A 72,089-nucleotide genomic window follows, 5' to 3' on the forward strand; every position below is an offset into this window, starting at 1 on the left:
GTCCCCTAACAAACAAAGCGGGATCTTTAATCCAAACGAACGCCCTTACCCTTGTCTCCGCCGGAGCCTATAAAAAGATAAACAACGAGAGGGTAAGCATAGCTTAGTGAGTGCAACAATTATACATACACATATATAACACATCTATTTGCATTCGCACCCACCAAATACCTCATACGAAAATATAACTCAAATAGCATGCTGTCATACTCATAATGCTAACAACTCGTACACTATCACAACACCACATTAGCATATACTCAACACAATATATATAGCATGCTAAACAATATCCAACAACATAATATGGTTAACCATAACGCTATGGTGCTACCGGCTCGTGGTTCACACCATACGCATTTGAGTCTCACTCTTTTATAGTGCTACCGGCTCGTGGTTCACACTTTGGCGCTACTGGCTCGTGGTTCACGCCTCATTTTATAGTGCTACCGGCTCGTGGTTCACCCTTTGTTTTATAGTGCTACCGGCTCGTGGTTCACACTTTGTTTTATAGTGCTACCGGCTCGTGGTTCACACTTTGTTATATAGTGCTACCGGCTCGTGGTTCACACTTTGTTTTATAGTGCTACCGGCTCGTGGTTCACACTTTGTTTTATAGTGCTACCGGCTCGTGGTTCACACTTTGGCGCTACCGGCTCGTGGTTCACGCCTCATTTTATAGTGCTACCGGCTCGTGGTTCACACTTTGTTTTATAGTGCTACCGGCTCGTGGTTCACACTTTGTTTTATAGTGTTACCGGCTCGTGATTCACACCTTGTTTTATAGTGCTACCGGCTCGTGGTTCACACTTGATGCTACCGGCTCGTGGTTCACATCATGACACTCGTCACATACATGCTATGGTACTACCGGCTCGTGGTTCATACCATAACATTCACAAATAAATACGCCATATACATATACGCATAATTATTCCACTCACCTTGGTGCCTTGAGCAATGCCATACCAAAATCCGCAATCGCCAATGGAAAGTACCAATTCCATTAATCACACAACAACAATACAATTAGGGCGGATTTACAAACCAACACAATTTTACACTTAGTGCAAATTTCGACCCATTAGCACTTACTTCCAAATTGACTAAGTCAATCTCGCCCAAAACACCCATAATCACAATCAACTAGTGATTATGTCCTAATACCCCCATTTTACTCAATGTATCATCATCAAAACACATTACTTGCATCAATTGGCACAAAACCCATTTTTGACCTAATCTCAAGTCAAAACACCAATTTGGCAAGCCTACACCTTTAATCACTTATAACCTAAGTTAACTAGTGATATTACACCCGAACATGATTATCAACTAATCAATTTCATCAACCAAACCCAAAACCCACCAACAATGGTCATCAACACCATTTACTAGCTTATTTACCCATTTATCAACAAGTGGGTTTTACTCAAGAACACACAACTCAAAACCCCAATTATGAACGCTAATCAAACTATGAAAACTCGGAGTTAGAACTTACCAATAATACCACAACGTAGCTAGGAGCGAGATGAACAACTTTAACACTCGAGCTTTTGATCGATTCGAGCTCCTTCTTCCCCAAATCTCCAAATCTCTCTCTAGAAATCTCTCTCTCTCTAAGAATGAATGAGAATGTTTGTGTGGATGTGAATATGATCCAAAATTGACTCCAAGTCTGATAATAAGGCTACAAATCATTCCCCAAGTGAAAAGACCAAAATGCCCCTCATTTAACTCAAATTAGAAAAAGCAGAAATCTGTCACCAGGCCCCGTGCGCGGCGCGCTCCCATAACTGTGCGCGGCGCGCACGCTTGTCTGTACAGTTTCTGAGCTTTACTTTTACAGTACGCTTCACACACTTTATGTACACCCTAAAATACTCCTGTACAATAAATAATCGAGTCTTACAACTCTCCCTCACTTAGATTGGATCACATCCTCGTGATCCGCACCAAATACTAGAAGTTAAGCACTTCTACCTTGAACATTCCCGCCACCAATGCGGAGTTACACCAGTAGTAATCACCCATCCGAGTTCTCGTTTCGTATACTAACACATCATATTACAACAATCGTGCTTCACATCTCCATTCGACTAGAGTTCCCACCGACTCCCTCGGAAGTACACCGTGAAAACCCCATAATATTTTTCCAATGGCCCTATCATTCCATCAATTTCGACGATATCGGGTAATCAACCCACGAGACAAAGCAACTGTAACCGTTTGCTCCAACACCAAGTATCTAAACTCATACCAAACACTTCACAACCGTCCTAAAAGTAGAACATTTCACATGAATCATCGTTGTTACGACTTTCAGTTGTGGACTACTCGGGAATCATCCCGACATTTTCCGAAAATATCACGTATCCCTCATTCGGGAACTTCGCCATTCTGACTCACGTCGCCAACTACCTTCACAATTCATTCCAAAGTCCAACTTGGAACTTTTTCGAAGATCACCAAAATCTCTGTTTCCTAAATAAGCGACAACCATTCGCTTATTACGTCTACTAGATAGGGATTTTTCTGCATTCTCCGGTACTTAACTCCCCCATTTAGGGTTTTAACCCCATTCTTTCACCGTCAAGATGATAACACCTCGCGGAATTTCAACATTTTACAACTCACATTACATTATCCGGCGTTGGTCATACCCTATGTCCTTCCAAGAACTCACTATAAGATATTCGAACCTCGATCTTTCAAATCAGTTAAGTGTTAACGCCCGCTAAACACCACAACAAACCACAGTTGTATCTTCGGGTCTCTCACCGGTACCCAAAATTAAAGTAATCACACCATCGGAGTGGAGCATCTCACTAGAAGGTATAAGGAGGCACCTGACACAGTGTTATGCAACTCCGTCTCTACCACCGAGTCTCAAGAGCTCGACCCTTACGGGGTCTACCCTCGGTGTCACGCGCCTTCTGGCTACTCGAAGTCACGCAATTTCCAAGAACCTTACGGATCAATGCTCACAACTTTCTAGCGACACCCGCTAGTCCCAATTCCTCTAGGTCGCACAACTGGCCCATTAACCTTCAACTCATCACTAAGGAGACGCTTGGAACACCAAGGCTTACACCCTTCTAACTTCGTCATAACCATTAACCCGGTTACCTACATACATAGGGATAGTTAACCACCATGACTCTACTTGCACACGAACGTGGTTAACGGAGATGCCTCTTAAACGGCATACCGCGTACACACCCAAAATCATAAAAGAAAAGAGTGGCTGTCAAGAGCGTACAACACTCACCACACAATCACAAAACCACCATCAAAATTGAACCGCCAATTAACATGTATATACACCATCAACAAATCCTATGAGTCTCACTCGAACGAGCTTAACGACCCAAAACCACAACGCAATAAGCCTAGACAACAGAAGACTCAAACAACAGAGTCAAGGCACAACACACCGACCTATACGACCAATATCCTCATCGATCATAGCCCACGAACTCTCGCGAATTCAATTCACCATAAAACTGACGCTCACTTTCCTCCGTTTGCATCAGTTAAGCAATGGCCTAACGCCAACATAACTCGTACCTCGTATATCAAGAACGCCGCTACCCGCAGGGTAGACTTTTCCAACTATCAAATTCTTTCTACCCGTCACCACTACAAAATCATCCGGTCGACGATACACACATGCTCACCCTCTTGGAAAGAGTGACTATTGTTCCAAAAACGAATGCCTACCGCCTTGCGTCCCATGGCACGTACGTCATCAACCCTTGCTTTAACACTTAGCATACAAAAGAATTTCGGATCGTCCTTCAATACTCCGTACTAATCATTCATTAACACGAACACAGCATCCCCCTTACAGTCGTCTGATTGCTATGGCTTGTAAAATTTCCACTCAGTCACTCATGTACATAAGGGTTTCGGCAAGGTACCCTAAGTACAATATAACCGTAACACCATCGGAGTCGAATGCCACGCTAGTAGGTATGAAAGAGGCACCTAGTGTTGCATCCCGTAGACTCCATTACCAACATTCATCTAGATCAAATACTTGGTCTTAATGGTTTCATCCACCCGACGAACCTCATGGCTCATCAACTTCCACACGAAAACGAACACGTTCTAACATCCGAACACCAAAGCCCGTTTCCAGGGCTTGGTAGAAACATTTTCCCAAACACTAAGGAATGCTTAGAAAAATTAAGTCTTACTCTCTTCGTCCGTCCATCCAATCGTTAATGTAGGGTAATTCCATTAGGAATGCTACCCATAACTATACTACGTATTTACACAATGCATTCGACCCAGGTCACACTGTCACGAGTCAACGACTCAAGCATCACCCCGGTGCACCGTCATCGAACTCGCTAAAAATCAGATCGTCACCGAGTTCACTAACCCCGGACCCTTATGGGTACTAATTACATGCACGTTTACTCGAGACTAGTTAGATCTCAAAACGAGGATTAAGTCTTCTAACGCATACTCAAATCCATCGATACTCAACAATTAATCATAAGGCATATTTGTATCGAAAACGAAAGTACTGAGGCAGCATCATTGGACTTCCGTGCTTCACCACCCATCAAATAGTTGCGCTCTAACCTCTTAACCCGATCGGCAAACGATTCAGAACACTCTGAATTTCGGTGTCCCTCCTTCTGGAAAATAAAGCATTTGATCGTGCTCAAAGGTATTCTCGCACAATCCTGTGCCAAATGACCTCGTTGTAGACAATTATAACACGTAGGCGCGAAATATCCCAACTTACAAATTTGTCTATCAACCAATTCGGGATACCCTTCCTTCCGGTACCCTTCCTTCCGACAGTAAAAACATACTGTCTTGCCCGACGGACTCTCGTGAGACTTATGTCCCTCTTGTCCACAATTATAGCATTTATACATACTGGAGCCCGACACTCCCTTCCTCTTGCTACCCGCACTCTCCATTTCACCTTTACCTTGATCACTAAATGACTCGGGACACTCCGACCTGCGGTGTCCCTCTTTCCGACACTTAAAACATGTGTCGTTGTTTGAAGGCGCATTTGTGCAATCATGGAACAAATGGCCTCGTTGTGCACAATTATAGCACGAAGGTACGTAACTTCTCTTACTCTTCTTTTTCACATTTCCGACGCCTTCAGGTGCACTTCTCGTCCTCTTACTAGGAGCACTTGACTCTAACCTTGCAAGTACTTCCTCATCACTACTCCCTCGAGGTTCGAACCAATTCGGTTATTCGCCCTTCGATTGACTCCTTCACTACTTGCCTAACTTCGTTGGCCAAACCCGAGACATAATGTCCGAGTACAGCCTCAACCCTCACCGTTAACTCATCCTTCCTTTCATGAGTAGGCGCGTCCGTTCCGATCCCATCTTCCGTCTTCATTCTAAAGAATACTGAAAGGACCCGTTCATATACATTATAAACGATTCACAATAGTTGATTACATCGCGAGGTATTTGACCTCTATATGATACATTTTACAAACATTGCATTCGTTTTTAAAAGACAAACTTTCTTTACAACAAAAGTTGACGGCATGCACACCATCTCATAATACATCCAACTATAATTGGCTTAATAATAATCTTGATGAACTCAATGACTCGAATGCAACGTCTTTCAAAATATGCCATGAATGACTCCAAGTAATATCCTTAAAATGAGCTAATGCACAGCGGAAGATTTCTTTAATACCTGAGAATAAACATGCTTTAAAGTGTCAACCAAAAGGTTGGTGAGTTCATAGGTTTATCATAACAATCATTTCAATATATTAATAGACCACAAGATTTCCGTTTATAAATATATGTACACTCGCAAGTGTATAAAAGTATTCTATAAGTTGTAGGCACTCGGTAACAAGCCTTAACGTTCATGTTTTACCCTCTGAAGTACACCAGATCAGGTGTGTTTAAAATAACCTCGAAGTACTAAAGCATCTCATAGTCAGGATGGGGTTTGTCAGGCCCAATAGATCTATCTTTAGGATTCGCGCCTACCGTACATAGACAAGTAGTTTAATGTTACCAAGCTAAGGGTATATTTCTGGTTTAAACCCACATAGAATTAGTTTTAGTACTTGTGCCTATTTCGTAAAACATTTATAAAACAGCGCATGTATTCTCAGCCCAAAAATATATATAAAAAGGGAGTAATGAAACTCACCATACTGTATTTCGTAGTAAAAATACATATAACGTCATTTAACAAGTGCAAGGTTGGCCTCGGATTCACGAACCTATATTAATTATATATATTTATATGTTGGTCAATATTTGTCTAACAATTTTTGGTCAAGTCATAGTGTACCACAATCCTAATGCTCGAGACTAATATGCAAAAGTCAACAAAAGTCAACTTGACCCAAAATGACTTCTAAAATTTATACGTATTTATTATATAACTTAACTATAGTCGTTTTATATATTTAAATATATTTATTAGATTTTATAATAATAAAAGTCATTTATTACTAAAAATTTATATTAACGTTTATATATGATAAAATATACTTTTATATATCTTAAGTAGTAAAATTTATAAAGTTCACTTAATATCTTAAAACTATAGTGGTAAGTATTATTAATGTAATTATATTACGCGTGATGAAAAATATCTTTGTATCCCCTATTTATTTGATAAAATAATATTGATCATAATAATAATAAGTAAAAGTTGTATTATTTTGTAATAATAATTATTATTATTCTATAAAAAATAACAATATTTATATTTACTAAAAATGTTATTATGATAAAATGATAATACTAACATAATAGTAATAATGATATTTTATAATAACAATGATATTTCTATTAAAATAATAACGACGATAGTAATAATAATCATTTTAACAATAATACTAAAATTCAGTTGACTATAACTTCAAATCCGTTCATCGAAACCATTCGATATCTAAATGAAAAGTTCTTAATTTTTCGCTAGCTTTCCAATGACATGCATATCATATACCCTATCTCAGTAGCATACGTATCTAATTCAGGATTCAACAAACCTATCTAAGGACAATATCGAATGTACAAGCATGCATAATCCTATATACTCGAGCACTAGTCAGGGATACACTATTGATATATAAAAGTTAAGTTATGAGTGCTCACGTATCAATATTGAGATTCAATATTGCAGGAAAGTACGTAGACGCAACGGAGATGATAAACACTAGATTGACCTCACGAGCATACCCATGAACCATACCCGTCACCTCCATAGCTATAACCCATAATTTCCTTAGCTTCAAATCATTCAAAAAACTATTTTGAAATCACTCGGACATCACTCCGTCGTAATATTTTATGTATACTAATAATATCTTGAAATAATACAGAGCAAATATATATATATATATATATATATGTAAATCGATTGAGAGAGTTTAGAGAAATATATTTTCAAGTTTCTATGAAATAATGAAACCTATTGAATTCTATTTATAATAGATTTTTGAATTATTAAAGTGAATTATTAAAGTATGAATTATTAAAGTGAATTATTAAAGTATGAATTATTAAAGTGAATTATTAAAGTATGAATTATTAAAGTAAATTATTAAAGTTAAAGTAAAGTAAAAGTAAAGTAAAGGTAAAGTTAAAGTATAGTAAAAGTATAAAAACTATGTATATATAATACGTGTATAAATATATATAATATTAATTTAAATCGTTATATATATTTAATAAAATATAAATATCGTTATATTTATTATACTGGTTAAGTAATGAGTTGTCAAAAGTGATTCTAGATATTTATAAAAGTTATATACGTTTTAATAATAAAGTTCTTTTTAAACTGAAAACGTTTTTGTACGTTTGAAAATAGATTAATAGAATATTATGGAAACCAATTCTCCACTAGCTTTTGTCTAACTTTCGTAAATGACACTTTTTATTTTTATTTATAAATAGCTTTACAAATTATTCCGAATATCGTTAAGAGGAATAGATTTCTCAAATCATAGTGGACCTCTCAACAGAGACTTGTAATCATAATTCAATGTTTCTGATAATTCAATCATTTAATATATTTTTTTTAATTTCGTCGATAATCATATCGAAACAAATACGTTCATATAAAGCATTATACTTTTAAATACTTTGTTGACATTTTCAATTTATAACATATACACATATACATACATATTCATATATGTTCATTTAATGGTTCGTGAATCATTGGAATTTGGTCGAGGTTTAAATGAATGTATAAACATAGTTTAAAATCCTTGAGATTTAACTTAACAAACATTGCTTATCGTGTCAGAATAATATAAAGATAAAGTTTAAATTTAGTCGGAAATTTCCGGGTCGTCACAAATGCACATCGATTAAACAACAGAACGTAAAGGAAACGACATATATACCACACCGCCCCATCTTGCTTGACACTCGTCGTACATCGCTCGTTTGACACGATTTGAACCCGTAACAATGGTAGCTAATCATTGTTACGCGAGCACGTCGCATTAACCTGCTAGTACAACGTCTATCTCGCTTGATGTTTGCAACCACAACACAAAACAATTAGCGCAAGGTTAGTTCACATACACCTAGACACTAACCACTCCCGGTCCGACCCGTCTCCTACAAGTCCCGCATAAAGCGCTTTCATAATAAAGTCTAAGTCTAGGCACCTATCTCAAGTCGCCTAAATCCCTTAGACCATGCTCTGATATCACTTGTAACAACCCAACCCAATATCTAACCGAATACGCGAAATATTTTTTTTTTTACAGATGGGGTGCACGGCGCGCAGCCCCATAAGTGCACGACGCGCACAAGCCAATTCAGGTTCTGTCCGGTTTTGCCAAATTTCAATTAAAGATCACCCACTTCCCGACATATTTAGACGAAACGCTTTTCACAACATGTTCTTATATGTAAAACTAACACGTTTCAATAATAAAACAAGTTTTACAAAATGGGGCCCACATCGACCCAAATTACGAGTTTCATACAAAACATGAGTTTCGACCACATTAGTTTAATTTCCAAACGACACTATGAGCATGGTGTTTGGGGGTTTAAACAACCCAAATCTCGGTCAACTCCAAAAGCTATCACATCAAAAGCGTCCCCTAACAAACAAAGTGGGATCTCTAATCCAAACGAACGCCCTTACCCTTGTCTCCGCCGGAGCCTATAAAAAGATAAACAACGAGAGGGTAAGTAAAGCTTAGTGAGTGCAACAATTATACATACACATATATAACACATCTATTTGCATTCGCATCCACCAAATACCTCATACGAAAATATAACTCAAATAGCATGCCGTCATACTCATAATGCTAACAACTCGTACACTATCACAACACCACATTAGCATATACTCAACACAATATATATAACATGCTAAACAATATCCAACAACATAATATGGTTAACCATAACGCTATGGTGCTACCGGATCGTGGTTCACACCATACGCATTTGAGTCTCACTCTTTTATAGTGCTACCGGCTCGTGGTTCACACTTTGGCGCTACCGGCTCGTGGTTCACGCCTCATTTTATAGTGATACCGGCTCGTGGTTCACACTTTGTTTTATAGTGCTACCGGCTCGTGGTTCACACTTTGTTTTATAGTGCTACCGGCTCGTGGTTCACGCCTCATTTTATAGTTCTACCGGCTCGCGGTTCACACTTTGTTTTATAGTGCTACCGGCTCGTGGTTCACACTTTGTTTTATAGTGCTACCGGCTCGTGGTTCACACTTTGTTTTATAGTGCTACCGGCTCGTGGTTCACACTTTTTTTTATAGTGCTACCGGCTCGTGGTTCATACTTTGTTTTATAGTGCTACCGGCTCGTAGTTCACACTTTGTTTTATAGTGCTACCGGCTCGTGGTTCACACTTGATGCTACCGGCTCGTGGTTCACATCATGACACTCGTCACATACATGCTATGGTACTACCGGCTCGTGGTTCATACCATAACATTCACAAATAAATATGTCATATACATATACGCATAATTATTCCACTCACCTTGGTGCCTTGAGCAATGCAATACCAAAATCCACAATCGCCAATGGAAAGTACCTATTCCATTAATCACACAACAACAATACAATTAGGGCGGATTTACAAACCAACCCAATTTTACACTTAGTGCAAATTTCGACCCATTAGCACTTACTTCCAAATTGACTAAGTCAATCTCGCACAAAACACCCATAATCACAATCAACTAGTGATTATGTCCTAATACCCCATTTTACTCAATGTATCATCATCAAAATACATTACTTGCATCAATTGGCACAAAACCCATTTTTGACATAATCTCAAGTCAAAACACCAATTTGGCAAGCCTGCACCTTTAATCACTTATAACCTAAGTTAACTAGTGATATTACACCCGAACATGATTATCAACTAATCAATTTCATCAACCAAACCCAAAACCCACCAACAATGGTCATCAACACCATTTACTAGCTTATTTACCCATTTATCAACAAGTGGGTTTTACTCAAGAACACACAACTCAAAACCCCAATTATGAACGCTAATCAAACTATGAAAACTCGGAGTTAGAACTTACCATTACTACCACAACGTAGCTAGGAGCGAGATGAACAACTTTAACACTCGAGCTTTTGATCGATTCGAGCTCCTTCTTCCCCAAAACTCCAAATCTCTCTCTAGAAATCTCTCTCTCTCTCTCTCTCTCTAAGAATGAATGAGAGTGTTTGTGTGGATGTGAATATGATCCAAAATTGACCCAAAGTCTGATAATAAGGCTACAAATTCGTCCCCAAGTGAAAAGACCAAAATACTCCTCATTTAACTCAAATTAGAAAAAGCAGAAATCTGTCACCAGGCCCCGTGCGCGGAGCGCTCCCATAACTGTGCGCGGCGCGCACGCTTGTCTGTACAGTTTCTGAGCTTTACTTTTACAGTACGCTTCACACACTTTATGTACACCCTAAAATACTCATGTACAATAAATAATCGGGTCTTACAACTCTCCCCCACTTAGATTGGATCACGTCCTCGTGATCCGCACCAAATACTAGAAGTTAAGTACTTCTACCTTGAACATTCCCGCCCCCAATGCGGAGTTACACCAGTAGTAATCACCCATCCGGGTTCTCGTTTCGTACACTAACGCATCATATTACAACAACCGTGCTTCACATATCCATTCGACTAGAGTTCCCACCGACTCCCTCGGAAGTAAACCGTGAAAACCCCATAATATTTTTCCAATGGCCCTATCATTCCATCAATTTCGACGATATCGGGTAATCAACCCACGAGACAAAGCAACCGCAACCGTTTGCTCCAACACCAAGTATCTAAACTCGTACCAAACACTTCACAACCGTCCTAAAAGTAGAACATTTCACAGGAATCATCGTTGTCACGACTTTCAATTGTGGACTACTCGGGAATCATCCCGACATTTTCTGAAAATATCACGTATCCCTCATTCGGGAACTTCGCCATTCTGATTCACGTCGCCAACTACCTTCACAATTCATTCCAAAGTCCAACTTGAGACTTTTTCGAAGATCACCTAATATATATATATATGTAAGGTATATTGAATGTATATTTATATGATTTCAAATTTATTTAGTAAACGATAATAGCACTTGTTTGTCAGTCGATCAATATTAAGCAAGTTAAACTCAAACTTATATAATTTTAAAATAAACGGTGATCCGAAAATGAGTTATATGAATCACGGGCTTATTAAAAATGTATTTATGAGCTAATTGTTAAATTTGAACACTTTTTATATTTTACCTGGAATCGAGCGCGGACAGGGGTGTAATTTTTATTTAACAAATTAATGATCGAATGTTATACCATAATGACCAAAATAAATAAATATAGTTAATCTAAAAATTTAAAATTTTTCCGAAGACTTTTATCCGCCACTGATTTCAAATAGTGCACGATACACAGTCCGTGAAAACTGTCGGAGAAAATTCAAACAAGGCATTCACGAGATGTTTCACTGATTTCTTTTTCACACGTTTAATTTATTTTTATTATTATTATATTTGCTTTATATTATTATATACATATATTATACATTATACATTATGAATGTTAAAAATCAACACTACAACCCCACTTGTGTTTTCCGGTGCATAATAACATTTCTGTTTTCTTTATATTTTACAAGTATATGAATATAAAAAATATATATATTTTTTCAATCACCATTTCTCTCTATTTCTCTCTATATATAGATACACAAAAGAAGCATACTTGCAAAACTAATCACCACCTTTCTTTAGAAACCGCCACCACCACCGATGGCTTACCACCACCACGGACCACCTTCACCCTCACCTTTGACCGTCATCCTACAACCCCCTAAATCCGCCATCTTAAACCCATCAACCATCGTGAACCATCTACATTCCTCTCTCTCTTAAACCATCGACAACCATCTCCGTTTCTTCATCTTCTCTTAATCGAGGCACGAACCACAACTTGCAACCACGAGCCCGTCACTCTAATCAACACCACTTTCACTATTAAAGATGGCTACTAGCACTACTAGAAACGAGGTCTTCCCGGACGAAAATTCCAGACGATAAGTCGTCCCCGAAATTGATCCCGGACGACTTTTCGTCCCTGAATGGTCGTCTGGGAAAGTCCGTCCTTGAAAGTATTCCCGGACGAAGATTTTTTTTCCCAGACGTGTACGTGGGCCCCACTTTGACTTTCAACACTGCATTCGTGGACGGTTTTCCCGGACAACTTTTCCCGGACGAGAAGTCGTTTCTCCCTTTTAATATTAAAATAATGACGCATAATGCTTTTCCCGGACGACTAATCTCAGACGACTTATCGTCCGGGAAAGCCAGTATCTGCAGTTTTAGCAGATTTGGTTTCTGCATTTCCAGACTAATAAAACAGCACAAATTCTGCAGTTTTCAGCACATTTACAAATTAAAAACCTGCTATATAATAACGATTACGAATTCACAAAATACCATAATAACACTAAACAAAAGTCTTGAAACATACACTTATCCAAACATGCATTACAATATCCGAAAAACTACAAAATAAAATATCGTTTACAAAACGTACCAACCATTTCATAATTGTCTTGACGCACACCAAACAAATTACAAACCGTCAAATCCATCATTATACAAATCGTTATCAAAGTCATCGTTCGAGCTCGGGTTACCGGAAGTGGAAGTACCGGTATTGGAAGTACCGGTAGTGGAAGTACCGGGAGGATAGCCAAATCTTGGTCGAACATCGTCCGGGATTTGCATATTATTAAAAGCAATTATTCGTTCAATGTCGGCCGCCGTGTAGTATGGTTGTGGTAGTATGTGCAAGATCTTGTAATTTTTTATAGGACCGATTTTCGCATTCTTGGCTTGACGTTCGTTCTACAAACACACAAATAAATAACTTAAATGTATAAAATCAAATAATCCATTTTCTTATAAGCATACAAAAATAAGCATAAACATAAACATAAACATAAACATAAACATAATCATAAGCATAAACATAAACATAAACAATAACATTTATAATTATATACTTATACTTGTATACTTATAATTATATACTTATACTAAATTTTCTAATTAAAAATGTACATAACATTTTCTTCATCAAACCTATCAATTTACTAATTAAAATTGGATTTTAGGACCAATTATAATCAAAACTTAAGCAACTTAACAAACTAAGCATGAAATTCATGAAACTAAACATATTGTCATACAACAATTTCATGTTCTTGACAATTTCATCACAAAACCCACCACTTTACTAACTAAATTCGGATTTAAATATTCAAGGAATCATCAAACATAAGCATAGTAACAAACTAAACATGAAAATCATAAGCTAAAACATATATAATCACAACAATTATCAAATGTTAACCCCAATTTTCGGATTTGGGGTTTTAACAAACTAAACATGAAAAAGAATCAAAATTAAAAAAGAAAAAAGTGAAGAACATACCATGGTAGTGATTGGGATGAAAGATTGTTGGATTTGGTGTGGAAGAAGCGGGAAATCGCCGGAAATCGCTCGATAACACCGGAGTTGTGCGAGTTTTTTTGGTAGGTGAAAGTGAGAAAAAGGTAGCCAAGTTTCAGCTTTTCTGCCGAAACTTTTTCCGGACAACCCGTTCCGGACGATAAATCGTCCGGGAATTAAATGGAGGGAAACGAAATTTTAGGCGCGGTTGTGTGAGTTTTTTTATTTATTTTTGGACTGATGAAGCTTATCGTCCGGAAAGGTTTTCCCAGACGATTTATCGTCCGGAAAGAAAAAGGCTCCAAAATTGCCACATTTTGGAGCCAAATATTTTCAAGCCAAAAATAATAATAATTAAATAGTATCTTCCGGGACGATTTGGAGTCGTCCGGGAAAGTGGGTCAAACATGCAGGTGCTAGTGGGTCCGTTTTTTGGCGTGTAGTAGCTCTTCCCGGACGATGGCCATCGTCCGGAAAAACCTCCGTCCATTAAAATCGATTCTCTAGTAGTGTAGGCTCACTATTTCTATTTTCATTCGAGCCAAACAACACCCACTTAATATTTTCGTTTCTATTTCATGTGTACGTTTGAAAGCTAATCACCACCTTCGATCACCAAACCCACCATCATGATTTTACGCTACTGCTGCTTCCGTTAAAACGATGATAACCACCACCTTTTTACATCAAGAACACGCTATCGTCGAAGCATCTGTGATCCTGTTTCGTTCACAATCACCAACTATTTCTTTCTTTTTATTTCTGTCGAACACCCAATTCACCACAACTCCACCACTACTGCTGTTACAGCTCACCAACACCTCACCTTGGTCACCCTACAACCACCCTAATTGATGCTATTGCAGCCGAAAACCATCACAAAACATCAACTCAGCATCAATAGCCGTTTGCTTCTATTTTTTTTAAACCGAGACCCTTGTGTTATTGTTGTTCGATTACCACCACCGCCGTCATACAGCTGTTACCAGTCCGTTTCTATTTCATTTGACCAACAAAATAATCACCATTAAAACACCCTTTGTTTCTACTTTCTATTCGATACCACCGCTGCAACTTCTACTATATTTTTCTGTTTGTTTTTCATGTTGATGATGGTGTATGGCATGATGAAAACGATGATGGCAGGATATTTATATTTTTTTTTTTTACGATAATGATAGAGGAAATTGGAAGTTGATAAAGATGTGGGGTTGTTTTGTTTCCTCTTTCCCTAACCCTATTGAGCAGATTGTCGGTTTGATGATTTGGTGCCTCACGTTCCTGTTAAAAAGCTACACGATATTTTTTTCTCATTGATTTCATTTGGGCCATAACTTGTCTAAAGAGATTGATCCATGAACTTGTTAACTGGGCCGTGGACTGTGATTTCCTGATGGGCCGAAATATTTCTAGTTAGGTCGAAGCCCAATTTAGACTAGGAGGATTATGATGAAGAGATTATGTTTTGATGATACAGGTTATAAATATTAATCTTTCATGTAAAACGGAAAGACGTGACAGATCAGTTGCTTGGGTGTGTTTGTGTTAAGCGAGAGGTCTTAGGTTCGTGTGATGAAATGCCAATGGAGTCCTAATTTTTTTTTCTAGGGCTAATTATATTTGAAGGGTACTTTAGTGGTTATTTACCTCTAAAAAACACAAATTTTAAACATATATGGGGTCCTATACTTAAATTTAGTGGTGTCCTGTACAATTTGAAGTATACATCGTATAAATTTTTTTTCCACTAGTGGGGTCATAGGACCCCACTCCCTTCAAGGTAGAGTCGCCTCTGAATACTTTGGAAGCACCAAGACTGGAGAACTGGCTTAGCAGAAGTCCGAAGATCTCGACGCCTCATTGTTACAACAAATATGTACTCTTGCAAACTATGAGTATGGTTTCTTTTGGCACTTTTACGGTTTTACCAAGTGAGTTTGATACATTCACATATCAGAAAGCTAGATTGCGTGTATTTTAGTTATATAACAAACTTTGAACTTTTTAGTTGTACGTAACAGGATAAATTTCTACGGTATAATTGCAGTGTAGCTATGTTTTGGTTACCTATATTTTTTGCAGTTAGTATACCTTCTGATTATTTTATATATGCATGATGGAAAGATTGAAGCTGAAGTTAAACTGACTCGAGTTTTGAGCTTAGGAGCGTTGCGGTCAGAAAAAGTTAGAAAATATGGCTAGATAAGTAACAAAGATAACAGAGTTTTGAACTTGGGAGCATTGCAGTCAGAAAGAGTTTTGAGCTTTTGAGCTTAGATCGTATTTGTCATTAATAAAGATAATTAACTGCTATACTTGTGAATATTTGAGGAGGAGACTATATGGTCATATTTACACTAACAAAATTCTCTAATAGCATCAACTAGTAAAATGGGCCCGCGCGATGCCGCGGGACCTTTCGGGTTAACGCGAGCCGAGCGGGAAGATATGTCCCGTTGAGTATTGAATAGAATCCGAGGTATTTAGCGTTTTTTTAGAAGTGTCCGTTTCGCGTATAGTTAGTCCCGTTGTGTTCGTTAGATTTTTTTGAGTTGAACGGTTGGTTCGAAAAAAATTAACGCGAGCCGAGCGGGAAGATATGTCCCGTTGAGTATTGAATAGAATCCGAGGTATTTAGCGTTTTTTTAGAAGTGTCCGTTTCGCGTATAGTTAGTCCCGTTGTGTTCGTTAGATTTTTTTGAGTTGAACGGTTGGTTCGAAAAATTTTAACGCGAGTCGAGCGGAAAGGTATGTCCCGTTGAAAATATGGGTGAAGTTTAATTAAGTTTTTTAATTAAAATATTGATTTTACACTTGATACCCCTGGTTTGAGGTTTGGGATGTAACTTTTTACATTTTTTAGGGGGTGTTTTGTATTTTTTTCCCCTTTTTTCCTTGTTGTCGTTTTTGGGGGAAATTGGGTGGGGGTTGGGATAAAACGACCAAAATTTGGGTGTTGGTCAGTATATATGATAATAATGATAATAATAATAATAAGTGGTTGAAGCCTGGGGCCTCACACTTGCTTAAAGTGTTCTAATTTAATCTCAAGTGCAACTCATTTCAACTGGTGATCAAGTGCTCAGTTGAATATGCTGCAATTGAGTCGTTGTGTGCTTTACCAACCGAATATCGAATTGAAGGGGTCATATGTTTTATAAATGCATCTCCTGTGATCTCTTTTGTGAAACAACTATTTTCTCTGATAGTTTCTAAAATTTTGCATGCTACATAAGCAGGTATAAGATGTCACTGAACAAATTTTGCATACTTTCTAAAATTTCTCTGATAACTTCCAATGTTGATAATTCTATTCCATCACAATCTATTTTTGTTCATTTAAATATTGGCCTCACTGTCATTTTCAACAATCTCCTGATAACTAATTGTTATCAAGAATACCCGTAGTTATGATCTTTCTAAGTTACCTTATAAGCTCAAGTAACAATGAGAACCTAAAGTAAATTTGTGCTAATCTTATCAGCATGAAGTCGTGATTGATCCATACCACACAACAAAAGAGCAAAAACAGTCGCCAAATCCAATTTTAGAGGTCATAAATTTGGCTATACATGGAATGAAAAAATAGAATGGACTAACTACTATAGGACTATAGGAGCATGCCACTTATTTTTAACTATATATTATATCCTAATATCACATAACTCAAAGAAACTTAGAACTGAGCTGGAAGATTCTACCGTTTTTGTTCCTTATACGAAAGCACATATAATTAAATCGAGCTCGAGCTTTACTCAAACGTTATGTGATAGCCTAGCGACTTCTTAGTTTCCATTTTTATGTTGCATATTAACACGTATAAATCATGGCATAACAAGATTTGTTTTAGTAGTTTTTTATGCTCAAGTCCCGCAAATTTGCGGGTTATAAACTAGTTTAACCTATTATAGCAAGTAAAATTCAAGTCACCTATTAGACAAAATTACATCATTAGTCTCTCATTTTGTCAAGCATTACATGATAGTCATTTATGTTTATTTTTGACGCCATTGATCCCTCATTTTCACCTTTGCCTTTTTTTTTTTTTTCTCTTTTTTTCTTCATCTTAACAAACCTCAGATCCAAATCAAACCCTCCAAATTAATTCAATTGTCATCACCAAATTCATCCGTCGTTATCATCATATATCGTCATCATCAACTTCATATGTTCACTCTGATTTCATCTCTTGTTACCCGTGACTTGTTCTCAAATCACAAATCAAAAAACCCAATTAAAATCTAATATTGTTTCAAATGAAATAAACCCACCACCTGAAATAACCATTGTTCAGCCGGAGGTGGGATGCGGCAGCGGCGGGGTGCGGCGGCGGTGGGTACTACGGTAGTGGTAGATCCATACTTAGTTACAAATGTGTTGCTACCTTTGATGATTTTCACACACACATTCAAACAATTCAATACTACTAAAGCCCTAGCTTTTTTTTTTACTAACTGTTGAAGTAAGCCTATTTTATTTATTATCATACTAGTTTATAACCCGCGCATTCGCGGGTACTTTTATCATACACGATTCTAAGAATATATTCTTAATAAGTTATTAAACATAGTATTATACATAAAAGAAATTATTATATATCTTGTGATGAATTTATAGTATGTTACCATCAAAAGCCTTTAACTGTGAAATTATAGATGTCTTAACCTACAAGTATATTATAATAAGAATAATTAAATAGATATTATCTTTCCAAAGAACTTGAAAGATGGATAGTAAATTGAATGATCTGACGAAAGACTGAAGACTTTGTAATTGAAGGAAATACAGAGTGCAAGTGTTTAAAAAAATGTGTATAAAGTGCATAACTTCAATTGCTTCATTATTTTTATTTTGATATAAAGTACATAAGTTTAATTGAATGATCACCATAAAACTTAATAACCTGAATAGAGGTGGTAACAGCCAGCGTTTGTAACAGCCACACACAACATCAACATCTCGTATTGACAGCAGTGTAAAACACGTTTATATTCGACAAACCAAACCATATCATATACCATTTTGAAGCCTTCTAGCATACTTTGCAACCCAATAATTGGTTTTGTTCAACACTGCCATTTTCAACTTACGATTCCTAAAAGTTTGACTGTTAGTCATTTTTACATGTTTTAACCATAATGACACTTAATTTGGTAAGAGACCCAAAACAGTAGTTATGTTAGTAACGAATTAAATTTCTTATTAACAACCAAAACAGTATACATAGACATCCAAATGCAACCCATCAACATACAAGAGCTTCAGTATATCACGAAAGATCAACATATTGCAATCGAATTCGAAAACCAAAAATAAAAGCCCAAATGGCATTTGTTAGTTGTCCACTTGACCTGAATACCGGACTAATACTGCTAAAAACCCCAAATGTGTGATATTACTTATTCTTATACAGTAGTAAAAGACAAGACAAACCTAATAACTTAGAACTACAATAATAAGAAGTTGACCCAAAATTACCATTACCACTTAAATAAAAAAAGGCTCGAGTTACCTGCAGCTTATAATAGAAAAAAACAACATCAGTTATGTGCAGTCCAATTTCTCAGCATTTCCTTAGTACATTCCGGCTAATCAAGATCAACTACATCAAGAAGACTATATGCATATGCATATGCAGTTATGTTGAGGTTCCATTACTTAATTTTCTCATTGTTCATAAACACATGAAATGTAAAATTGAACCAACTCCAACATAGAGACATAAGAAAACTACTCTATAAAATAAATCACATGAAGAGAATATATCACAATGCAGAGCACCAAACATACCTTTCTTACAACTGGATGACCAATACGATCACTCACACCGTCCAAAACATCTTAATTTGCCAACATCAGCACCAACAGCAGGGCACAAGATGATAGCTACCTAAGCCTGAACTTCACGAAAATGTTATAAAGTATTTATAGAGAACTCTTGAAACATTGAATAATAACCATACAAGTAAAAAATATATATATATATATAAATAAATGTTTGATCTGATATTCCAATTCTTTTTCAGATGTTGTATGAAAATCGAAGGGGTCGCTATAAAGTAGCCCGATTGTGTTATACATATTACCCGATCCCAGACATATGATCCATTCACCGATTCCAATTTATCGATTCTGACCCATTCACCCAACCCACCTATTTCGTCAACTCAATATAAGATCAAGTACTCCTGAATTACCTCAATATATGATCAATTGATTTCATATGTATAAACAACATTTACCCATTAGAAGTGGTACAATAAACATCATATGCATTAATAAATAAAAGCTACAAAACAAAAATAAGGAATAATATCTAATAATCATACCTTACCACATAATTCATATCGTCGTTAGCTTCATCGGTCGATTTTAGATCACGTATCAATTCACGTATCAATTCATAATTCGCTGTTGAACATCTTACTCACTGAAACCAATTTCACATCTACTTTTGTAGTTTAGGAACCCTAATTCGTTGTCGTATATCGATGTTTTGTTGACATCGTTCGAAGCATAACATTCGAATTCGTAGATTGAAAGCGGCGAATTTGATGGCTGAATGGAGATAATGAATGAGAGAAAAACAAAGAAATCAACCCTAGAATTAAAAAGGTACGGTTACTAAAAGGTCATTCTTAAACTGCCTATAATCAGGGGCAACAGGGTAATTAAGATTCGTAACTGCAGATTACATTCCCTAATGACGCCATTAGTAATTTCAATGGCTGTGATTAAAAGTTTAAGTTTTCATCTAAGGAGTAGGCTTTTGACATGTCAGATTTTTTAAAATTTGATAGCATCATAAAAGTTTCTAATTAAGATTAAGAGAGATTATTATTAGTTACAACGGATTACGATTTTCTTTACACTCTGTTTTTTATGTTTCATTAAATCCTAATTTTATACTGTAATTATTTTAATTACAGTGAATATGGGAACTGCTATAGCTCTGGTATGTACAAATATGATTTGTATTTATGTATATCTGGTGTTGACCAATTGATATTTTAATTGATTTTTTAACTTTTAGCTTAATTTAACGGTATACGTATAATGTTTGTGTAGATTAATAAAATGATATTTTTGATGAATATAACTGGTCGATATTTGATTAATTTTTTTGAGGATGAATTTGGTTGATATCTGACATTTTGTGAGAACTGTGTTCTAGTATTATCTGTATTTTGTAATTTGTAATACGCGGCGTTATAAAAATGTTTCTTCTAGATGTTTTTTGTGAAGTTTTATTTTATTTGTTTGTAAAAAATTTTGTGTAATGAAATGATTCATCAAATCTGGAAATAATGTAGTAAGAAATTTGGGAGAAATTCTAGATGAAGATGAAGATGAAGATTTAACGAAAACATTTAATGAACGTTAAGTTGAGGGACCAACCATGTAACGTTTTCTACATAATGACCAGGGAGCTATAGGTAATTCAATGCATACGATAGTAGAGATTCAAAAGTTGAATGCATCCAATATGAGATCTGAAAGTTAGATGCATACAATAGGAATTTAGTGAAAGTTCAATGTATTTTCAAATAATTTTCCTTTTGTAAAACCAGCGTAATCGTCGATTTTCTATCCCTAGCTGTTCGTTAAGCAATGTGGCAAATTTTAATGATAAAAAAAAAAAAAAAAAAAAAAAAAAAAAAAAAAAAGTATGTAACCATGCAATGTTTTATAAAATTTTGATAAATGAAATGAGTTTTGTATTGAAGATGCTGATAGTCCTCGTGATACGTTAAGGTATGACCAAGGCCATGCATTTATCAAACCACATGGACTACTCATATAATTTTAAAAAGAAAAAGACCACCGAGATAATTTTGTATAAACTACTTGAACAATGATGTAATTAATTAACTCACGTTTATATTATTTGTTCCATAAACAATTAGGATTATTTATTTTTTCTAGTATTTAACTTTTCGAAAATAATGCTAATCCTATATTAGTGATTGATTTGTTTATTGATGACTATCATTCCCTGAAAAATAGAAATATTTTTGCTAATTACCGAATTAACTGACCTATTCAAATTTCGTCTTTTCAAAACTGATTTGTAACAAATAAAAATTTGAATATTTCAATTGATTTTGTTGCAAAAAAATTTGCTATAATCACGGAAAATTGGTTATCTAAAAGATAACTTCAGCATTTTTAAACCACTCAAAACAACTTCACTATAAATATCCAAGTATCCAACCAACATTAACACATCCAGTTCCATCTCAGAACTTTATTTACCAAAAAGGATTTTCATATTTAGGTTTTTACATAGCGGCCATGTTTTTGTTATCTTATTCTTCTGAGGTGTTAACTTACCAGATCCCTACAATTCACATTTCATCATCTCAGCAATTAATTAATGATGACGTCATTGATACCAGAGGATGAAACAATCGTATACGGTCATCCTGTCCAAAAGTCGAATCAACACGAAGAGTATTACTGGACATTCATATTGCTTAGTGGTTGTTGATGAATTCCCGCGTTTCACGTGGGGAGTGATGCTGAAAAGTAAAGCTGATACATTTGTGTAAGGATACAAGTGATTCAACAAGATCACTCACCGATAGTAATTCTACAAGATTACTAACCCACTTAATGAACGAAAGATTATAAATGCAAGAAATGTAAATCGACACAAGAGATAATGTGGTTATATGCAATCGTTGTGATTGCTTTAGTCCACGGACCAACTAGAGAATGTATTTACTGAATATTTGTGGTGTGTTTACAATGAGTTACAAGAGGGTCTATTTATAGAATGATTTAAGGAGTAAGCTAAAAACAATTCATTGAAGCTTCATGTAAGTTTCCTGACAGCTTCATGAAGACTACATGTGAGTTTCCTGACAGCTTCGTGGAAGCTACATGTGAATTTCCTCACAACTTCGTGGAAGCTACATGTGAGTTTCCTAACAACTTCGTGGAAGCTACATGTGAGTTTCCTAACAACTTCGTGGAAGCTTCGTGTGAGTTTCCTGGAATCTTCCCTCTAATTGTTTAAAGTTCTCCATACTCCAACAATCTCCCACTTGGAGACTTTGAACAAACCCAACCTTCGTCAACCCAAAATATCAACGATCTAACCAAGAACGTTAAACCACCATTATACCGCCAAACTCCATTTGGGACACGCACAATCAACACATACTTCGGATGAGCAGACTTTCGATACAAGGTCTTCAACACTACTTGTTAGAATTGAAACATTAACTCTCTAATTCTCTAGTTGTGGTCTTCTCTCATCAATTCATTAGAAGACCAATTGAGGTAATGCAAAACCTCAATTTCTCTGTCGTAACAACCTTAGTAAACATATCTGCAGGATTCTTCGTACCAAGGATTTTCTCCAATAATAAAGTACCATCATTTATATGTTGTCGAATAAAATGATACCTTATATTGATGTGTTTCGTACGACTATGAAACACCGGATTCTTCCCAAGATGAACCGCACTTTGATTATCACAATTCAAGACGCAATAGTCTTGTCTTTTACCCAACTCACCTAAGAAGTTTTTCAACCAAACAAGCTCTTTAGAAGCTTTTGCAATAGCCATATATTCGGCTTCGGTGGTTGATAAAGCAACACTCTTTTGTAGTCGAGACATCCAACTAACCGCCGTCTTCCCTATTGTGAAAACATAACCCGTAGTGCTTTTCCCCGAATCGTCACATCTACCCAAATTAGCATCCGCATAACCTCTAAGTATGACATTGCTTTTAGAGAAGCACAATCCCATATTAGAAGTACCTTTCAAATAATGAAGTAACTATTTAACCGCTTCCCAATGCTCTTTCCCCGGATTAGACATATAACGACTTACAACTCCCACTGTGTGAGCAATATCGGGTCTTGTACAAACCATGGCATACATAACACTACCCACGGCCGATGCATATGGAACCTTTTCCATCTCCATTTTGTCTTCTTCCGTTTTAGGTGATTGACTTTTCGATAGCTTTATCGTGCTACCCAAAGGCATAGAACGAGCCTTTGAATTTTCCATGTTAAACCTCTCTACAACTTTCTCAATATATTTGGATTGAGACAAGTATAGAGTACCCTTCACACGATCACGCACAATACTCATGCCAAGTATTTGCCTAGCACCACCAAGATCTTTCATCTCGAACTCATGGGAAAGTAATCCCTTCAACTTGTTGATTTCGGACATGTTGGAACCTGCAAGTAACATGTCATCAACATACAACAATAAGATTATGTAAGAAGACTTGAATTTCTTCAAGTAGCAACAGTGATCCGTTTCACATCTTAAGAAACCAATCTTCTTCATAAACTCGTCAAACTTCAAGTACCATTGGCGAGGTGCTTGCTTCAATCCATACAAACTTTTCTTTAGCTTACAAACCCACTTCTCTTTACCCTTTACCACAAAGCCCTCGGGTTGCCTCATATAGATTTCTTCATCAAGGTTACCATGTAAGAATGCGGTCTTCACATCTAGTTGCTCTAGATGTAAGTCCTCAGATGCAACCATAGAAAGTACCAAACGAATAGTAGTCATCTTCACCACCGGTGAAAATATCTCTTGGTAGTTAACTCCTTTCTTTTGTTGAAAGCCTTTAACCACCAAACGAGCCTTGTACCTTTTCTTGCCATCCAACTCATTCTTGATTCGATACACCCATTTACTTTGCAACGCCCTTTTATCATGAGGTAACTTCACTAGTGACCAAGTTTTATTCTTCTCAAGTGACCCCATCTCTTCTTTCATGGCAAGCTCCCATTGTATGTATTCTTTTGTCTTTCTTGCCTCAAAGTAACTTTCGGGTTCACCATTCTCGGTATAGAGCAAGTAGTTTGCTGATGGAGAATACCTAGGATTAGGTTTGGGCACTCTAGTCGAGCGTCTTAGTGTAGGAGCAACCGAAATGGTTGGACCGGTTTCATTTGTATCCTCTTCATCACTAGAACTCGCACTATGTTCGGAATCATCACCGCTTTCCGAACCATCCCCATCATTAGCATTTTTTGACGCCTCACCGTTTGTTAGTAATTCATTGTTTCTCGTACTCCCACTAGAACCTGTAAGATCATCAATAGAAACATCGTCAAAAGTAACATGACCCGGTTTAGGACTCCCCGTTTCCAGTTTGCCATAGACCGAGTCTTCATCAAAAGGAACATCGCGTGTGATGCCCCGTACAAAACCATCGTGTACGAATCATCAACAACAGGATCATTACAAGGTCAAACACTATATGTTAACTCAAAATACGTTTGCAATTATGATAAAAGGTGACGTCATAACTTACGTCAAATGTTTTACATCAAAAGTATGCTTCAATGAACAGAAGCAATCAGTAATAGTGCGTGACCCTTAGGTCATTACAAATCATTGTTCAAAAATAATTAAGTTTATGAATGCAAGATAACGTTCATGCAGTGACATCTCTAAAGCAGCGGGTGTCTACAGCAAGACTAGTACACAGCGGAAGCAACCTTAAGCACCTGAGAAAAACATGCTTAAAAACGTCAACACAAAGGTTGGTGAGCTATAGTTTAAGTATAACAGTATGTAAGGTAGGCCACGAGATTTCAGTGCTACAAAGAGCGTTTCAAAATAGTATGATAAAGTATATGTTTAACTGTGGGCACTTGGTAACTAACTTAACGTTTATACCCCCTGAAAGTACACTTGGCAAGTGCGTATGTTTACGAAGTATTAAACACCCGTTAAATGCTAGCGCTACTAGCCCGAGTGGGGATGTCAAACCCTATGGATCCATATCTAAGATTCGCGTTCAGCGGTTCAAAAACCAATGACTAAACATTACCGAGCTAAAGGGAATGTTTATGCCATTGTATAACCCACACATATATAAGTTTAAGTACTCGTGCCTAGTATGTAAAATGTAAAATGCGCATGTATTCTCAGTTCCTAAAATAGTTAAAGTAAAAAGGGATGCTATAACTCACAGTGGTAAAGTAGTGGTAAAGTCGAGTCGGGAAATAAGCAAGTACGTAGGTCCGGAAAGTCCTCAAACTAAGTCAAATAGTACTAAGTCAGTAAATCATTCCAATAGGTTTAAATGTATGTAAATTAGGTCTTAAGGGTCATCATCATTCATCATCAAACAAAAGGTGTAAAGTAAGTTTCGTTCATGAAAAGAGTTTAAAACAAAGGCTGACTTGGATCAGTCACCACGGCCTCTATACCTACTGAAATAAGGTGATACCAGTGGCCATGGCTCTGTATATGAGTCCTTTAGTTGTGGTAAAAATTTCAGAACCAAACTCGTCCTCGTTTGACCGTGGCGACGGTCTAAGTGCGAGTAGGTCAGAATTTTCAGCACAACGTTAAAAGGACATAGTGACGATCGGAGGGCCATAAATCCTAAACTGTAACTCGGATTAAGACGAGTCCTAAATGAAAAGTTATCTAATCGAACAGAGCTATCTGAAAATCATCTTTAAAGTAGCCTAGGTCGTACTGATCAGACCCAATAACAGTAAACAGTAGGTTCCGGGGTTTCTTGGTACTCGATGCTTATCACGGTTCTCATCCTTGATGCATATAGCTTCAAGTGTACAACTCGTTGATGTGTTTACATCATCTTTACCAAGTTTTGACCATCATAACCCAAGTGTAATTCTAAGATAAGTAGCACAACTCAATTAAGTGTTGCAAGTGTTTTGATGAACCAAAGTTACATCAAAGTCTTAGATTTAACACATACATGAAATATAAAAGTAATATTGAACTACAAACTTGAAAGTAAACTAACTAATCAAGATCTTAAGATGTAGAACATAGTTCTTAGTTAGATCTTGAAGATCCAAGACCCAAAGGTCCAGATCTAAAGTTATTAAGTTAAACCCTAAGTAATAATACTTGAATCTTTACTTTAATGAAACCATAAGCTACAAAACTTAGATTTTCATCTTGTAAAGTGTATGTAAGCTTTCAAGCTTTTGTTTATGACAAAATAAGTAGACCATAAGCTATATAAACTTAGATCTTACATAAGTATTTGAAGTTATAACTAGAAAATTACACTTCTATGTTCTTGAAACTATAAAGTTAACCTTTAGTTCAAGAAAGTATGAGATCAAGGTTAACTAGTAACACTTGACCAACAACACAAGAATCATGAATTTAAAAGATGAAATAAATGAAGAAATAAACTAAGTAAGCAAGTAACTAGTTCATTGTTGTTCATACTTTAAAGATTCAAGCCAAAGTCTTGATCTTTAAGAATGTAAACTTTTAAGTTTACAACATGAATTACAAGTATGAGTTTACAACACATGAACTTTAATCTTTTAAAACTTTAAAGGTAGAACATAAACTAGGAAGTTTTGTTCTTGTTTGTTCTTGTAAATACAAGATAAAATGAAGAATCAAACTAAAGAGTTTGGTTCTTAACAACAACAAACAACAACTAACAAAGTAAGTAATTTTAACAACAACAAAGAACAAGTAACAAAGTAAGTAAATGATGATGATATGGATGTGATATAAATCGGTTTTTAAGAGGAGAAAGAAGAAGGAAAAAGCTCATGATACTTACAAACTTGAGAGAGAAAAGAGAGAAAGTTGCAAGTATTATTTGTGTGTGTGTGTGTGTGTGTGAGAAATGAGAAAACAAGTGAGTAAGTTATACAAAAAAAAAAGTTTTTGAACTCCCTCTTCTCATGCCTAGACGACGGTTTCAATCCAAAAAGGGGGGAGGGAGTTGTCTACTAGTCTCATGCATGTAAAGGTTCAAAAGGTGGTTACAAGAGGTGTTTTCATGGGAATGAACAAGTAACTAGATTCCTTATGTATAAATCTAACTAGTTAAGCCATAAGTAATACTTACATGATAAGTTGGGCTAATGAGTCCATTAAGTATGTAGGGTGGGCTTCTAAGCCCACTAATCACTAATAAAAGCCCAAGTTCCATTAATTACAAGTAAATAAGTAATTAACTAATAACCTTAGTTAATTAAAATGATTAATAAAATTAATCATGAATGTAAATAATATCTAAAAATATTATTCGTATAATGTACGTGTGTCAAAAAGACGTTTCGGGCATTTAAAGTCAAGTATGATAACATGTAAATGTATATAAACAATACATCCATTAAACACAAGTATTAATAATAAACATTAATAATTAATCGTTGGAAAATCCAGGGTCGTTACATTACCCACCTGTTAAAGAAAATTTCGTCCCGAAATTTTAAGCTGAGGTAGATGGAGGAGTCGGGAAAAGGTGAGGATACTTCTGCATCATTTGATCCTCTCGCTCCCAAGTAAACTCAGGTCCTCGTTTGGCATTCCATCGTACTCGGACGATCAGAATCTTGTTTCGTTTCAAAGTTTTGACCTCACGGTCCATAATCTCGACAGGTTCTTCCACGAAGTGGAGTTTGTCATCAATTGTAAGTTCTTCCAGTAGGATGATAAGTTCAGGTGCAGCAAGACACTTTGTAACGACCCTGGATTTTCCAACGTTTATTTATTAATAATTATTATTATTAATACTTGTGATTTAATGAATGTATGTTATTACATTTACTTGTTACCATGATTGATCATACTTGACTTTAAATGCCCGAAACATCTTTGTGACATACGTACATTACTCGAATAATATTTTCAGATATTATTTACATTCATGATTAAGTTTTATTGATCATTTTAATTAACTAAAGTTACTAGTTAATTACTTGGGCTTTTATTGGATTTACTTGTTAGTTACTTGAACTTGGGCCTTTATTAGTGATAATGGACTTAAGAAGCCCACCCTACCTCTTTAATGGACTTATTAGCCCATCTAAATAAGTAAGTATCACTTTAGGATGAAACTAGTAGCTTAATGTTTATAGAATCTTGTTACTACTTAGTTACACCATGATCCCCATGCAAGCTCTCTTATTAACCAACTTTTATGACAAATACATGCATGGACTAGTGAACAACTTCCCTCTCCCCTTTTCTTTTCTAACCGTCGGCCAAGAATAATACAAGGGGATTCAAAAATCTTTTTTTTCATTACTTACTCTCTTGTATTCACTCATACTTCTCTCATTCTAAAAACATACACTTAATTTCATACTTGCAACTTTTCTTTTCTCTCATTATCCTCTCTAATCTTGTAAGTAACTTGAACAATTTTCTCTTCTTTTCCTCTTGCAAAAACCGTAACATTGCACTCTCATATCATCATCATCTTTTGTTTTGTTACTTGTCTTGATTATTGTTTACTTACTTACTAGTTGTTGTTGTTACTTACTTACATGTTACAAGAATCAAACTCTTTAGTTTGATTCTTCATATTAACTTGTTCTTACAAGACATACAAGAGCATAAACTTTCTAGTTTATGTTCTACACTTATTGTTGTAAAGATTAAAGTTCATGTGTTGCAAAAACCATACTTGTAATTAATGTTTGTAAACTTAAAAGTTTACATTCTTAAAGATCAAGACTTTGGCTTGAATCTTTAAAGTATGAAACCCATGAACTTATTAACTTGTTTATTTAAGTTTATTACTTCATATTATGCACTTTAATTTTATGTTTATTGGTTTAAATGGTCAAGTATTACAAGTTAGTCTTGATCTCATACTTTTTGAAACTAAAAGTTAACTTTAAGATTTCAAGAACATGGAAGTGTAACTCTTTAGTTATAACTTCATACACTTGTGTTAGATTTAACTTAATAACTTTAGATCTAGACTTTTGGGTCTTGGATCTTCAAGATCTAACTAAGAACTATGTTCTACATCTTAAGATCTTGATTAGTTAGTTTACTTTCAATTTTGTAGTTCAATATTACTTTTATAGTTCATGTATGTGTTAAATCTAAGACTTTGATGTAACTTTGGTTCATCAAAACACTTGCAACACTTGATTGTGTTGTGCTACACATCTTAGACTTGCATTTGGGTTATGATGGTCAAAACTTGGTAAAGATGATGTAAACCCATCAACGAGTTGTACACTTGAAGCTACAAGCATCAAGGATGAGAACCGTGATGAACATCAAACACCAAGAACCACCGGAACCTACTGTTTTGATGTTTCTGGGTCTGATCATTATGACCTGGGCTGCTGTAAGTATGATTTTCAGTTATCTCTGTTCGAGTAGATAACTTTTCATTTAGGACTCGTCTTAATCCGAGTTACGCTTTAGGATTTATGGCCCTCCGAGTGTCACTATGTCTTTTAACGTTGTGCTGAAAATTATGACCTACTCGTACTTAGACCGTCGCCACGGTCAAACGAAGACGAGTTTGCTTCTGGAATTTTTACCACAACTAAGGGACTCATATACGGAGCCATCGCCACTAGTCTCACCTTATTTCAGTAGGTATAGAGGTCGTGGCGACTGACCGAAGTCAGCCTTTGTTTTAAACTCGTTTCTAGAACGAAACTTACTTTACACCTTTTGTTTGATGATGATTGATGATGACCTTTAAGACCTTATTTACATACATTTAAACCTATTGGGGCGATTTACTGACTTAGTACTATTTGACTTAGGTTGAGGACTTTCCGGACCTACGTACTTGCTTATTTCCCGACTCGACTTTACCACTACTTTACCACTGTGAGTTATAGAATTCCCTTTTTACTTTAACTATTTTGGGAACTGAGAATACATGCGCATTTTACGTTTTACATACTAGGCACGAGTACTTAAACTTATATATATGTGTGAGTTATACAACGGCATAAACATTCCCTTTAGCTAGGTAACGTTTAGTCATTAGTTTTTGAACCGGTGAACGCGAATCTTAGATATGGATCCATAGGGTTTGACATCCCCACTCGGGCTAGTAGCGCTAGCATTTAACGAGTGTTTAATACTTCGTATACATACGCACTTGCCAAGTGTACTTTCAAGGGGTATAAACATTAAGTTAGTTACCAAGTGCCCACGGTTAAACATATACTTTATCATACTGTTTTGAAACGCTCTTTGTAGCACTGAAATCTCGTGGCCAACCTTACATACTGTTATACTTAAACTATAGCTCACCAAACTTTGTGTTGACATTTTTAAACATGTTTTTCTCAGGTGCTTAAGGTTGCTTCCGCTGTGTACTAGTCTTGCTGTAGACACCCGCTGCTCTAAAGTTATCACCGCATGAACTGTTTATCTTGCATTCATAACTTTAATACTTTTGAACTATGATTTGTAACGACCTAAGGGTCACGTACTATTATCTTTGCTTCCATTCATAGAAGTATACTTTTGATGTAAAACATTTGACGTTAGTTATGACGTCACCTTTTATCTTGAATGCAAACTTGTTTTGAAAACGCATATAGTGTTTGACCTTGTAATGATCCTGTTGTTGATGATTCGTACATGATGGTTTTGTACGGGGCATCACATTTGGTATCAGAGCATTGGTTGTAGGGAATTAGGTTGCATTAGTGAGCCTAAGACCAGCCCGAGTAGGATTCACTAATAGGACTAATCTACAACTTGCTAGTTTACTTGTTTCCGCTGAACTTACTGCATGCTGCTGCTTGCTTTTACTATTATATGCTGTATGCTATTACATGATTTCACCACTGCATGCTATTATCTGCTTTCGATTGCATGCTACTTCTGTACAATTTACTGTTATTGCCATGCTATTTACCGTTATACATGATTTAGACTGTTGGCCTAATACGTGCTTGCTTTATGACTTACTGACATGGAAAATTTATTTTTCCTTGTTCAGATGTCGGATATTTCACCTGCTATCATTTTGGGCAGTTCAGACACTTCAGCCACTTCACCTGCCACTGTTGTCGATCTCCAGATCCCGTCAGCGACACACTCTAGTAACCCAGGAGCTTCGACTTTCAGAGCTAGCAGCCATACTCCCGCCCCAGTGGCTACTTCTGACGGAGCCCAGGACCTCCCGGAGATTCCAGCTCCATCTGCCCCAGGACCCTCGGGGTCACAACCTCGCTCCGGTGATGTTGTGATTCCCGCAGAATTTGGGGAAGGTCCATTCCGTAACCAGTATCGCCATTGGTGCTGACGCGCCCCTGACGGACGTCTCGTGCCTATTTCACCCTTCAGATACCGACAGATGATGGCCGCCCGAGGGGAGCCTGTACAGCCACCCGTGCAACCACCTCCACACGATTCAGATGACCCGTCATCCGACGACACATCCTCAGACGAATCTAGTGGTGAGGATTCCACCGATGACTCCGGCGAGGAGGATCCCGATGATGCACCTGTTCAGCCACCCTCCACCCCGCCGAAGAAGCGGTACCGTTTTGACGGCACCATTATTCTGGGGATCAACGGAGGTCGAGCATTCACTGACGCATTTGGTCGACGTCGTAGGGTTACCGCCCGAAAGCCTCTTGTGCCGTATCCTGCCAATCCCTTCGTCCGTAAGCCTTACCGCCTCGCAGCCTCTACTTCTAGAGCCGGACCGTCTGCACCACCAGCACCACCCGTACCGACTGCTCCGCCTGCCCCACCCACTCCCTCTGTCGAGGAACTGATGAGGGAGGTGGAGATCCTCCGTGCTCGGGTAACTGAGCTCGAGGACCAGATGTCTCATGTATTGGACATCCTACACCCACCTTCACCGTAGGGCTTTTGTAGTAGATTTCATTATGTAATCTAGTTGTAGTTTTATGTTTCACTTATGTATTGTACAAAATTATGCGAATGTATGCAACTTATTATTATTAATGAATGGAACTTTGCATTATTTAATTCTTGCACGATGTTATATTTATGTTACTGTATGATTCTGTGGTATTTGTACCTAGATTGCGTTACTTAATAAACATGTGATGTGTTGATTTCATGTTGGTTACCATATACTGTATTATTACTATTTGAATACTGGATTTTGACTTGAGTCAAAAATTTTGTTTAGAACACCATGGCCAACGGATGATCAACATCAACACCTACCGCAGCCCAAATCAAGGAGATGATTGCCGAAAGGGTAGCCGCAGCCATTGCGAAAATGCAACCATAAGCTCCACCGCCACCGCCACCGGTTATTCAACCCATTCATAATGGGTGTACGTACAAAGAGTTCCAAAGCTGCAAACCCCACAACTTCAGCGGAACAGAGGGGCCGGTTGGTCTCACTAGATGGTTCGAGAAGTTAGAATCTGTGTTTTGAGTTAGTAACTGTTCTGAGGAAAATAAAACTAAGTTTGCTTCATGCACTCTATCTGACGGCGCACTAACGTGGTGGAACACGTTAGCTCAAGCAAAAGGTATTGATGAGGCGTTTGCTACCCCATGGGAGGAATTCAAAGGGGCTCTGATTGAGGAATATTGCCCTAGGACCGAGATCCAGAAGATGGAAATGGAATTTATGCAGTTAAAGCCCGTTGGGAACGACCTTGATAGCTACAACCGGAGATTTTTGGAATTAGCCCTGATGTGTCCGACAATGGTCACTCCGGAATTCAAGCGTATGGAAAGGTACTTCTGGGGACTTCCTAAGAGCATTAAGGGAAACGTCACCTCGTCCAAGCCACCAAATGTCCCGAAAGCGATGCGCATGGCATATACTTTAATGAATCAAATTATTATCGATGAACCGGAGAAGGCTAAGTCTGAAGCGGGTAGTAGTGAGAAGTGCAAATGGGATAACAACAGGGGAAGGACCTATGATCAGAACCCGGCGAAACGACATGAGGGTTTCAGAGGAAAAAACAACGTTGGAAACCCCAATCCGAACACCAACTCAAACCCGAACTACAAAGGAACCTTACCACAATGCAAGCGGTGCTACAAGCACCATACTGGGTATTGTAATGTTGTTTGCGAAAAGTGCCAACGGACTGGGCATATCGGGAAGGACTGCAAGGTCACCACTTTGAATGGGAATCCGAACACCAATGGACCGAAAAAGTGCTATAAATGCGGACAAACGGGCCATTTCAGAAATGCGTGCCCCAACAAAAGAAAAGACGGCGGACCACCCCGTGGTAGAGCTTTCAACATTAATGCAAGGGACGCCCGAGAAAACCCCGACTTGGTGACAGGTATATTCACTATCAACAATCTATTAGCTTCTGTCTTATTTGATACTGGTGCCGATAGAAGTTATGTATGTAGACATTTTTGCGATAAGATTAATTGGTGATTTGTCCCTTTAAAAGAAAGTATGCTTGTCGAGGTCGCCAATGGAAAACTTGAGAAAGTTGACCATATTAGCCGAGGAGCTATTATTAACATAGCTGGTGTGGATTTCAAGATTGACTTGATACCTATCAAACTGGGAAGTTTTGACGTGATCGTTGGTATGGATTGGCTGACGAAAGTAAGGGCCGATATTATTTGTGGGGATAAAGCTCTTCGTATACCATACGGAGACGGTGAGCCACTGATCATCTACGGAGAGAGATGTACCTCGAAGCTGAACCTCATTAGTTGCGTGAAGGCGCAAAAGATCATGAAGAAGGGACGTCTTGCTGTCCTAGCACATGTGAAAACGGTAGAAACCGAGGTGAAGAGTGTGAACGACGTTCGAATTGTGAACGAATTCTCCGATGTATTTCCTGAAGAATTTTCTGGATTACCACCGCCGAGTGCAGTAGAGTTTCAGATTGATTTAGTTCCAGGAGCTGCACCTGTAGCTCGCGCACCTTATAGACTTGCACCTTCCGAGATACAAGAATTACAGAGTCAACTACAAGAGCTGTTAGACCGTGGATTTATCCAACCAAGTTTCTCGCCTTGGGGCGCACCTGTGTTGTTTGTGAAGAAGAAGGATGGATCCTTCCTCATGTGTATCGACTACCGTGAACTCACCAATTTGACAATCAAGAATCGGTATCCTCTTCCCCGTATTGACGATCTTTTTGATCAACTACAAGGATCGAGCGTTTACTCAAAGATCGATTTGCGATCCGGTTATCACCAGTTGAGGGTGAAGGAAAGTGATGTGATGAAAACTGCGTTCAGGACTCGTTATGGTCATTATGAGTTTCTCGTGATGCCATTCGGATTAACCAACGCACCTGTCGTGTTCATGGACCTCATGAATCATGTCTGCAAGCCATACCTGGATAAGTTCGTTATCGTCTTCATAGATGATATCCTCATCTACTCTAAGAGTGAAGAAGAGCATGAGCAACATCTTCAATTAGTGCTTGAACTCTTGAGACAAGAGCAGCTTTATGCCAAATTCTCCAAGTGTGAATTTTGGTTGAAGGAAGTCCAGTTTCTGGGTCATGTTGTGAGCGACCAGGTATCAAAGTTGATCCCGCCAAGATTGAAGCTATCAGCAAGTGGGAGACTCCCACCACTCCAACTCATATTCGCCAATTCCTAGGTCTCGCCGGTTATTACCGAAGATTTATTGAAGGTTTCTCTCTGATTGCGCGTCCTTTGACCGCGCTGACTCACAAGGGGAAGAAGTTCATTTGGGAACCCGCACACGAATCAGCATTTCAAACTTTGAAGAAGAAGTTAACCACCGCACCTATCCTATCACTTCCTGAGGGCAGTGACGACTTTGTTGTTTATTGCGATGCTTCGAAGAGTGGTTTTGGTTGTGTACTGATGCAACGCTAAAAGGTTATCGCTTATGCCTGCCGTCAACTGAAGATTCACGAATGGAACTACACTACCCACGATCTCGAACTTGGAGCCGTTGTCTTTGCACTCAAATTATGGAGACACTATTTGTATGGAACTAAGAGTACTATCTTCACCGATCACAAGAGTCTCCAGCACATCTTCGATCAGAAGCAACTAAATATGCGACAACGACGATGGATTGAGACATTGAACGACTATGATTGTGAACTTCGCTATCATCCTGGCAAGGCCAATGTTGTAGCTGACGCTTTAAGCCGAAAGGAGAGGACGGCACCTCTTCGTGTTAGGGCTCTGAACATCACCATCCATTCGAATCTCAACAGCCAGATCCGAGTAGCCCAAGCAGAGGCTCTCAAGGAGGAGAATTTATCTCATGAACATTTGAACATTCTTGTCTCTCGATTCGAGGTTAGGGAGTTTGGACTCCGATGTTATACCGGAAGAATTTGGGTACCTCTTTATGTAGATCTATGGAACCTTATACTTGATGAAGCACACAAATCAAGATATTCGATTCACCCCAGAGTGGGCAAAATGTACCACGACCTTAAGGAACAGTATTGGTGGCCGAATCTTAAGAAGGATGTTGCAATTTATGTTGGGAAATGTATGACTTGCTCGAAAGTAAAGGCCGAACATCAAAGACCCTCTGGATTACTTCAGCAACCGGAAATCTCGCAATGGAAGTGGAAAAGGATCACAATGGATTTTATCAATAAGCTACCAAAGACGGTGGGCGGATACGATACCATCTGGGTTATCGTTGACCGTCTTACCAAATCTGCACACTTTCTAGCAATGAAGGAAACGGATACGATGGAGAGACTTGCTCAATTATACATAAAGGAGGTTGTATCTCATCATGGTGTACCTTTATCGATCATCTCAGATCGCGATCCCCGTTTTGCTTCCAGATTTTGGCGTTCCTTACAAGAAGCCATGGAACCCATCTCGACATGAGTACCGCTTATCACCCACAGACCAACGGGCAAAGTGAACGAACGATTCAGACCTTGGAAGACATGTTGCGTGCATGTGTCATTGATTTCAGAAAGGCCTGGGAAAGGCATTTGCCACTCGCCGAATTTTCTTACAACAACAGTTATCACTCGAGCATTAATGCCGCACCTTTTGAAGCGTTGTATGGCCGCAAGTGCCGATCTCCTATTTGTTGGGCCGAGGTAGGCGAAAAGCAAATCACCGGACCCGAGGTAGTCCATGAAACCACGGAGAAGATTGCTCAGATTCAAGCGAGACTTAAGACTGCCCGTGATCGTCAAAAGAGTTATGCCGATCCTAAACGTAAAGACTTTGAATTCAACATTGGTGACCGTGTAATATTGAAGGTTGCACCTGGGAAAGGTGTGATTCGTTTTGGAAAACGTGGAAAGTTGAACCCACGATACATTGGTCCTTTTGAAATCTTGGAACGTGTTTGACCCGTTGCTTACCATTTGGATATTCCAGCTCAATTGAGCTCAGTTCATCCTACCTTCCACGTGTCAAACTTGAAGAAGTGTCTTGCTACACCCGAACTTATCATACCACTTGAGGAACTTACAATTGATGACAAACTCCACTTTATGGAAGAACCTGTCGAGATTATGGACCGTGAGGTCAAGACTTTGAAACGCAATAAGATTCTGATCGTCCGAGTACGATGGAATGCCAAACGAGGACCTGAGTTTACTTGGGAGCGAGAGGATCAAATGATGCAGAAGTATCATTACCTTTTCCCGACTCCTCCATCTACCTCAGCTTAAAATTTCGGGACGAAATTTTCTTTAACAGGTGGGTAATGTAACAACCCTGGATTTTGCAACGTTTTATTTATTAATAATTATTATTATTAATACTTGTGATTTAACGAATGTATGTAATTACATTTACTTGTTACCATGATTGATCATACTTGACTTTAAATGCCCGAAACGTCTTTGTGACATACGTACATTACACGAATAATATTTTCAGATATTATTTACATTCATAATTAAGTTTTATTGATCATTTTAATTAACTAAAGTTACTAGTTAATTACTTGAACTTTTATTGGATTTACTTGTTAGTTAGTTGAACCTGGGCCTTTATTAGTGATAATGGACTTAAGAAGCCTACCCTACCTCTTTAATGGACTTATTAGCCCATCTAAATATGTAAGTATCACTTTAGGATGAAACTAGTAGCTTAATGCTTATAGAATCTTGTTACTACTTAGTTACACCATGATCCCCATGCAAGCTCTCTTATTAACCAACTTTTATGACAAAAACATGCATGGACTAGTGAACAACTTCCCTCTCCCCTTTTCTTTTCTAACCGTCGGCCAAGAATAATACAAGGGGATTCAAAAATCTTTTTTTTTCATTACTTACTCTCTTGTATTCACTCATACTTCTCTCATTCTAAAACACACACTTCATTGCATACTTGCAATTTTTCTTTTCTCTCATTATCCTCTCTAATCTTATAAGTAACTTGAACAATTTTCTCTTCTTTTGCTCTTGCAAAAACCGTAACATTCCACTCTCATATCATCATCATCTTTTGTTTTGTTACTTGTCTTGATTATTGTTTACTTACTTACTAGTTGTTGTTGTTACTTACTTACATGTTACAAGAATCAAAATCTTTAGTTTGATTCTTCATATTAACTTGTTCTTACATGACATACAAGAGCATAAACTTTCTAATTTATGTTCTACACTTATTGTTGTAAAGATTAAAGTTCATGTGTTGCAAAAACCATACTTGTAATTCATGTTTGTAAACTTAAAAGTTTACATTCTTAAAGATCAAGACTTTGGCTTGAATCTTTAAAGTATGAAACCCATGAACTTATTAACTTGTTTATTTAAGTTTATTACTTCATATTATGCACTTTAATTTCATGTTTATTGGTTTAAATGGTCAAGTATTACAAGTTATTCTTGATCTCATACTTTTTGAAACTAAAAGTTAACTTTAAGATTTCAAGAACATGGAAGTGTAACTCTTTAGTTATAACTTCATACACTTGTGTTAGATTTAACTTAATAACTTTAGATCTAGACTTTTGGGTCTTGGATCTTCAAGATCTAACTAAGAACTATATTCTACATCTTAAGATCTTGATTAGTTAGTTTACTTTCAAGTTTGTAGTTCAATATTACTTTTATAGTTCATGTATGTGTTAAATCTAAGACTTTGATGTAACTTTGGTTCATCAAAACACTTGCAACACTTGATTGTGTTGTTCTCCACATCTTAGACTTGCATTTGGGTTATGATGGTCAAAACTTGGTAAAGATGATGTAAACCCATCAACGAGTTGTACACTTGAAGCTACAAGCATCAAGGATGAGAACCGTGATGAACATCAAGCACCAAGAACCACCGGAACCTACTGTTTTGCTGTTTCTGGGTCTGATCAGTACGACCTGGGCTACTATAAGGATGATTTTCAGTTAGCTCTGTTCGAGGTTTAGGATTTATGGCCCTCCGAGTGTCACTATGTCTTTTAACGTTGTGCTGAAAATTCTGACCTACTCGCACTTAGACCGTCGCCACGGTCAAACAAAGACGAGTTTACTTCTGAAATTTTTACCACAACTAAGGGACTCATATATGGAGCCATGGCCACTAGTCTCACCTTATTTCAGTAGGTATAGAGGCCGTGGCGACTGACCGAAGTCAGCCTTTGTTTTAAACTCTTTTCTAGAACGAAACTTACTTTACACCTTTTGTTTGATGATGATTGATGATGACCTTTAAGACCTTATTTACATACATTTAAACCTATTGGGACGATTTACTGACTTAGTACTATTTGACTTAGGTTGAGGACTTTCCGGACCTACGTACTTGCTTATTTCCCTACTCGACTTTACCACTACTTTACCACTGTGAGTTATAGCATTCCCTTTTTACTTTAACTATTTTGGGAACTGAGAATACATGCGCATTTTACGTTTTACATACTAGGCACGAGTACTTAAACTTATATATGTGTGGGTTATACAACGGCATAAACATTCCCTTTAGCTCGGTAACGTTTAGTCATTGGTTTTTGAACAGGTGAACGCGAATCTTAGATATGGATCCATAGGGTTTGACATCCCCACTCGGGCTAGTAGCTCTAGCATTTAATGAGTGTTTAATACTTTGTATACATACGCACTTGCCAAGTGTACTTTCAGGGGGTATAAACGTAAGTTAGTTACCAAGTGCCCACGGTTAAACATATACTTTATCATACTGTTTTGAAACGCTCTTTGTAGCACTGAAATCTCGTGGCCTACCTTACATACTGTTATACTTAAACTATAGCTCACCAACCTTTGTGTTGATGTTTTTAAGCTTGTTTTTCTCAGGTGCTTAAGGTTGCTTCCGCCGTGTACTAGTCTTGCTGTAGACACCCGCTGCTCTAGAGTTATCACCGCATGAATTGTTTATCTTGCATTCATAACTTTAATACTTTTGAACTATGATTTGTAACCAACTAAGGGTCACGTACTATTATCTTTGCTTCCGTTCATAGAAGCATACTTTTGATGTAAAACATTTGACGTTAGTTATGACGTCACCTTTTATCTTGAATGCAAACTTGTTTTGAAAACGCATATAGTGTTTGACCTTGTAATGATCCTGTTGTTGATGATTCGTACACGATGGTTTTGTACGGGGCATCACACACTTCTTCAAGTTTGACACCTGGAAGGTAGGATGAACTGAGCTCAATTGTGCTGGTAGATCCAAACGGTAAGCAACGGGTCCAACACGTTCCAAGATTTTAAAAGGACCAATATATCGTGGGTTTAACTTTCCGCGTTTTCCAAAACGGATCACACCTTTCCAAGGTGCAACCTTCAACATTACACGGTCGCCCACGTTGAATTCAAAGTCTTTATGTTTAAGGTCAGCATAACTCTTTTGACGATCACGGGCAGTCTTAAGTCTCGCTTGAATCTGAGAAATCTTCTCCGTTGTTTCATGGACTACCTCGGGTCCGGTGATTTGCTTTTCACCTACTTCGGCCCAACAAATAGGAGATCGGCACTTGCGGCCATACAACGCTTCAAAAGGTGCGGCATTAATACTCGAGTGATAACTGTTGTTGTAAGAAAATTCGACAAGTGGCAAATGCCTTTCCCAGGCCTTTCCGAAATCAATGATACATGCACGCAACATATCCTCCAAGGTCTGAATCGTTCGTTCACTTTGCCCGTCGGTCTGGGGGTGATATGCAGTACTCATGTCGAGACGAGTTCCCATGGCTTCTTGCAAAGAACACCAAAATCTAGAAGCAAAACGGGGATCGCGATCTGAGATGATCGATAAAGGTACACCATGACGAGATACAACCTCTTTGATGTATAATTGAGCAAGTCTCTCCATCGTATCCGTTTCCTTCATAGCCAAGAAGTGTGCAGATTTGGTAAGGCGGTCAACAATAACCCAGATGGTATCGTATCTGCCCACCGTCTTTGGTAGCTTGGTGATGAAATCCATCGTTATCCTTTCCCACTTCCATTGCGGGATTTTCGGTTGCTGAAGTAATCCAGAGGGTCTTTGATGCTCGGCCTTAACTTTCGAGCAAGTCAAACACTTACCAACATAAGTTGCAACGTCCTTCTTAAGATTCGGCCACCAATACTGTTCTTTAAGATCGTGATACATCTTGCCCGCTCCGGGGTGAATCGAATATCTCGATTTATGTGCTTCATCAAGTATAAGGTTCCGTAGATCTCCATAAAGAGGTACCCAAATTCTTCCGGCATAACATCGGAGTCCAGACTCCCTAACCTCGAATCAAGAGACAAGAATGTTCAAATGTTCATGAGATATATTCTCCTCCTTGAGAGCCTCATCTTGGGCTACTCGGATCTGACTGTTGAGATTTGAATGGATGGTGATGTTCAGAGCCCTAACACGAAGAGGTGTCGTCCTCTCCTTTCGGCTTAAAGCGTCAGCTACAACATTGGCCTTGCCAGGATGATAACGGAGTTCACAATCGTAGTCGTTCAATGTCTCGATCCATCGACGCTGTCTCATATTCAGTTGCTTCTGATCAAAGATGTGCTGGAGACTCTTGTGGTCGGTGAAGATAGTACTTTTAGTTCCATACAAATAGTGTCTCCACAATTTGAGCGCAAAGACAACGGCTCCAAGTTCAAGATCGTGAGTAGTGTAGTTCCGCTCGTGAATCTTTAGTTGACGAGAGGCGTAAGCGATAACCTTTGATCGTTGCATCAGTACACAACCAAAACCACTTTTCGAAGCATCGCAATAAACGACGAAATCGTCACTGCCTTCTGGGAGAGATAGGATAGGTGCGGTGGTTAACTTCTTCTTCAAAGTTTGAAATGCTGATTCGTGTGCAGGTTCTGAAATGAACTTCTTCCCTTTGTGAGTCAACGCGGTCAAAGGACGCGCGATCAGAGAAAATCCATCAATAAACCTTCGGTAGTAACCGGCGAGACCTAGGAATTGGCGAATGTGAGTTGGAGTAGTAGGGGTCTCCCACTTGCTGATAGCTTCAATCTTGGTGGGATCAACTTTGATACCCTGGTCGCTCACAACATGACCCAGAAATTGGACTTCCTTCAACCAAAATTCACACTTGGAGAATTTCGCATAAAGTTGCTCTTGTCTCAAGAGTTCAAGTACTAGTCGGAGGTGTTGCTCATGCTCTTCTTCGCTCTTAGAGTAGATGAGGATATCATCTATGAAGACGATAACAAACTTATCCAAGTACGGCTTGCAGACACGATTCATGAGGTCCATAAATACGGCAGGTGCGTTAGTCAATCCGAATGGCATTATGAGAAATTCATAATGACCATAACGGGTTCTGAATGCAGTTTTCATCACGTCACTTTCCTTCACCCTCAACTGGTGATAACCGGATCGCAAATCGATCTTTGAGTAAACGCTCGATCCTTGTAGTTGATCAAAAAGATCGTCAATTCGGGGAAGAGGATACCGATTCTTGATTGTCAATTTATTGAGTTCACGGTAGTCGATACACATACGGAAGGATCCATCCTTCTTCTTCACAAATAAAACAGGTGCGCCCCAAGGCGAGAAACTTGGTTGGATAAATCCTCGATCTAATAGCTCTTGTAGTTGACTATGTAATTCTTGCATCTCGGAAAGTGCGAGCCGATAAGGTGCGCGAGCTACAGGTGCAGCACCTGGAACTAAATCGATCTGAAACTCTACTGCTCTTGGTGGTGGTAATCCAGGCAATTCTTCAGGAAAAACGTCGGAAAACTCGTTCACAATTCGAACATCGTTCACGCTCTTCTCCTCAGTTTCTACCGTTTTCACATGTGCTAGCACGGCAAGACGTCCCTTCTTCATGATCTTTTGCGCTTTCACGCAACTAATGAGGTTCAGCTTCGAGGCACATCTCTCTCCATAAATGATTAGTGGCTCACCATCTCATTGCGGTATACGAAGAGCTTTATCTCCACAGATAATATCGGCCCTTATCTTGGTCAACCAATCCATACCGACGATCACGTCAAAACTTCCCAATTTGATAGGTATCAAGTCAATCTTGAAATCCACACCAGCTATGTTGATAATAGCTCCTCGACTAATATGGTCAACTTTCTCAAGTTTTCCATTGGCGACCTCGACAAGCATACTTTCTTTTAACGGGACTAACGACCAATTAATCTTATCGCAAAAGTGTCTACATACATAACTTCTATCGGCACCAGTATCAAATAGGACAGAAGCTAAAAGATTGTTGATAGTGAATATACCTGTCACCAAGTCAGGATTCTCGCGTGCATCCCTTGCATTAACGTTGAAAGCTCTACCACGGGGTGGTCCGCCGTGTTTTCTTTTGTTGGGGCATGTATTTCTAAAATGGCCCTCTGTCCGCATTCGTAGCACTTTTTTAGTCCATTGGTGTTCGGCTTCCCATTCAAAGTGGTGACCTTGCAGTCCTTACCGATATGCCCAGTCCGTTGGCACATTTTACAAACAACATTACAATACCCAGTATGGTGCTTGTAGCACCACTTGCATTGTGGTAAGGTTCCCTTGTAGTTCGAGTTTGAGTTGGTGTTCGGATTGGGGTTTCCACCGTTGTTGTTTCCTCTGAAACCCTCATGTCATTTCGCCGGGTTTTGATCATAGGTCCTTCCCCTGTTGTTATCCCATTTGCGCTTCTCACTACTACCCGCTTCAGACTTAGCCTTCTCCGGTTCATCGATGATAATTTGATTCATTAAAGTATGCGCCATGTGCATCGCTTCTGGGACATTGGGTGGCTTGGACGAGGTGACGTTTCCCTTAATGCTCTTAGGAAGTCCCCAAAAGTATCTTTCCATACGCTTGAATTCCGGGGTGACCATGGTAGGACACATCAGGGCTAGTTCCAAAAACCTCCGATTGTAACTTTCAAGGTCGTTCCCAACGGCCTTTAACTGCATAAATTCAATCTCCATCTTCTGGATCTCGGTCCTAGGGCAATATTCCTCAATCAGGGCCCCTTTGAATTCCTCCCATGGGGTAGCAAATGCCTCATCGATACCCTTTGCTTGAGCCAACGTGTTCCACCACGTTAGTGCGCCATCAGACAGCGTGCATGAAGCAAACTTGGTTTTATTCGCTTCCGAGCAGTTACTAACTCGAAACACATATTCTAATTTCTCGAACCATCTAGTGAGACCAACCGGTCCCTCTGTTCCACTGAAGTTATGAGGTTTGCAGCTTTGGAACTCTTTGTACGTGCACCCATTACGAATGGGTTGAATAACCGGTGGCGGTGGCGATGGAGCTTGGGGTTGCATTTCCGCAATGGCTGCGGCTACCCTTTAGGCAATCATCTCCTCGATTTGGGCTACGGTAGGTGTTGATGTTGATCGTCCGTTGGCCATGGTGTTCTAAACAAAAATTTTGACTCAAGTCAAAATCCAGTATTCAAATAGTAATAATACAGTATATGGTAACCAACAAGGAATCAACACATCACATGTTTATTAAGTAATACAACCAGGTACAAATACTACAGAATCATACAGTAACGTAAATAGAACACCGTGCAAGAATTTAATAATGCAAAGTTCCATTCATTAATAATAATAAGTTGCATACATCAGAATAGGTTCGTACAATACATAAGTAAAACATAAAACTACAACTAGATTACATAATGAAATCTACTACAAAAGCCCTACGGTGAAGGTGGGTGTAGGATGTCCAATACATGAGACATCTGGTCCTCGAGCTCAGTTACCCGAGCACGAAGGATCTCCACCTCCCTCATCAGTTCCTCGACAGAGGGGGAGGGTGGGGCTGGCGGTGCAGTTGGTACGGGTGGTGCTGGTGGAGCTGGTGGTGCAGACGGTCCGGCTCCAGAAGTAGAGGCTGCGAGGCGGTAAGGCTTACGGATGAAGGGATCAGCAGGATACGGCACAAGCCGCTTACGGGCGGTAACCCTACGACGCCGACCAAATGCGTCAGTGAATGCTCGACCTCCGTTGATCCCCGGAATAATGGTGCCGTCAAAACGGTACCGCTTCTTCGGCGGGGTGGAGGGTGGCTGAACAGGTGCATCATCGGGATCCTCCTCATCGGAGTCATCGGTGGAATCCTCGCCACTAGAGTCGTCTGAGGACGTGTCGTCGGATGACGGGTCATCTGAATCATGTGGAGGTGGCTGCACGGGCGGCTGTACTGGCTCTCCTCGGGCGGCCATCATCTGTCGGTATCTAAAAGGCGGGATCGGCACGAGTCATCCATCAGGAGCGCGTCGGCACCAATGGCGATACTGATTACGGAATGGACCTTCCCCAAATTCCACAGGAATCACAACACCACCGGGATGGTGTTGTGGCTCCTGAGGTACCGGGGCAAGTGGAGCTGGAATCTCCGGGAGGTCCTGGGCTCCGTCTGCAGTACCCACTGGGGCAGGCGCATGACTACTAGCTCCGGAGGACGAAGCGCCTGGGTCACTAGAGTGTGTCGCCGACGAGATCGGTGGATCGGCAACAGTAGCAGGTGAAATGGCTGAAGAGTCTGAACTGCCCTAAACGATAGCAGGTGGAATATCCGACATCTGAACAAGGAAAAATAAATTTTCCATGTCAGTAAGTCATAAAGCAAGCACGTATTAGGCCAACACTCTAAATCATGTGTAACAGTAAGTAGCATGGCAATAACGACAAGTATCATGCAATCGAAACAGATAATAGCATGCATTAGTGAAATCATGTAATAGCATACGGCATATAGTAGTAAAAGTAAGCAGCAGCATGCAGTAAGTTCGGCGGAAACAAGTAAACTAGCAAGTTGTAGATTAGTCCTATTAGTGAATCCTACTCGGGTCGGTCTTAGACTCACTAATGCGACCTAATTCCCTACAACCAATGCTCTAATACCAAATGTGATGCCCCGTACAAAACCATCGTGTACGAATCATCAACAACAGGATCATTACAAGGTCAAACACTATATGCTAACTCAAAATACGTTTGCAATTATGATAAAAGGTGACGTCATAACTAACGTCGAATGTTTTACATCAAAAGTATGCTTCAATGAACAGAAGCAATTAGTAATAGTGCGTGACCCTTAGGTCGTTACAAATCATTGTTCAAAAATAATTAAGTTTATGAATGCAAGATAACGTTCATGCAGTGACATCTCTAAAGCAGCGGGTGTCTACAGCAAGACTAGTACACAGCGGAAGCAACCTTAAGCACCTGAGAAAAACATGCTTAAAAATGTCAACACAAAGGTTGGTGAGCTATAGTTTAAGTATAACAGTATGTAAGGTAGGCCACGAGATTTCAGTGCTACAAAGAGCGTTTCAAAACAGTATGATAAAGTATATGTTTAACCGTGGGCACTTGGTAACTAACTTACATTTATACCCCCTGAAAGTACACTTGGCAAGTGCGTATGTATACAAAGTATTAAACACTCATTAAATGCTAGTGCTACTAGCCCGAGTGGGGATGTCAAACCCTATGGATCCATATCTAAGATTCGCGTTCACCTGTTCAAAAACCAATGACTAAACGTTACCGAGCTAAAGGGAATGTTTATGCCGTTGTATAACCCACACATATATAAGTTTAAGTACTCGTGCCTAGTATGTAAAATGTAAAATGCGCATGTATTCTCAGTTCCCAAAATAGTTAAAGTAAAAAGGGAATGCTATAACTCACAGTGGTAAAGTAGTGGTAAAGTCGAGTCGGGAAATAAGCAAGTACGTAGGTCCGGAAAGTCCTCAACCTAAGTCAAATAGTACTAAGTCAGTAAATCGTCCCAATAGGTTTAAATGTATGTAAATAAGGTCTTAAAGGTCATCATCAATCATCATCAAACAAAAGGTGTAAAGTAAGTTTCGTTCTAGAAAAGAGTTTAAAACAAAGGCTGACTTCGGTCAGTCGCCACGGCCTCTATACCTACTGAAATAAGGTGAGACCAGTGGCTATGGCTCCGTATATGAGTCCTTTAGTTGTGATAAAAATTCCAGAAGCAAACTCGTCTTCGTTTGACCGTGGCGACGGTCTAAGTGCGAGTAGGTCAGAATTTTCAGCACAACGTTAAAAGGACATAGTGACGATCGGAGGGCCATAAATCCTAAACCGTAACTCGGATTAAGACGAGTCCTAAATGAAAAGTTATCTACTCGAACAGAGATATCTGAAAATCATCTTTACAGTAGCCCAGGTCATACTGATCAGACCCAGTAACAGTAAACAGTAGGTTCCAGGGTTTCTTGGTACTCGATGCTTATCACGGTTCTCATCCTTGATGCATATAGCTTCAAGTGTACAACTCGTTGATGTGTTTACATCATCTTTACCAAGTTTTGACCATCATAACCCAAGTGTAAGTCTAAGATAAGTAGCACAACTCAATTAAGTGTTGCAAGTGTTTTGATGAACCAAAGTTACATCAAAGTCTTAGATTTAACACATACATGAAATATAAAAGTAATATTGAACTACAAACTTGAAAGTAAACTAACTAATCAAGATCTTAAGATGTAGAACATAGTTCTTAGTTAGATCTTAAAGATCCAAGACCCAAAGGTCTAGATCTAAAGTTATTAAGTTAAACCCTAAGTAATAATACTTGAATCTTTACTTTAATGAAACCATAAGCTACAAAACTTAGATTTTCATCTTGTTAAGTGTATGTAAACTTTCAAGCTTTTGTTTATGAAAAAATAAGTAGACCATAAGCTATATAAACTTAGATCTTACATAAGTTTTTGAAGTTATAACTAGAAAATTACACTTCTATGTTCTTGAAACTATAAAGTTAACCTTTAGTTCAAGAAAGTATGAGATCAAGGTTAACTAGTAACACTTGACCAACAACACAAGAATCATGAATTTAAAAGATGCAAGAAATGAAGAAATAAACTAAGTAAGCAAGTAACTAGTTCATTGTTGTTCATACTTTAAAGATTCAAGCCAAAGTCTTGATCTTTAAGAATGTAAACTTTTAAGTTTACAACATGAATTACAAGTATGAGTTTACAACACATGAACTTTAATCTGTTAAAACTTTAAAGGTAGAACATAAACTAGGAAGTTTTGTTCTTGTAAATACAAGATAAAATGAAGAATCAAACTAAAGAGTTTGGTTCTTAACAACAACAAACAACAACTAACAAAGTAAGTAATTTTAGCAACAACAAAGAACAAGTAACAAAGTAAGTAAATGATGATGATATGGATGTGATATAAATCGGTTTTTAAGAGGAGAAAGAAGAAGGAAAAAGCTCATGATACTTACAAACTTGAGAGAGAAAAGAGAGAAAGTTGCAAGTATTATTTGTGTGTGTGTGTGTGTGAGAAATGAGAAAACAAGTGAGTAAGTTATACAAAAAAAAAGTTTTTGAACTCCCTCTTCTCATGCCTAGCCGACGGTTTCAATCCAAAAACGGGGGAGGGAGTTGTCTACTAGTCTCATGCATGTAAAGGTTCAAAAGGTGGTTACAAGAGGTGTTTTCATGGGAATGAACAAGTAACTAGATTCCTTATGTATAAATCTAACTAGTTAAGCCATAAGTAATACTTACATGATAAGTTGGGCTAATGAGTCCATTAAGTATGTAGGGTGGGCTTCTAAGCCCACTAATCACTAATAAAAGCCCAAGTTCCATTAATTAACAAGTAAATCTAATTAAAGCCCAAGTAATTAACTAATAACCTTAGTTAATTAAAATGATTAATAAAATTAATCATGAATGTAAATAATATCTGAAAATATTATTCGTATAATGTACGTGTGTTACAAAGACGTTTCGGGCATTTAATGTCAAGTATGATAACATGTAAATGTATATAAACAATATATCCATTAAACACAAGTATTAATAATAAACATTAATAATTAATCATTGGAAAATCCAGGGTTGTTACATCGCGATAACGAATTACTTTTCTAGCCTCGTTATCCCAACAACGATAGCCCATTTCATCCGACCCGTAGCCTACGAAAATACACTTCTTTGACTTAGCTTCAAGCTTGTCTCTATCCGCATCTTTGGTCTTCACATAAGCATTACACCCAAAGATCCTAAGGTGATTATAACTCACCTTCTTACCTTGCCATTCTTCCTCGGGAATTCAGAAACCCAACGGTGTTGAGGGTCCCCTGTTTATCAAATAAGCCGCCGTATTAACCGCATCTGCCCAAAACATCTTAGGCAAACCGGCATGTAGTCTCATACTCTTGGCCCTTTCATTTAACGTACGATTCATACGTTCGGCGACCCCATTGTGTTGCGGTGTTTCCGGTACTGTTTTCAACATTCTAATACCGAGCTTTGCACAATGGTCTTTAAACTCAAGACTACCATATTCCCCTCCATTATCCGACTTCAAGCACTTGACTTTCAAATTAGTCTCATTTTCTACCATAGCTTTCCACTTCACAAAAGTATTAAATATATCGGATTTAGCTTTAAGAAAATAAATCCATACCTTTCGAGTGGAGTCGTCAATGAAGGTGACATAATAGCGAGAACCTCCATGTGATTCTACATTGGTTGGACTAAACACATCCGTATGAACGAGCTCCAATTTCTCCAACTTAGGTGCATTCCCTGATTTCCCAAAAGTCACCTTCTTTTGCTTCCCATATACACATGGTTCGCAAAACCCAAGTTCTACCTTTTTCAAATCCGGAATTCTCCTACTCGAAACAAGCATCTTCATACCCTTCTCACTCATATGCCCGAGTCTTCGGCGCCATAGAGTTGATTCGGACTCAACATTAACTGTAGCAACCACCGTATCTTCATCAAGCACTTCAACCATATAAAGAGTTCCCCTTTTATGTCCACGAGCCACTACACAACTACCCTTAACCACCTTCCATTGGCAGTTTTCAAAAGTAACCGCGTTACCTTCATCATCTAATTGACCAACCGAAATAAGTTTCCTTTTTAATTTAGAAATGTACCTTACGTTTTTCTAGGTCCAATTAGAGCCAAGAGTAGTCTTCAATACAACATCTCCAATGCCCTCTATATTGAGTTGTTTGTCGTCCGCCAATCTCACCTTGCCTTGATATGAACGGAAATTCTTCATCATGCTTTTGACATGAGTAGCATGAAACGAAGCTCCCGAATCCAAAATCCAAGACTCCATAGAATTTTCAACACTACATAAAAGTGCATCATCACTTTCTTCCGCAGTCAAGTTCACACCTTTCACCGGACCATTTTTACAATTCCTTTGAAAGTGTCCTTTTTGATTGCAAACCCAACAAACAGCTTCACTTCTATCTTTCGATGGATACCTCTTTTTAGACTTCTTTCTACCCTTCTTCTCACCGCGATCAAATTTCCTACCACGGTTGTCTGTACTTAACAAGGAACCGGATGTCGATTCCCCCGAGTTTCTCCTACGAGTATCTTCACCAAGAATCAAATCCCTTATTCCTTCAAACGCTAGCTTAGTAGTTCCCGTAGAGCTACTAACTGCGGTAACCGTACCCGACCAACTTTCCGGTAATGATGAAAGCAAGATTAGTGCTTTTAGTTCATCATCAAACTTAATCTCTACCGATTCAAGCTTTGAAACGATATTATTAAATTCATTGATATGATCCATTGCACTCGTACCTTCCTTCATCTTTGTATTGAACAATTGATGCATGAGAAATACCTTATTAGAAGCGGTAGGTTTTTCATACATGTTAGAGAGTGCTTTCAAGCAAGCAAACGTCGTCTTCTCATTCACAACGTTGTATGCAACGTTCTTAGCAAGTGAGAGACGAATAGCGCCCAAAGCTTGACGATCCAAAAGCGTCCAATCGGCATCGTTCATGCTTTCAGGCTTGGTTTCTAACAAGGGTTGGTGTAGCTTCTTTTGATACAAGTAATCTTCAATTTGCATCTTCCAAAAGCCAAAGTCTCTCCCATCGAATCGGTTGATTCTAAACTTCCCGTCGTCCGCCATCGTTCCCTTAACGAAACCTTGTGCTCTGATACCAGTTGTAAGGATATTAGGACCCAAAACAACGCAAGTGATTCAACAAGATCACTCACCGATAGTAATTCTACAAGATTACTAACCCACTTAATGAACGAAAGATTATAAATGCAAGAATGTAAATCGACACAAGAGATAACGTGGTTATATGCAATCGTTGTGATTGCTTTAGTTCACGGACCAACTAGAGAATGTATTTACTGAATATTTGTGGTGTGTTTACAATGAGTTACAAGAGGGTCTATTTATAGAATGATTTAAGGAGTAAGATAAAAACAATTCCTTGAAGCTTCATGTGAGTTTCCTGACAGCTTCATGGAGACTACATGTGAGTTTCCTGACAGCTTCGTGGAAGCTACATGTGAATTTCCTGACAACTTCGTGGAAGCTACATGTGAGTTTCCTAACAACTTCGTGGAAGCTACATGTGAGTTTCCTAACAACTTCGTGGAAGCTTCGTGTGAGTTTCCTGGAATCTTCCCTCTAATTGTTTAAAGTTCTCCATACTCCAACAATTTGAACAAATCAAGGTGCTGATCACTCTCACTCGATTCATGCTATCGCCAACAAACAACACGTTGTACTACTACGTTGCATAACAGTCGTTATCGGCCCAAAAGTTGACCGCCATGACGTCACTCTCACTCGATTCATGCTCTCGCCAACAAACAACACGTTGTACTACTGCGTTGCGGCTAACATGACCTTTAGAAACCCGTACTCAAAATTAGTCGATATACATTTTGATAAAATTGATGCCGACTTGATGTATCAAGGCCAGCGATTGGGGACGAAAGAGGTGTCGGGTATGTTTTCTTTACTGCCTAAGAACGAGAAAACAATTGGGAATGTGGTGTTAAGAGGCCAACGAGTTTTGCAATTGATTAATGGCGATGAGTACTTGGAATATGCATCGGAAAAAGAAAGTGGTGTTTATAAAATTGGTGTGAGGGTGAGAATCATGTTTTCGTCTAAAGCGATGTTGGTGAACGGGTTTCCACTCATGATTGAGGTTTTGTTTGATAATTTAGAGGTTCCATTGAATTTTGTAGGTGAGGTCTCATCTGCCATATGATATGTACGTATGAGGAATTACTAATTTTAGTAAGCCTTGATTTAATATTAGTTCTGAATGCAACTCTCTAAAGAGATTATTGTCTACGTATAAATAGTTTGGTTAACTTTTTGGTGTTTTGGATTTTTGTTGGTTATTAGTTGATATATATAATATTTATCTTGTGCCCAACACAAGAGAACAACATAATGGTATCTGGACGTTAATTTGTGTTTGAGAATTTGTAACTGATTGTGTGCACATGAACCAACAATAGTTGGCGAAAGACATCATTTGAACCGATCCAGGGTTGTTTTGTGGTAGTTTTTGCTGAATTTGAGCTGTTTAAGCTTCTGTTTAGAGTAGGAATGTTCATCGGTTTGGTTAAAACCGTTTAAACCGAAATTCAAGTCGAATCCAAGCCGAAAAATCCAAACCGAATTTGTAAAATGGTTTTCAGATCGACCGAAAACCGAATAAAAATTCGGTTTTCGATTCGCTTTTTTGATTTTGAAATTTCTAAATTTGGTTAACCAAAAACCGAATATAAAACCGAATTCGATTTAGACATTATTAAATAAATATATCAAGTTATTAATATTATTGTAAAATGTTTACTCGAATTTGAAATTGTATTTAAATTATTAATTCATATTTTTTCTAATTTCTTTCTTTTCACATTCTTATACATGTAGCCAGCTCAAATTGATTTTCTCTTGGTTATTGATTTTGTTTATTTTCTTGATATAATATGTATTGTATTATGAAATTTTATAAGCTTATTGTATTTTGTAAATTTGTATATGTACATTCGATTATATATATATTAGTTTAGTATGATATATTACAAAGTTAATATGATAATGTTTGTTCATCTCGTACGGAAAAAGTAAAAAAATGATTTTCAAAGTTAAATTCGGTTTTAACCGAAACCAAACCAAATTCAAATTCGGTTTTCGGTTTGGTTTCGGTTTCGGTTTTGATATTTGAATTAGCTTTCGGTTTGGTTTTCGGTTTTGATTATAAAGGTTTCAAAACCGAAAAAACCGAGCCTAATAATCCGAAAAACTGAAAACCGAACCGATGAACACCCCCTAGTTTAGAGCAGCAGGTAACAATAGAATGTCATGTCTTTGTGACTCAATTTGAAAGTTGTTTTATTCCGTTTAAAGATGTATCTTATTCTGTTAGAAAGCTTAACGAGTATACTTTCTAATGAAATAATCCTCAAGATCTAATTAAAAGTTTAAGTATATCAAATTACTATAGATAGATATCTATAGGTATGTAAGCTTTGTTGATTTCTGAAGTTTGTGGAAATCTAAAGTTGTGAACATGCTGGCCAAAATCACTGCTCTCTAGGATATGTCCTGAGAACCTCGAATCTGCATTGATTATTCAAAAGTCAATGTTACTAATGCAAAGAGCTTTCTAAAAATTGAAATGGAAAAACATTTAAATCCGTGGACATATACGCTAGCAAAATACTGGAACAAGAAGAAAGATTGGTGAGTAGTAGCTATGGGTGACAAAAGATCCGTGGATATATACACGGACGTTTGCAGAGAAGGAAGAGGGGAAGGACTGATGATCAAGGCAGCAGACGTGTTGAAGACGATAGAGAAATGCATCAAGACTTTCAAGTCATTTATCGACAGGTGATTAAACTCGTATTGACAGAAAAAAAAGTCAATAACTGAGGTGTAGAAAGATACTAATTTGAATTGATCCGAGGGGGAAGACAAGATGGTTGGTTGAGAAGAGAAGGCAAAAATAATGGAAGATGGCCAAAAGAAATTGATGATCAAAAGAGATAGATGACATAAAGATCAACAATGACAGAATCACACAGTTATTAAACGCTTTTTCGTATTAACTTCTATGCAACATCTTTCGTCTTTAATCTAATATTTCAAGATTATATTTCCCAGTTAACTGATAATCCTATAAGATCTAGCAGATAAATGACGTCAGTTTTCTTTGTGCACGTGTGACATAATCAATTACGTAGTACCATGAACTACAGAATAGAAAGATTTAATCATGTTTAGCCTATAGAGTGTAAATTGATATCCAAAAGATCTATGACATAAATAATGTTTTTCTGTTAACTGAGTATCAATTACACAATACACTACAAGATATTGAAGCTCAAACGAGCGACTCAAAAGCCAAACTTTTACAGAAAGGTAAAAAAAAAAAAAAAATAAATAAATAAATAAAAAATAAAAAAATAAAAAAGTATATAATCTTAGTGTGTATATGGAACTCGTGTTTCCCGATCAAACTGCAAATTAGACAAACTAGAAAAAATTTCCGCAAAACCTTTCGAAAGGCTGCCTTCTACAGCGCAAGCGGATTTAGATGAACCCAATTGGCTACTTTGTTTAATGTTCTCCATAGAATCATCATAAGTGGGATTTGTCACTAAATCAGTGTGCCTCCTCTTGCAAACTGTAATGGCATTAAATTTAGTGATATCTTGGTCTTGTAAATCCTCGCCCAACTTCCGTTTTACACCCGGAAAGATTTTCATACCTGCAACAACGAGAGAGAGAACGTTAACCGTCAGATCAGATATTGTTTCTCTAGACATGGGGCCCACTGCACCAGATAAATGCTTACCTGGTAGAGAATCATCAAAAACTGGTTGGGTTTCAGAATCAATGCAACTGCAACAAACCATACGGGCATCTTTAGTTCCATTAATCCTGTGTACCACAAAATGTAAAAACATTATAACCACTAAATGTAAATAATAAATATATAAATATAAATAAATAAAAACATTATAAGAAATGCTTAAGATATTGGAACGGGTTGCACCTGTACATATGTTCAACAAACTCATCAATCAGAACAGGCCAAGCTCCTGAAACAATGATTATAACAAAGGCTTTTAGTTTCAGTACTAAAAAAGGTATAAGCTTGTATCCCTAAGACTGTTTCTAACCCGTGGCGGTGACATCAAAGTCAAGTGATGTACTTTTTGGTGATGTGGCAAGGTCAAGAGATGAAGTTAAATAAAGGGGAGTGTCAAATTTGAGGTTAAATTTGTGAATGGGTGATGTGGTAAAATATTATTGGTAGTTGGGTATATAATTTATTAATTAATAATATATAAAAATATTTGAAAAAATCTGATTGGCTGAAACACATTTGACACACCCGTCAACTTATCAACTGACGCCCCGGGCGTCAAATTTTGACGCCGCGTTAGGGGCGTCAAGGGCGTCAAACAACTTGCCAACTGGGATGACGGGAGAAATCTGACGCCTGGTTAAAAACAGTCTAATGGGTACACTTAAAGGTAGCAAGTACTACCCATTTAAAGCAATTACCCAATCCGTTCATTTTTGCAAGCCTAGTATGTTAGGCGGTTAGTTATAAAGTGTGTATAATCAGTACATGAACGAAAGTGGTTTAAGATGAGGTGCAAACAAGTGTATATTTTAATACCTTCAGGATCATATCCCTCGAGATTTTCATGTACACAACGACTGAAAGCCAAAACTTGCACCCATGTGTCCTCAGAGATATTATGTCGCTGATTTTTCTACATGATAAACTTAAAATATTAGTTCATAAAATATTTAAAAGAAAATACTTTGGAGAATGAGGCGAAGAACTGGCATGTTTTGCATAACACGGCAGTGTCAGAACCAGGAACTTTTTCCACCGGGGGCGGAATTTTTTTTAAAAGCGTTCATATTTACTGTTATAAATTTTTCCTTCTATTGTTCCATGAAAATACAACATTTTGGGTCATGGGCTTTTGGGTTGGGGACAAAATACAACCCTTTGTGTCATGGGCTTTTGGATTGGGGGCAAAATACAACCTTTTGGGTCATGGGCTTTTGGGTTGGGGGCAAAATATAGAGGCTTTTGGGCAAAATACAACTTTTTTTCTTCAAAGTAAGAGTCGAACAATGAGAAAGATTGAGGCTTTTGGGTCATGGACTTTTGGGTTGGGGGCAAAATAATAAAAAAATCCAAGCTTTTAAGCTTAAAAATTTCTCCATAGACCCCGAAAACTTCTCCATAGACCAAGAAAGATGCATACAGGTATCCCATGTAGTTGAAAGCAAACTATATATCACCAGCTCAGATATTCATATTTAATTCTCAATTATCACATAATTCTAGTTTCTAATCCATAAAGATACAATTAACAAGTGCAATTGTTAGCAAGTAAAAAATACCTCAACAAAACTGCACCATTGATTGAGTAGTCTGAACCTTCCTGCTAGAACTAACTTCCATGCCATAATTGCCCTGCTTACACCTAAGAACAGTTAAAAAAAAAAAAAAAAAAAAAAAATCCAAGTTAAGTTTAGAAATTTGACCATATAAGTATATAACATGCTGTAATATAGATCAAACTTACTGATGCTTCTTTGACCATTCTCTCGGGATATGAAGAAGAGAAAATTATAGAATCGCGAGAACTCACATGAGTATCCCTGCAGGTTAAAAAAAAAATAAAAAATAAAGTTATCATAGTAACTACAAACTATGAATTCAAATAACAAGAAAAGGACCATGTCTCACCGTCAAATCAAGCTTCGACATGAGTATCGGAATATCTTCTAGTATCGGCATCCTGTTATGATATCCAACATAGTATCAATTATTCTTGAACCATATACTAATCAAAATATGCATGTAGATATATATAACTAAATGTATTCATACCTTTTATCCATCTTAGAGTCCACTAGTTGCAAAAGCTGAGATAAATCATCCCTGTGTAACTTCGCAATTTTCGAATCGTTTGCAGGTCTGTAACCATCAAATGCATACGCATCCGATGTGATCTCTACAAATAAAACCATATATAAATTTAACAATCACAGCAATTCAAACATCAATATAATATGGGAGAAATCAGAAAAAAGATTAATTTAACAGTCACAGCAATTCAAACATTATATTTGAATCTGGACATAAATAATTATAAAAAAGCATTAAAATAATTACCGCAATAGCGTCTATAAATCTGGAAGATATCGAGGGGAACTGAAGCAGCAGTCATCGAAATAAAGAGGATTGTGGTTTAGGGATTCGTTGATAAAACGAAACCCTAGACCACGAATTTATTTGAATATGAAATCAAATAGGACACACTGTGTTTGCGTTGTAGTTGCAGAAAGCAATTATTATGGAATTTACAAGAAAATTACATTAAAATAATGATTGGTGAGTAGCGTAAGGATCGGATTCATTATCATCCCGAATTTCAGGTTCAATAGTTCGTTCGTTCTTCCCCAAATTGTGAAACACGCAATTTTTTTAGGTGATATTTTATGATAATATTCAAATAAATCAGTTGAGATTCAGAGTATCAAAGTCTGACATGTCGCGCCACAATTATATGTGATTAATAAAAAAATTTAAAACAAAATTTTCAAATTCTTTTCTTTGAATTTTTTTTCCAATCACATGTGATTGGATTCGACATGCGGTAAATCACATGTGATTCTGCATGCCAATCACATGTGATTGTAAACCCCAATCACATGTAAGTCTGTATGTTAAATCCAATCACATGTGATTTTTATTTTTCAATCACATGTGATTGTATTTGACATGCAGAATCACATGTGATTCAGTTTTGCAATTACATGTGATTACATTTGACATGCTAAATTTTAAAGAAAACAAAATTCAAAAAAATATATTTATATTTTTTTAAAAATTTTTTCCTGAATTTTTTTTTCAATCACATGTGATTGTAGCACCACATGTCGCGTTCTGATTGGTCCGTTGAATTTCAAATAATTTATTGGATTCAAGGATTACAACTCGATATTTTATAATTGTTATGGTTAATTAAGTTAACGATCGTGAGAAAAGGGACTCGGTTTGCAAGAAATATGACTTAATTTGCAAGACTTTAAATGAAACAAGTAGAAAGTGTAAATATAAGTTAAAATTCCTTTTCTTAAATCTAGATGGCTCTTTCATTTTTCCCGAATGCTGAAAATTTCACGTATATGTGGCGATTTTTGAAGAAATATCAAGAAACCTTTGAATTTTCTTGATGCAAGTTAAATTGTGGATGCAATCAACCTTGTTATTACTTACGGGCACTAGAGGAACCTTAGGCCCCATTTGGCTCACGAAATTCAATGGATTCCGGTGGAATTGGAATTAAATTTAGACACGACGCGTGTCTAAATTTAATTTCAATTCCCCCATAATTTTATTGAATTACGTTAGCCAAACAGGGTCTTAGATTATCCTAGTTCATTATCAATTTGGGAGGTTTAGGGTTTTGTAACCCTAAACTTGAGGTATGACTAATTTGTACTTTTAAATCTGAAATATTAAAGTTAGATGATGTAGTTGTTGTTAGAAATGAGGTTCTTCACATAAATGAAATACTAATTTGATTTTTTGGGTTATGGTTTAGTGTCAAAGTTAGAGTGTAACGGCCCAATTTTCTGTAACATCCCGCCTTTTTCCGTTTATTTATTTAAAGTCAGTTATATGATTATAACATCTTCCGTTAAAACGCGTTTTAAAATAACTCGTTAAGGTAATACATGCACCCGCTTTAAACTTGAGGGACCAATTTTGCCAATTGACAAAAGGAGTGACTAGGTCAAAGAGTCAACTCCTTCCTCATCCATTCATTGTCCATTTCATTTTTCTTAATACTTTCAACTTTTCTCTCAAAACTCCAATTCAAAGATTCATCATCCATTTTCAAGTTAGCAATCAAACATCGAAACAAATTACATATTTGGAATCCTTGCATCTTCCTTTTCAATTCCATACCGATTTCATCAAGTTTGGGTAACTTTCTAAAATCACTAGATTCTTTGTTCTTGATGTTTTTAACTTATAAAAGTGTTAATTAGTGTCTATGGCTCAAGTCTAACATGAATATATGATTTGTATGCTCGTTCTAGTCATTTTGATGTAACTAGCTTAAACTTGAAATGAGTGTGTTTGATCTTGAGTTTTGGTTGATCATATGTTGTTAGATGTTAAAAGTGCATGTATTAAATGTGTTACTAGCATCACTAGCTTCAATTTGGTATGTAAGTTGACTTGGAAAAGCCTCATTAACATGATTAAGGATTTTATGATTGATTGTTAGGGTTTGGTGGCCTTAAATGTGATCTTTGGTGCATTAAAAGCCTTGCAATATTATTTGTAAGTGTTTAGTAGTATTGTATGCGTAATTACCTACGAAACAGCGTATTATATGTGTGCATTTAATTCCCGAATCATAAATGTGCAATTATGAACTTGAAAGTATTTATGATGAACATTAAATGAGCATTCAACTTGGATTTTGATTTTTGTAGATGATGTTTTTAAGTGATGAAAAGTGTTTAGTTGTGTTCCTCGTTAAATTACCTTTCCAACGATGTATGGTATGCGTTTTAGGTATTTACGGTTCATGAGTTAAGATAAATTGAAGTTTGGATGAGACTTGAACAATTGAAACAGCCCAGGTACCAGTTCCCACACAGTGTCGCGGCGTGACAATAGCCGCATTCAGGGACTGACCTACCTTGTCAATTTACGAAAAATGTTTACTATGCTACGCACCTCCGATTCACAAGTAACTTGTTCTAACATGCTTATATATGATTAAAAACCTCAGAAAAATAGTTCGGGACCCGACCCGAACGTGTTGACTTTTTCGTTGACTTTAACTTGACCAAAGTTGACTTTTGTTTAAACTTAACCAAATACTTATGCAATCATCCTAACATGCTTTTATATTTGAATCATGCATGAAACTTGGCAACGTGATTCACATGCTATATGTAATCGAGTCGTAACGAGCCATAGGACTAATTGAACAACTTTGACCCATCGTGTTTACCGTTATTGATACAACCTACTTGTTTAGGTCAAGACTAGCAATTGTCCTTGCACACGTTTACTTGTGAAGTACTTTATTACTCGTGCACTCAAGGTGAGATCATAGTCCCACATTTACTCTTTTAAACTTACACTTGGGATGAGAAAACATAAACGTTTCATTTTACAAAGTGAACACAAGTACGAAAACAAACATTCTACATACGAGTTAGAACAAAATCCTCAATTCGATTATCATTAGTTACACTTGCCAGGTGTAAGCGAGAACTTATGTTGTATGGCCATATGGGTTTGACAAACCCTCATTCGGACGGTTCGCTACCGTTATTCGGATGAAATATATTTTCGAGAAACAGTGTATGTTCTAACACTATTGTGATGGGGTTCTATGGATGGAAAGTTAAGCCTTGATAATTGGGTGCTCGTGATAACAAATTTTAGAATGGTTTACAATTATTTCAATGATATAAATCTTGTGGTTCATTTGTACTTACTTACTTACTTAAACCTATGATTTCACCAACGTTTTCGTTGACAGATTTCTATGTTTTTCTCAGGTCCTTGAACATTTTGTGATACATGCTTCCGCTCATTATTTTGATACTTGCATTTGGATGTCGAGTATATATGCATACATGGAGCATCTTTTGGCTACTTTTAAATTGTGTCGCATAGGTTTCATTTGTATTTATAACGATATAACGTGACTTGTGGTTGAACTATTCTTGTAAACTTTGAAACAATCATTACATTTGAAATGAATGCGACATATTTTTGGTCAAACGTTGTTTTAAAGACTTATGACCACGTAACGGGACCTAAGTAGACGACGCCGTCAATGACGATTTTGACGGGTCGCTACAGATGGTATCAGAGCGTTGGTTGTAGGGATTTAGAGTTCATTGGTGTCAACCCCGAGTCATAGGGTACATTAGTGAGTCTAGACTACAATCGCCATATAGACTTGAAGTAGGAATTACTTGACTACTTGTGCATTTATACTCGAACTCTTCTATTCATATCTAACTTTTATTCCATCTTAATCGCACGTTGTTAAATTTGATTGACACCCCACCTTGACTTAGTGAAATAATGTCGAATGCACATATGAATTAGGGTAATATAATTGCCGGGATTATATTACGGTGACTCATATGAACGTTTCGACATTATGACATAAAGAACTTAAGGCGAGTCAAGGAAAATTTTCTCTTTATCCTCATTCCATATCATGGTTAGTATTATTGAGAATACTAATCAACGATATTCTTGTGTTTTGAAGGAACAATGCCTCCTCGCCGTGTACCACGCCATGAAACTCCCGAACAAGCTCTTCAACGCATGATAGCCATTGCCGTAGATGCGACCATGGTCGGTCACTCATCTAACAACAATAACAATAACAACAACCACAACAACAACAATGGAGCCAGTAACTCAAACGAGGGATGCTCCTACAAAGCTTTCATGGGGTGCAAACCTTACACTTTCGATGGAACTGGGGGACCGGTTGTGCTCACCCGATGGTTTGAGCAAACGAAAGCCGTCTTTAGCATAAGCGGTTGTCGAGACCAAGACAAGGTCAAGTACTCCACTCACACTTTCGCCGGTGTCGCGCTCACTTGGTGGAACACCTATGTACAATCGGTAGGTACCGATGAAGCCCATGCCCTCTCTTGGGCCGATTTAAGGGAAAAGATGATCATCGAATATTTCCCTCGTGAAGAAACCCGAAGGCTCGAACAAGAGCTAAGAACTTTAAAAGCGGTCGGAAACGATCTCAAGGCCTATAATCTGAAAGGACCCGTCCTAATCTATCTGGACGAAGTCCATATCGATTATAAACGATTCACAACAGTTGATTACATCACGAGGTACTTGACCTCTATATGATACATTTTACAAACATTGCATTCGTTTTTAAAAGACAAACTTTCATTATATCGAAAGTTGACGGCATGCATACCATTTCATAATATATCCAATTATAATTGACTTAATAATAATCTTGAAGAACTCGACGACTCGAATGCAACGTCTTTTGAAATATGTCATGAATGACTCCAAGTAATATCTCTAAAATGAGCAAATGCACAGCGGAAGATTTCTTTCGTACCTGAGAATAAACATGCTTTAAAGTGTCAACCAAAAAGTTGGTGAGTTCATTAGTTTAACATAAATAATCATTTCCATCATTTTAATAGACCACAAGATTTTCATTTTCAGTTCTCATAAATAAACGTCCCATGTATAGAGACAAAAATATCATTCATATGGATTGAACACCTGGTAACCGACATTAACTAGATGCATAAAAGAATATCCCCTATCATTCCGAGAAACCCTTCGGACATGATATAAAACAACATCGAAGTACTAAAGCATCCGGTACGTTGGATGGGGTTCGTCGGGCCCATAGATCTATCTTTAGGATTCGCGTCAATTTGGGGGTCTGTTCCCAAATTCTTAGGCTACCAAGCTTTTTAAAGGGTGATATCCGGTATAATGATTCAACCATAGAATGTAGTTTCAATACTTGTGTCTATTTCGTAAAACAGTTATAAAAGCAGCGCATGTATTCTCAGTCCCAAAAAAATAAATATAAAAAGGGAGTAATAAAACTCACATAATGTATTTTGTAGTAAAAATACATATGACTATATTTGAACAATGCAGGGTTGGCCTCGGATTCACGAACCTATATCATTTGTATATATATTAATACAGATACAGGAAATCACATAATTTCCTTTATTAATTATATTTTATTTATGTGTTTGTAGTTTATATAATTTATATTAAATTCCATTTAAAATATATACATATATTATATCTTAAAGTATCTGTTATATTTACTTATTTTATATATATTTAAAATGGTTAAAATCTATACATTTAGTTATATTAATATATCCATACATATATACATAATTGTTTAGTGTTATTTTTTATAAATTAATAGTTTGTTATATGTAAATTTTTATATATAAAGAAAAATATTAATAGGTTTGTTATATATATAGTTAGGTGAAATACTAATATAATTATAGTATATGTACTAAGTATAAAAAATTATGATAGTTTTGATATTATTTAGTTACTAATACACATAATAAAAACTTTATTAATAATGGTAATAATAATAACAATAAATATTATTTTTAATGATGCTTATGTTAATAATGATAATAATAATACTAATAACTAATAAAATGAAACTAATACTAATATTTAAGGAAAATAATAATAATTTTTATTATTTTCAAACTATTGATAATTATAACAATAACGTTCCTAATTATGTTAATAATAATAATAATAATAGTTATATTTAGTAACAACCATAATAATATTACTTTTAATTATTCTAATATACATATTACTAGTATTAATAATAATAACAACTAATAATAACAATAATTGATAATAATAATAATAATAATACAAATACAAATAATAATAATAATAATAATAATAATAATAATAATAATAATAATAATAATAATAATAATAATAATAATAATAATAATAATAATAATAATAATAATAATAATAGTAGTAGTAGTAGTAGTAGTAGTAGTAAATATAAAGGTTTACAACCTTTGATGAGAAGTCAAAAAAAAAGAACGCTGCTGCCGGGACTCGAACCCACGACCTCTAAAAACCCATAACACCTTTACCCAGTCCTCTGACACTTCTTTTCTCAAATATCTAACATCTAATTCCTTTTAAATCAACGGATTACGGCCCAAAGTGAAATAAGATAGCCCAACAGAAAACTTAAGTTGGGTCTCGGCCCAACCATCAATATAAACTCTTGGCAACCGATCCACAATTAGGTTTACAGTATAATACGATTTAGGTTTCCCTTGCAGTTTCCTTTCATTCCAAAAGAATTCAGGAATAAGAACAACTTGTCGATGATAGACCGAAGATTCACAGAGGCCTTCGATGATGTTGGGTGACCGGATCTTAAACAGACTAACATCAGTCACTCTTCTTCATCGTTATCAGATTCCAAGCATCATCATCCCTCCTCAATCGATCGCTTAATCGATCAATTAAATAATTCAAGTAAGTATTCGATTTCATTAATTATTCTTTTAATTTCTTCATCCCTTTATGTGTACTCTATATCTTTTTAATTGAATCGAGTAGGAATAGAAATGAATGGCTTTTGAATAGCGAAGAAGAAACATGAAAATAGTTGCAGCAATAATGATATATCAATGCTTACAGCAGAAAATAAATTCGGTGGTTGTTGTTATCGAACAGAAACAGAATCAATTGAGGGCTTGATGAACCGTATTTGTAGTAATACAAGTGTGTGGGTTTGAAGATAGTAATGGTTATTGTTTGGTCTTGAGTTTAATTTAATAGAAACAAGAAATTTGAATATCTTGCAGATTTTTGTTTGTTTGGAACCAGACCCGAAACAGGAATAAGTTGATCGGTGGTGTTTTGGGTTGAAACAAATAAGCAGTAGATGTTTTCGTTTGATGGGAGTTTTGAGCAGAAAAAGGGAACGAATCATAAAAAGAGTAGAAGCATAATTAGCAGCAATTTCGTGGTGAATTTGGTTTTGGAATTGAGTTTGTTGTTTAGAACATAATGCGAACAGGGAAAAAAAATTGAGTTTGGTTCCTTTTAATTTCTGTTTTATGATTTGAGATAGCAGAGAAAATTTATGTCCATAACTGAATGATTGTTGTAGCATTTTTAATTCAATCAAAGTTGACTTGTAGCAATAAGTGGTCTCCTGAATTCGTTCTGAAGGACAGAAATATATAAAAAAATAAAACTTTAAATGGATGTATAACTAATTTTGTAGTCTTGTGTTTATTTTAGAATCCAATTGTACTGGTTTAGACAAAAAGCACATGTTACCTATTATTTGAGAATGATTGAAAACTGTTTGCCTATATAATCTGTATCTATAATTATATAACCCGTATTTTATATATTCCTCAAACTGTATATGCTGTAATTCGTGTATGTATATGTATCTTTGTATAACTGATTATTTTTCAGATTTTATATATCAGCATTTATATATTTATTTGTATTCCTCTTAAATTTATATATTTAAATTTATATTTTATAGTTAATCTTTTACATAGGATAATAATAATGCCCTTAATACTTTGGCTAATAATAATACAAGTATATTAATAATATTATTACTAATCATTAAAATGATATTAGTAATATTCTTATTGGTAATAATAATTAATTTGTTATTTTCTAGTAACTATAATAATGTTAATAATAATAGTTTATAATTTCAATACTATTGATAATACTGATATTAATCACAATAACTAAAATTATAATTTCACTATTAGTTATATTAGTAATTAGTAATGATGTTAACAATAACAACAATAACATTAATAATAATGATGCTATAACAAATCAATGTATCAAATTTCATATTAAAATCTTTATTATTTATAGTACTAATACTAATATCAATAGTAATAATAATATAACAACTATAATTCAACTTGTAATTACATTTAATTTATTAATTATGTATTAATTATATTATATATGATAATATTTATTGATTATTTAATATTTATCTAATTCATATGTTTTACAATATAATAGAAATCATATATATATTCATATATACATTTATATATATATATATATATATATATATATATATATATATATATATCCTAATAGAACTTAATTATTTTATTCATTATATTTACATTTTAATTCTAATGATTCAATTATATTTTATTATTATCAATACTCTCATTTATATTTATTTAATTATATATATATTTATATATATTTACAACACTTGTTCGTGAATCGTCGGGAATAGTCAAAGGTCAAATAGATATCTGAAACAGTTCAAAGTTTTTGAGATTTCACATTACAGACTTTGCTTATCGTGTCGGAAATATATAAAGAGTAAGTTTAAATTTGGTCGGAAATCTCCGGGTCATCACAGTACCTACCCATTAAAGAAATTTCGTCCCGAAATTTGAGTGAGGTGGTCATGGTTAACAATAAAAAAATTTTCATGACAAAATTGAGTTGATAAATAGAGTTTTATCATCATTGAGTAATATGGATAAAATGATTCGATTAATCGAAGCATATGAATGAAGCTATCACAAAAGATCGAGATGAAGAAATGGAGATTTTCCATAACTTTTGACGTAGTCGCGATTGAATTCCGGAATTCAAGGGATTTAAAGAAAATCTTCGAAATCTAAGAGATTTGATTCTTCGGTGAATAAGAAGGTTAAGATCTCTATAATTAAATACGGTGATCTTCCTCGATTACTCTGTCTGATATTTTCATTATAAATTAAGCTCTTCCGTTCCATTATTCTCATCATTCCTATACTTTCTTTCTTAGTCTATACATCCAAAAGATTGTGAAAAATGCTTAATCCCGTTCTAATCCTTGATATTTTCTAATTATCACTTCTGTCGTCCTCCTTTTAAATCTCCCACCAGAAAAATCTGTTTACTTCTACTATTGCCTTGGGGTGATACTATTCTTAATTCTACCGTGTCTTTATATTGCTATTCGTATTAATCTCCACGGTTTGTAATCTCCGTGTTGTTATTGGGCTTTATATTTTCTCTTATATTTTGGTGTTCCTGCTTGTGTCTCCTATAATCATTGTCATCCACAGTTAATGCTCTCTCTTATTTGCTGCGATTTATACCTCCTTTTTATTTTGGAGCTTCATACTTTTGTTTTCTTTTCGCAAGTATTGGTCCAGAATTCGTAAGTATGGAACTTCGAATGAACTTAATGTTCTAAACAAGAAAGAAAGTAATAGCACGATTTGAATTGTCAAATTACCTGAATCACTGAGAATAGAACTATCAAGAATATACTTTCTTGATATGTTCAGAAGTTAAGCAGAATGAATGAAATGCCCCGTCCTAATCCAGCTGGACGAAGTCATCAACATTTGATTTCCAGAGCGATGATCGACTCCAAGTAATGTCCCTAAAATGAGCAAATGCACAGCGGAAGATTTCTTTCATACCTGAGAATAAACATGCTTTCAAAGTGTCAACCAAAAGGTTGGTGAGTTCATAAGTTTATCGTAAAACAATAAAATTCATCATTTTGATATACCACAAAATTTAAATGCTGCATGGTACAAATGGGCCCGAATCCTATACCCACCTGTAATGTACATGCTATATTTTTTTTAAAAACAGTACATATTTCTCGTGTACGAAACCATTTTCATAAATCATAGTAACCGTACACATATCTTGTGCACAAAAATAACATACACATAACCTGTGTATAAAATCATTCTCTCGATATATAACATTCACATCAACTGGTGGCAATTATCATGTCCACATAATTCGATGGTGGCAATTATCATGTCCACATAATTCAATGGTGGCAATTATCATGTCCACATAATTCAATGGTGGCAATTATCATGTCCACATAATTCAATAATAATCCGCAGAACTTTTGTCTGCATAATAATTCATTCGAGGAATGCTTTGCTTGTGTCTATCTCGTCAAACATTTATAAAAGCATTTAATATATTCGCAATTCAAAATATATTTCAAAAGCATTTAATAAAGCAGTTGTAAAAATAGCGCATGTATTCTTAGTCCCAAAAATGTAAAGAGTAAAAGGGAATCAAATGAACTCACCATACTGTATTTTGTAGTAAAAATACATAGAACGACATTGAACAAGTATAGGGTTGGCCTCGGATTCACGAACCTATATCAAGTATATATATTAACACCTATACTTGTAATCGAACAACTAAATTTACATATAATTAGTGATATAATTGTTGTTTTAGTAAGTTATATATTTCTATCAATAAGTAATTTAATTATTCTATTTTGTGTACTTTAACTAAATAATTAGTATTTATTTTTAAACGTCGATATAGATATGTTATATGTACTAACTATAGTGTTATATAACTAAAAATCATTTGATAACATAATATAGATGATAATAAATAAAAAGTTATATTATTTTATAATAATAATATTAGTAAATATACTTAATAATGATAATAATAATAAGTATGCTAATAATACTTTTAATGATAATAATTTTAGTAGAAATATTGTTAGTACTAATAATAATAGTTTTAATGATAATAATACTTATAATAGTAATGAAAGCGATAGTTTTAAGTAAAATACCTTTGTTAAAATATATAATTTAAAAATGATATTACTAGTACTAATGCTAATAATAATAATAACAATGATATTAATATTTATATAATGATAGTAACATATTAATAATACTTTGTATTATGATAGTAAAACTAATGAAATTCTTAACAATAATAATATTAACTAATACTACTAATAATAATAATAATAATAATGATAATAATAATAATAATAATAATAATAATAATAATAATAATAATAATAATAATAATAATAATAATAATAATAATAATAATAATAATTGTTAATATGAAAACTACCTCAAAAGAAGCCTTAAAAAGAAAACTGTCGCGAACGGGACTCGAACCCGTGACATCCCGCTACTACACCAACACCCTTAACCGTTGGGCTGCTGCCCTTTTTCTGTATTAATATCCAACCGTAAAATTTATAACCCATATTCTATCTCTATCTTCTTCTTCTTCTTAATTGTAAACGACCAGAATCCAAACATCAACCATCTAATCATCATTTCCCTCATCATTTACCATCATTGTTGATAAAAAAAAATATACAAACTGAAGATCACGTCCAACATATTCATCATCGATATCTAACTAAATTTGGGTTGGCCCAATATCAAAACAAGATCACGGCTCAAACAGAAATCCAATATGTATATATAAAAAAAAAGGCACAAGTAGTAATTTAACAAATCCTCTTTTTGATTTAAATCTGGTAGTTGATTTTTGTGGAGTAGGTTAAAAGCAAGAGTAGGAAGAAAAACGTCGGTTCAATCAAGCTATCTAACATCTACATCATCCACTATATTCATCATCCACTATATTCATCATCCATTATTATCATCCTTATGATTCGCTAATACTTCTTCTTAATCACGTCACCTTTTCTTTAATATAACTATAAACACATCATGGTCCATAGAATAATAACACGCATGAACTTGTTAAATCGAGGGGCCGGTTGCTTTTGAAAAGAGATATGTTGATAGTCCATAAAAAAAACAACGAAATGGTTTAATTGACCCCTATAACCCGTTGGATTCCCAACAGTATCCGAAGAGAAGAAAAAAAAGAATTCAAAAGGAAGTTTTCATTGGCTTGATCTATATCTTGGCTCCACCAAAACAAACATAAACGGACGAAACATTTTCCCATCATACACTTCCACGTTACTTCCCCCTTTGTAATCCACTAGCCACAAATTATTGTAAGTAGGGTATCATTGTTTAAAGCTTGTCGATTAATTATAAGAATGTATTAATAGCAACCTTTTTTTTTACATGCTTCATTTTCATTTGTATATCGAGTAGTTTAAATCCGAAAATAATAGCGAATAGAAGCACTTTACAGCAGCAGTAGCAGCGTATCCCTAGAGTGGTAGTAGTAGTACGTGTCATGCAGCAAAACAGAAAAGAAGGAGAAGGAAACGTATGGTGGTACGTATCAGAAGATAAATAAAGGTGGCGATGTCGGTTATGGTGGTTCAAGGGTGTTTGATGTTGTGGTGGAGGTGGTTAATAATGATGTTATGGTGTACGCGTTGTAGGGTGGCGGGTTTGGTTTATTCAAACAGAATATAGATATGATAGCAGCTATATCAATCGAAAAGAAGAAAGAAGAAACATTTATAATATTTGGTTCATTTTGGTTTCGTACAGAAACATTTGGCCAGTAGGGAAAACAAATGGCTTGATCGATTGTACAAAGAAAAGAAAGAAGAAAAGAAAGGAAGGAAGAAAGGTGGTGTGGTTTGATGACGGTTTCACGACTTCAACAAAAGGAAGAAGAACAAAGTGGAGAGAGATAATAAGAGAGTTGAAGAAAGGATGGGTGATAATCTAGTGAGTTTTGGTTTCGTTAATTTCTATTTTTAATTCCTCAATTGTATATATGAATGGCTGTATACAAAGATGGTAATCGAATATTTGATGCAGTAGTATAAGGTGATCGAATTTTGTTTGTATTGAGACTTGATTTGGATGTATAACAATCTTCTGACAGAATCAAATAAATCAGAAGAAAAATTGAATAAAATCAAATAACAAGGCTCGTGACCTTTAGCTGTATTTGGTTCTATTATAGTGAAATGAGATCGATGGGCAGACATGAAGTACAAGGATTTGTTAATCAGATGAATAAAGAAATAAAACAGATAGTTACACTCAATCGATTTTGTATCTGTATGGAATATGATTGGAAATCAACTTTTGTAAATAGTAACAATTTGACAGAAATATTGATGGTGAAAGCAAACAGAAATGTACCCCATATTGACTTCTATAATCGATATAATTAAATTAATATTAATAGTTAATAATAATAATATCAATAATTATTATATCAGAATTGTTAAATAATAAAATCATAAAAAAATGATAATAATTATATTATTAAAGATAATAATAGATTGTATTATTTTCTAGTAAATATAACTATATTAATACTACTGATATTGATATTATTACTGAAAGTAATAACAATATTATCATAACAACTATATTTATATTTGTTGTGTTATACTTATGTAATAATTCGTAGGATATCTTATATAATAATTTTTATTGAATATTTATTATTTACACATTTCATATATAATACAACATTATAATAATCATATTTATATATCTTCAAGTAACTCAATTATTCTGTTTATTATTTTATATTTTTAATTCTACTGATAAATTTGTATTTTATTCTTTCACATTTTTATATATACACATGTGTTATATATATATATATATATATATATATATATATATATATATATATATATATATATATATATATATATATATATATATTTACATATTTATTTACACGCAACTGTTCGTGAATCGTCAAGCATAGTCAAAGGGTAATTGATTACATGATTATAGATTTCAAAAATTTCGAGACTCAACATTACAGATTTTTGCTTATCGTGTCGGAAACATATAAAGATTAAAGTTTAAATTTGATCGGAAATTCCCGGGTCATCACAGTACCTACCCGTTAAAGAAATTTCGTCCCGAAATTTGATCGTGGTTGTCATGTCTAATCATAAAAATGTTTTCATGACGAATATGTGTTGATAAATAGAGTTTTATCATCATTGAGTAATATAGATACCACAATTTGATTACGCGAAGAGTATAAGCGAAGCTATCGCAAGAGAGTGAAATGAGTAAATGTAGAATCCTTTTAACTAATGACGTAGTGATGATTGATTTCCGGAATTCATGGGATTTAAAGAAAATCTTCGTAATACGATTTGGTTCTTCGGCGATTAAGGAATTTAGGATCTTCTTTGATTAAATGCAATAATCTGTTTCGATTGCTCTGTCGAATATTTCACTATAAATCCACCCTCTTCGTTCTTTTATTTTCCACAACTCACACCTTTTATTCTTTCACCTCAACTCATACTTTAAAACATTCGTTAATATGCTCCATCCCATTCTGATCCTTAACATCCTCTTAACTTCTATATCTGTCATTCTTCTTTTTCATCTGCTACCGGAAGAAGTTACTTTCTTCTACCATTACCTTGGGGTTATAGCGTTCTTTATTCTCCCGTGTCTTTATATTGCTATACGCTTTGATATACACGGGTTGTAGTTTATATGTTGTTGTCGAGCCTTATATTTTCTTTTATATTCAAGAGTTCCATACTTTTGTCTCCTCTTCCTGACTTCAAGTCAAGCGAACAATGGTCCGGGATTCGTAGATATGGATTTCGGAATGAACATAGTTAATGTTCTTTGAAGGAAATCATAATAGCACGATCTTGATTTGTCAAATTACTAGAATTCGTCGGACAGACAGAACTATCAAGAAGATATGTTCTTAATATGTTTGGAGATTGAGTAGAATGCAAGAGTCGTGTAAATGGCACATGATGACGGTATGTTCTGTGAATCATCACGTTCCATTAGAAACTCAGCATGACTTACTGTAATATAATCACGTTGATCAAGTGTCATT

General features: G+C 36.3%; 2 protein-coding genes across 2 annotated transcripts; one reads left to right on the forward strand and one right to left on the reverse strand.

The window, feature by feature from the left end:
• Nucleotides 1-51,746: 51,746 nt before the first annotated feature.
• On the forward strand, nt 51,747-52,121 carry LOC139848900 (putative syntaxin-24). Its single transcript, XM_071838581.1, has one exon. The coding sequence runs from the start codon at nt 51,747-51,749 to the stop codon at nt 52,119-52,121; it is 375 nt and encodes a 124-aa protein (XP_071694682.1).
• A 2,183-nt stretch (nt 52,122-54,304) lies between these two features.
• On the reverse strand, nt 54,305-57,392 carry LOC139848231 (defective in cullin neddylation protein AAR3-like). Its single transcript, XM_071837959.1, has 9 exons — nt 57,081-57,392; nt 56,796-56,919; nt 56,652-56,703; nt 56,488-56,563; nt 56,303-56,385; nt 55,560-55,656; nt 54,927-54,972; nt 54,726-54,811; nt 54,305-54,638 (listed from the first exon to the last, which is right to left on the reverse strand). Exons 1-9 carry the CDS (start codon nt 57,133-57,135, stop codon nt 54,352-54,354), a joined length of 906 nt encoding a protein of 301 aa, XP_071694060.1. The 5' UTR covers nt 57,136-57,392; the 3' UTR covers nt 54,305-54,351.
• Between the last annotated feature and the right edge of the window lie 14,697 nt (nt 57,393-72,089).

This window comes from Rutidosis leptorrhynchoides, chromosome 5, assembly GCF_046630445.1.
Source record: "Rutidosis leptorrhynchoides isolate AG116_Rl617_1_P2 chromosome 5, CSIRO_AGI_Rlap_v1, whole genome shotgun sequence".
NCBI lineage: Eukaryota > Viridiplantae > Streptophyta > Magnoliopsida > Asterales > Asteraceae > Rutidosis > Rutidosis leptorrhynchoides.

Excerpts from the sequence above, each read along its gene's own strand:
- LOC139848900 (XM_071838581.1), top strand. The coding sequence starts at position 51,747 with ATGACCTTTAGAAACCCGTACTCAAAATTAGTCGATATACATTTTGAT.
- LOC139848231 (XM_071837959.1), bottom strand. The coding sequence starts at position 57,135 with ATGACTGCTGCTTCAGTTCCCCTCGATATCTTCCAGATTTATAGACGC. Across the intron at positions 56,704-56,795 it reads GACTCTAAGATGGATAAAAG|GATGCCGATACTAGAAGATA; the intron begins GTATGAATACAT and ends ATATCATAACAG. Across the intron at positions 54,812-54,926 it reads TTTGTTGAACATATGTACAG|GATTAATGGAACTAAAGATG; the intron begins GTGCAACCCGTT and ends TGTGGTACACAG.